The sequence below is a fragment of the Elgaria multicarinata genome, chromosome 7, assembly GCF_023053635.1.
Source record: "Elgaria multicarinata webbii isolate HBS135686 ecotype San Diego chromosome 7, rElgMul1.1.pri, whole genome shotgun sequence".
Lineage (NCBI taxonomy): Eukaryota > Metazoa > Chordata > Lepidosauria > Squamata > Anguidae > Elgaria > Elgaria multicarinata.
The window spans coordinates 78727890-78799978 of record NC_086177.1 but is presented as its reverse complement, the minus strand read 5'-3'; the positions used below and the strand labels follow the sequence as shown (position 1 = coordinate 78799978).

Below are 72089 nucleotides of genomic sequence, written 5' to 3'. Positions count from 1 at the left end.
TCGAATGATGCCGTCTTTCACTGATAACCCTTTCATCCTTTCCAACTGCTTCTTACATCTTTTTTTCTTACCTTGAAAATCCATTAAGGAAAAGCAAAGATGGAAGAGCTGCCCAATGGCTTCTGATAGCATTAGGATCTCTCCATCTGGAAGCACCCCAAGAGCTTGTTTCCTAATAGGAACTCTCGTCCCAAACAGGCTTGAACGCAGACAGATTAATTCCTCGTGACTGGTGAAACTCTTTGCCAGGAGAAATCGTATTTCACCCACATCCATATTGGTCAGCACATACCTGGGTTGAAGGAAGCAACCAGGCCGACGCATACAAGGAAATAGTATTATATTCTTAAAGCTGCTGCCTTATGGTTTACTAATCATAAAGTGGATGGGTATGGTTGGATGACAATGGAACACTTCATTAATAACGGATACTGTTAAAATTGCATGGATCGGACCATGGCTGGAGACTGGACAGAAATGATAATTGTTTTGGCCCAAGTGCAACTTGTACTCATGAAGTTAATAGGATTTATATTTGAGTTTGTTGGTTTGAGGCCCAAGATATTAAGCCAGGTAATTATGATTTACTTTTATCTCGCTTCCTCCCATGCACAGCTGATATTCTGAGAAAAACCATTTCTGCTCTACGTAAGAGGCTACAGGAGTGCTCATTAGAGATGGGACGTATGTGTGCTCTTTAGAAAGCTTGTGAAGCATAATGAACTGTGATGCTTTTATGCTTCTGCCTCTGATCTCATTGTTCTTACAAAGAGCAAGCTGTGGAACTAGGGGGCACTCAAAGGTTTAGCACTGGTGTTTACAGTGTAACAAACTGCCCTGCATTAGGCTAATTATCTTTCTCTCTTGCCAAGGGCAGTAGCATGCATGAAAGACGGTTATTCTTCCCATCCCTAGTATCAGCAAGACTCGGTTCCTGTTGTTAGCCTAAGCAGAACATCCTGCTAAGTCTAATTTCAGGGTCTGGGTGCTTCAGATCCCTATGAACCAGGTACAGAAGTTACACTAACCTATAATGGGCCCCAGCGGTCTACACAGTTGCTGGGAGCTAGTGTGTGAATAGTATGGCTTATGCCGACCACATGGTGGGCTTCCTGCTCTTCTTATGGGGTGTCTCCAAGAGCAGGGCCACCCAGAACTTTGTTGGCAATCTGGACAAGGATTCCTTCCAGACCTGTCTTAGCAGAAAGCCATGGCTGCTGAGGGGCAGAAGAGGGGTTCAAGCACATGAATTGAGCAAACACCCACTTCTTCTGTCCATTCTCAAACTGTGGCCTGATCCAGGCAATTTTAACAGTATGGGCACCCTCTTTAACACTGTCTCTAAGGGCTATAAGTGAAGGGGTAAAATTACTAGGCTTGATGCATTTGTACTAGAACCTGATAGCCCACTACCAGTCACTTTGAATTCTAATAGGCACTGTTTTCCAGTACAAATGCCTTCCTTTGCATTTGGTTTGTGTCTGACTTTCATTTATAACTAGCACTTTCCCTGAATCAGCAGACACTTGCATAGGTTTGCATTTCTAGCAGATGAAAGGAAAGGAACCTCTCGTGCAAGGTCCTGCAAAATAAGGAAGCATCAGATGAGGGACAGAAGAAACCAATGCTTCATGATATCCAAAAGCCAGACTCACGATGTCTGGAGTAGATTTAGTCTTTGCTACTGGTTTTATTTTGAATTGTTTTTATTCTTTAGTTTAATTATTGTATTTTATGTTTTTAAAGCATTATAACCACCTAGAAAAGTTTTGTTATTGGATGGATTAAAAGTACAATAAATAAATAAATAAATAAATAAATAAGCAAACAAACAAACTACTACCTTTATACAAATCTATGATGCAGCCACACTTGGGGCTCTATATGTGAGGAAATATGTCCTGCGCTGGCTGTGGATCCACACTACCTTGGTTAGACGGTGCAGGCACAGCTTCACAGCCACCATGGGACTTCCCCATGATGCTGGAGTTTGAAAAAGTCAGGGATTTACACATGACTCTTATGTTCTTAAGAGGGTGGGGTGGGGGGACAGACCACAAACCATGTTTGCCCTTAGCCACAGAGATGAGTGATTTGTTTTGTTCCAAAATGCTGCACCAAAATAAAATGTTGATTTCTCTTTTCCTGCAAATTTTACATTGTAGCCAAGTTCTCAATCACAATCCCAGTAATACAGTGTCTTGAACTGTTTGAAATCACATCTTCCTTAGAACATTATTCCACCTTCTTAGATTTTCCCCAGTCCTGCACCAACCATCTGTTTGGTAGAAATGCAAGAGAATCTGTAGATTAGAGTGAAAGAGGTAACAGTGGAACCTACCTAGGTGCTCTTGGCATTGATAGGAACTGAGGAGACCATTCTTCCAGAGGTTGTTTGACTCCCTCCACACCTGCACTGATTCTATTAATTATCCCCTCCCCCATCTGATCCAATTGCATGTGTAAAAAAACCAACTCTGCACATTGGTTGCAAAGGCACATTTAATGTCATGTGTAGCTCGGCCTAAGTATGTTGTTTGTTGTATTAGTTCACAGTAAAAAAAAACATACAGTTGATAGAGGGAAATTGAAAATGTAGCCAGCATCCTTGTGACATGTTAAAAATAGCTGTTCCCTGTATTACTTTGTAAGGAAAACATCAATTAAGTTGAACAATGTCCCTTGCATCATATTGAAGCCTCACTGTCTGTAGATTCTCTCTTTGAATTTTCTTTGGCCATTATTACATCGACTTTTTAAAGGAAGCTATCAACAACAAGAGGAAATCCCGTACTAGTACTGAATGGTCCTTATTCAAAAGGTACTTCCCTTCTGGTGGGAAGTGTATGTAGTCAGCACAACACTCCATGAAACAGATGAATTACTACTCCAAGGAGATAGCCAGACTTGTATTAAGGAAGGGGGGAGCTGTTATCATGCATGAAAGAATATACACATTTTAGGGTTTCAAGAACAACATAGAAAATAAAAAATATACCATCACAAATTCTCAGCTCTAAAACAATTATTATTATTATTATTATTATTATTTATTTATTTATTTATTTATTTATTTATATAGCACCATCAATGTACATGGTGCTGTACAGAGTAAAATGAACCTAAAACATTAGTTCATATTGACTATGATTAAGACATAAACACATAGGGCAGAATCCAATGAGACACGGCTGCTAATGTAAATTACATTGCGCTAGCATAAACAACCTATAGTGCAATGCCAATAACACTTACTGGCATGATGGGTTTTCTCATCATACCATTGTTGTTGCTCTAGGTTACAATAGTGCAGGTTTAGGAAACATGGTGCCAAAATGCCTACCCCTGCCACTTTTTGTTTTTTAAAAAATAACCCCCACATTTCCTGACTGGCAGGTGGAATTGCTGTGAAATAGGTATCTGTTGGTTCTAAACACTGTAGGTTTAGTGTGTTGGGGCTTATGTCCTACCACTGCCTTGAACTCAGTCTTTTGGGCAGGTTAGGTGTCCTTTGTTATTCTTCCCATGGGAGCCATTTTGTGGTGCACAGGAAACTTTCTCAAATTTCCCAATGTGCCCACAACCCAAAAGGGTTGCCTACCCCACGACTTGTGCAACATAATTTTTGTTAGTGTTAGCATTGCATTGGATACTGCCCACATTACCTAACACTGAAGTGAGAAAAAGTAGCAGGTCAATGCTAATATGAGATAACACAGAGCAGAATGCAGGCTCATTGTCTACATAGCAATTGGATAATGTTGGCATGGATCATTCTGACACTATATGGTTCCGAGAACACAGTGCCAGCTCCAAGTTTTTGAAGGGCCTTTGAAAAGACTTCCCTCAGTGAGTCTAACTTCCCACCACCATTATCTTCCTCATGACTGCTATCACTTGCTTGCTTGCCAGGCAGAGAGTGAGTAAGCAAGTAGGCTATGTAGGCAAGTAGGCTTCTCTCCACTACCATTGTCTGAGCTAGAACAAGAGGAGGGTGAACAAGGAGATTGCAATGGTGAAGAGGAGGAGCAAGTCCAAAGGGCTCCTGGCCTTGGTAGTAGACCTTTAGTAGGATGTGGGCCATGGACAGGTGCCCCACTAGGCTTACCCTTGATGCTGGTTCTGCAAGAACATAAGAAGAGCTGTACTAGATCAGAGCAAATGTCTGTCTAGTCCAGATTCCAGAGGCTGGTGAGTCCTGGGGTCTGTCTGTTTCTCTCCCTTTATTTTCTTTATTTTTTCTTTATTACATTCTTATAATACCCAATAGCTGAAGCTCTCTGGGCGGTTCACAAAAATTAAAATCACGAAGTATAGCATAAAAACAGTATAACACAAACTCTTGCCCTTCTATTCCCTAACTCTGCTTAAGCCTAGATTGCATACTCATTTATTTATTTTTATTTATTTATTTAAAACATTTATATCCCACCCTATAGCATTATTTACAATATTTATATACCACTCCCCATTGAAAATTTCAGAACGGTGTTCAAGATAAAATAAAATAAAAACAGAATAAAACACTTTAAAATAGATTTTTTCACTCATCTCTGGCTCTTCCAAATAACTGTTTGCAGATATGACCCTACATGTCTCTTGACAGGTTGACACAAGTGGCTCCTCTGAATGAATGCCTTTCAACTTGCTGGCTCTTGTGGTCCTTTGCATGGGGACCACAGGCAAATATGAATGGGGCCCATTCTTCAAGGAACCAGGTGAACCACTTTTTGCCATACATGAAGTCCCACGCATTAAGCTGACGTACGCCAAATCAGATTATTGGCCTAATTAGCCTACTATGACTTGTTTTGATGGCCAGCAGTTCTCCAAGGATCCATAGCCTTGTTACCTGATATCCTTTTAACTGGAAATACAAAGACATTCTACTTTAGCCTTCACCAACTTGGACTCTTCCAGATGTGTTGGACTACAAGTTCCAGTTTTCTTTTTGTAGTGCAGTCCAGGTAATAACTTGGACCTGCTGCCAATGTGCATTCAATGAAAGTGAGAAGGAAGTACAATGCCGTTATGCTGTTTGTGATGTGCGTCAGCAGTGGTTCAATGTCACTGCTCGGCTAACATACTGAAAATAGTGCTGTGCCAAAAGATTGTCCTATTTTCCCCCAGACCATTCTCATTCAATTTGATAGAAAAGAAATTGTTTTTGGAAATTCAGAAAAACTCTCATGGGTGGGTTTCAGGGTTCTTGACTTTACTTTACTTATGAGTTGGCCGAGGAACGTGCATGAATCCTGTCTTTCATTGTACAGTCCTATCCCTGGTAGCTTATATCCTCCTGAGCTTCCCACACTTCAATTATAGTCTACGGGAAGAAATCATGAGGTAATTCCTCCCACAGAGCTTTTTAAGACCAGGAAGCACAGTCAGCCTGGGAGGCTGATAAGATAAAACACATACACAGCACACTTGGCCACCTCTCAGTAATTCGTTATGCTCAAAAACATGATGAAAATGCATTCAAAGTAAGTTATAAAATGATCTAAGAATGAGGCAGAAAGTATGGGGGAAGAAAACTTTCAGGGAACTGGAGGACAGGTTTGGCACATGACCAGCCCCACCTCTTCCCTGGCCTGGAGTTAGATTTTACACAGCTGCATTGTGGAGGATGCAAAATTGAGGCTAGGTTTCTAATACAGTTGATGCTGTTGCCACTTGCAATGGCAGCCTAAACCCCCCCCCCCCAAAAAAACCCTTTAGAAGAAAAGAAAGAAGCTGTGCGCTGCAACCCCTGCTGCCAATGGTGAGGCCTTCCTGTGAGAAACTGCTTGAAAATTTCTCCTCCCCCTTGAAAAAAAATGGTGAAACCGTCTTCCCAGTTTCTCTGCTCACAGTTAGGGTGGAGAATTGTGCACAGCTCTCACTCAAAACAATACTTGTTTCTCCAAATACCCAGCTTGTAACTCAGTCCAGGTATACCGTAGTATTACTGGCAACTGCTTTCTAGTGAACGTGATCTAGTTGGGGCTGAATTGCAAAGTAGTGAGGCAATCGCACCATCACTTCATTTCCTGTTGATCTTAACTCAGTATGTGCTGTAGCCCATGTGGAAATGGATTCATGGAAAACCCAGGATCACTTATGGAGAATGTTATGGTCATTTCCAACAATTAAATAAATTAACTGACAGTTTTTAAAAACCATAGCCCAATTTGAGAAAAGAAATGGTTATGAAATCTAGATTTGTGCAGTTCAAGTTTCCTCCATCACTCCATTTCCACCCCTCCACCAGCCCCACAAAAGAACCCTTAAGTGATTCTCCTTGTTTTGTAAAGTGGATTCTTCACCCCAGAAATGAAACTAAATCTTTGAATTCAATTTCGCAATAGGGATTGGCTTCTCTACAGTTTCTTGTGTGTGACTTAAACAGGTTTTAGCAGTAAGCGATGTGTCAGTTTAAGAAGTATTTTATGCTTTAATGATGTCTGAACAGTTAAAATGAAGTGTTACCTTGTTATTTATGTTACTTTATTCCCTTGTGCTTTCCCAAGAGGCCTCTCTGTTTCTGTGCCGAAGTGGGCCTACCTAAATTCCTAGGCATTGACTGACTTTATAATAGAGAAGGCTAAATACGAACATAGGGTAAAGGATGCATATTTTGGACTCCACCTGCCTTTTCTTTTCTTCCATGCTCGACTCTAGTGGTCATTAAGACCCTCTTGTCCCAGAAGGGTCTCCAAATACAGGAAACCTCTTTCTGAAAGGTCGATTGCTTGCAACTGTTCAAGTGCATGTAAACAAATACTGTTTTACTGCCTCTAAATAGGTCATGGGGCTTCACTAGTATCACAAACAGTAGCTTTGTACAATGGCTAATCCTTAGTGGTACAATGGGTCCATTGGTTGTGCCAGATTGAAGTTGTGTTCTCAGGGTCAGTCCTAGGATAAATAGGGCTCTGGGTAAGGAATGTCATTTGTGCCCCCACCCCCTCAGGCCGCATAGTCAGTTTTGCAAGACCACCCACGGGATTTATGTGGCCTGAAGTAGGTGTGATGTCCGCCATTGTTTGCTTCTTGATTGCTCTGCTACTGTGCTACAGTTTGCATAAGCCAAAGTTCAAAAAGCTACGTTCTGAGCAGTGGTAGTCTGTACAACACAGCAGAACTATCATGGGTTTTACTTATACTTTTTTTGTTTTGTAGTATTTCCTATCTTTTGGCCAGCATTAGAATAGCCATTATTTTTTCTTAAAAATAATAACAAAGTTATGGGGAAAAATGATATCTAGCTGACCTCTTACAGCTCACGGCTTTATTTCATTATTATTATTATTATTATTATTATTATTATTATTATTATTATTATTATTTATACAGTACTTATAATGTTTACAGTATTTGAAGTTCTAAGTGCTGTGTTCCACTGATTTTTATCTAGCGCAAATGACGTCAAAGTGGAAATTGAAAAAGAAATATATTTTCAAGCTAATTGGAGGAAGATAGATTTTGTAGTTCGTACCCAAACAACCTTGAAAAAAAGTTAAAGAGACTTGCTTTTTGTCAACCTAACTCACTGCAGACAGTACATTAAGAAAACACAGCCGCTAAGCTCAGCGTAGCATCCCCCCTCAGCTCATTTTGGTGCCCCCCTCAGCTTGTCACCCAAAGCAACCCCCCAGCTCACCCACCCCTAAGGTCAGCCCTGTGTGCCAGACTATTTTTTGCCCTAGGCAAGGCGAGCTACTTGCACCCCCCAAAATTGCGCGGAAGACCGAACGTGTGCGCTGAGTGGAGAGCTGGGACTGGCTCACTTCAATTTGGGAATGAGCCGTCCGGAATTCACCTGGACTTACTTCCATGCGAACGCAACCCGCTATGCATCCTGGCGTCCTGATCCCCTCCGCACGTTTACTTGGGGGAATGAGGCTTCTGAGTAAGGAGGCATAGGTGGATCGGGCCACACTGGTGCATCCCGAGGGGACAGGAGCAGGCAGAAGTAACATCGGGGCCTGCTCCTGCTGGACTCTTCCCCCCCCCACAGGGCAAACTGCCATCTTGGCCCTGTGGGGAAGAAGAAGGACTGAGGGGACAGGAGCAGGCAGAAGTAACATCGGGGCCTGCTCCTGCTGGACTCTTCCCCCCCCCACAGGGCAAACTGCCATCTTGGCCCTGTGGGGAAGAAGAAGGACCGAGGGGACAGGAGCAGGCAGAAGTAACATCGGGGCCTGCTCCTGCTGGACTCCCCCCCCCCACGGGGCAAACTGCCATCTTGGCCCTGTGGGGAAGAAGAAGGACCGAGGGGAAAGGAGCAGGCAGAAGTAACATCGGGGCCTGCTCCTGCTGGACTCTTCCCCCCCCCCCCACAGGGCAAACTGCCATCTTGGCCCTGTGGGGAAGAAGAAGGACCGAGGGGACAGGAGCAGGCAGAAGTAACATCGGGGCCTGCTCCTGCTGGACTCTTCCCCCCCCATAGGGCAAACTGCCATCTTGGCCCTGTGGGGAAGAAGAAGGACCGAAGGGACAGGAGCAGGCAGAAGTAACATCGGGGCCTGCTCCTGCTGGACTCTTCCCCCCCCAGGGCAAACTGCCATCTTGGCCCTGTGGGGAAGAAGAAGGACCGAGGGGACAGGAGCAGGCAGAAGTAACATCAGGGCCTGCTCCTGCTGGACTCTTCCCCCCCCCCCCACAGGGCAAACTGCCATCTTGGCCCTGTGGGGAAGAAGAAGGACTGAGGGGACAGGAGCAGGCAGAAGTAACATCGGGGCCTGCTCCTGCTGGACTCTTCCCCCCCCGCGGGGCGGGCTGCCGTCTTGGCCCTGTGGGGAAGAGGAAGGACCGAGGGGACAGGAGCAGGCAGAGGTGACATCGGGGCCTGCTCCTGCTGGACTCTCTCTCTCTCTCTCTCTCTCTCTCTCTCTCTCTCTCTCTCTCTTTCTTTCTCTCTCCTCCCTCCCTCCCTCCTTGACTCCTTTTCCTTGTGTGTCATGTCTTTATTAGATTGTAAGCCTGAGAGCAGGGACTGTCTTTTTTGCTAAGTGTAAGCCGCTCTGAGAGCCTTTTTTGGCTGAGGAGCGGGGTATAAGTATGATAAATAAAAAATAAATAAATAAAAAATCCCGGTGCATCGCTTTCTCAGATGCAAGTCCCGTTGATCTACACGCGCAGGATTGGGAAGCAGGAGAGTTTGCCTTGCAAAGAGTCCACAAGTCCCTAGCTTTCCTGGGGGAAGAAAGAGGGAGGCCCGCTTGCCAGCCTGCCTGGACATCCCGGCCTGTTTGAGGAGAGAGGCGAGGCGACCTGGTGCCCTTTCCTCAGGAATAAGGCAGAGGCTGGCTTGAGCCAGGGTCGAGCTCGCCGCGTGCTTTTTCTTCTTCTTCTGGCGGCAGCCTCCTGGCTCTGGGAGGGCGGCTTCTGGGTGGAAGTCTGAACATGGAGCCGCCCACCCCACCCCAGCGTCCCTGGCTTCGCTTTGTCTGGGCGGGCGCAGGGTGCCATCTTGCCCGCCCAGGCCCAGCTGAATCCTCAGGCTGGGCTGGTCCGGCTCACAGCCAACAATGTGCGTGAGTGCTGTGCTGCTCGGTGCCCCTCTTAGCTTGGCGCTCTAGGCGGCCGCCTGAGTGGCCTCTATGGTATCACCGGCCCTCCCTGTGTGTTCGCTGGGCTGCAGGTCTTTGCAGCAATGCGAATTCTGAAGTTGTTGCATTTTTACAGCACACTGGATGATGCATAAGTACCCTACGTCCACCACTCGAGGCACTGTTTCTGATGTCATCTAAGCAGTTTTTTTTTTTTTATTATTATTATTATTATTATTATTATTATTATTTTATTTATTTATTTATTTATTTATTTATTTATATAGCACCATCAGTGTACATGGTGCTGTACAGAGTAAAGCAGTAAATAGCTAGAATCGTACTGACAACATATGGCGAAATGGCTGGGGTTGGGGCAGGGCAGAAGCATTGCCAGAGCAGCTGTCCAGAACAGATGTCTCCTCCTTCCAGTGGATGGGCCCAGCCCATGTATGAGATCTAACTCATCTTGACAACAAATCTAAACAGGGAAGCAGGTCTTGCAAACAGTAGTCTGGTTGACTTTGTTGAAATGATTTGTGTTGGACATATATGTGAGTTGATCTGTCACTCGGTTTCTAGAAACTCCTCCTATTTCAACTCTTGGTTCTCTTGATATTGTCTCAAACTGCATTACCTGAGGAAGAGATTTTTGCAGACTGGTGTGTGATAGGAACATGTACAGCCACAGCATGTTGCCCTTTGGTAGATTGGCAAGCATGTGCCAAACACAACATGGCAAACGAAGTTAAATGAGCTGGACTGCTGTGTCTCATTGTCATCTGGGGGGGGGGGGCTATCTTCACAGCACTGAGTTGGCACCGCACTCCCCTGACTCTGCGCTTTCCCTCCTGTGGGATTGTGCCAGATAGTCCCCATGCCAAGGAGCAAATGCGGGGTTTACAGCGGTCATCTGCCCCCCCTCTCCCCTCCCTCCCTGAGACAAAAAAAAAAAAAAAAAAAAAGACAAGAAAAGATGTAGGGTGAGGAGGAGGAGGAAGCTGAGGGAAAGAAATAATTTACTTTCCTAAACTCTTATCCCCACGACAAGGCAGCGTGGGGCATTTCGGCAGCCATTCCTGGTTATGTAAGGCTATGGATCATTCATTCACTGGAAATTAGTTGTAGTTGTTTTGTATAAATCTCATTTAACAACACCAGTGGAGGATAGTTCATATTCTTTTCTAAAAGTAGACATTTTTTTTTTTTTTACATTAAACAATTTTACATGAAACATTTCACAAGGGAAATTTCCAGAAAGGCCTGTAGGATTCCTGTGAAATCGACATTTATTCACATATATTTTGGGCCTGTAAATCCTATCACCAGCAGCACTTAGGTCATGTTCGGTGAATAATACTAGGGTGGGAAAGGCTGGTCTAAGGCCTTTCAAATAACTACACGACTGATCCATGATTTTAACCCAGATATCACATATAGATTCTGGTCTAACAACATCTTAAAAGGCCTTTTAGCAACAAATGCTAGTATTACATAGAATGGTCTGAGTTTCAGACTGTTCCCATAGGTAATGGCTATGTACTGTGCTTGTAGTATATTGATAGTACTATTGTTTTAAGGACACAAAGGCATTTTAGTAAAAAGAGGCTCATTCATGTAAAAGCTCAGGTCTGGGCAGGTCTGGCCCTACTATTAGGCAGAGTGAGGCAGCTGTCTCAGGAAGTAGATTTTGAGTGCCATGAAAGGGCAGAAAATGTTAATTATTTAAATTGTTGTTATTGTATTTTCACTGCCAGGGATAGGGAGAGGTGCTTGAGGGAGTTTTGGTCTCATGTGCCAAAATAATTGAGCTGCCTTTGGGTACAACTCACTTTGACAACATATCTGGCTTTGTCTCAATCAGCCAAGTAAGGGGGACGAGGGTTGTAAATTTACAGCAAAATCCTGGCTGCCCTGTGGGCTGTGCGGTAACAGACAACAAGAACCCCCCTCCTTTGCACATATGCCAGGGAGGCAGGCGGTCCCTCGATTCAGCTCTGACTGCTGTTTAAAGGATCCCTGGGAAACAGCAGCAGGACCTACCCTCGCCCTTCTCCTCCTGTGTAATCCAATTCATATCAATTCGTATCAATCCCGCCAAAGAAACAGGAAACACAACAGTGCTGGATAAACAATGGGATTTCCCTTCATATAGAGACATTCTTACTTACTGGCAATAAGACCTTTAAGCTACAATATACTGGCCATTTTGCCCCACCCCTTTAAACTTCAGCTCCTCCCACCATGGGAATGCAGCCCCCACCCCCATGCCGCTCCAAAATATATATGGGAACTGGGAAGCTGCTCAGGGGAACCTGAACCTGGTTAAGGGCTGCGATGATGCTGCACTTTCTGTTTTCAAAAAGGTAGGAAGTTGCAGGGCAGAAATACAGGGTTTAAAAGAACCCTGGAGACTTACGATTTATAATCTTTGCTTTACTTAAAAATACACAAACTGCGAATAATGGAGGCAAATATATTCCTACAAGCAGAGAGCTAAGCCTGCATCTCATCTCCCCAAAAGGAGAACTGCATCCCATGTATGATTCAGCTTCAGTCAAATCACTGCTCTGGCTGCCTCCGGATTCTCATTCCCTGTATTTAATGATCCTATGTTGCCCTCTGGTGATGGGCCAGCATTTTGCAGATTTTATTTATTTATTTAATTCCAGTGTAGAATCAGATTAGGCACATTGAAAGTGGCGTGTGCGTTTTTAATGACTAATAATACAAGTAACACTCTGATACTGTCCTCATTTTTACTGGCGACATTTGGATGTTTGAATTGCCTTTTACAGTTTTTCTGGAAGACACTGCTGCTCATTAATTGGTGAGTGTGTAAAACAAAAGAACCACAGTTGTGGGTTAGCTGCTGAGAATGCTGAATTATATGTGTGCCTGATGTTTTGACTTGGCACAGGTTGCACTGTTAAGGCGGTTCTCAACCATCCACAGCTGATATGATGAGACACCGGAGAGGAAGAAAGTTGAAGCCATTGCAAATACTGCATCTCTGTCTTTCTGCCTGAATTAGGAACATTTTTGGTGGTATTTGCTTCCAGTTTCCCTCCTTGTCTCATGTGTAGTGTGTGTTTGAGAGAGAGAAAGAGAGAAAGAGAGAGAGAGAGAGTGAGGACGTATGTCACCTTGCATACATATTGACCTGAATTGTGGAGAAGTCACATTTTAGCACGTCTTAATCTTTGTGCACATGCTTTTTAGGTGATGAATTACAGCTTCCGCACTGCTGTGCTTCTATTGCATACACTAGGGGCATGTCTACACCTCCTGGTGTTCTGGGAGGGAGGGGGGAGAATCTCGCAATATGCTGATCGCGAAATCCTCCTCCTGCATTCACACGCGGTGTGCAACGTCCAGGAAGGAAGGAGGCTGTCACGCCCCCCCCCATTTTTTTAAAGAAAAGACACGAGGTGGAGCACACCAGCACTCCAGCACAAAAGTAAGCCAAAAAAAGAAGCCCTGACCCTGCTCCCCACCCCACCCCTGATGGCCCTGGACTCTTCCCATCCCAACTCCTTCCCTCTGATGATCCCTGCTACTTGCTGGGAGGAGGGAAGAAGCTGGGATGGGCGGCCACACTACCTGCAGTCCTTGGGATTGTCCCAGGACTGTGGGAAAAGCCGCGAAGAAAGGGTATAGTGATATCCTGGGGAAATGCAGGGATCTTCCCTCCCTGCTCCTGGGATCCCCTCTGCGTCATGTGGGCACACAGGGTCTATCCTGGGATGATCCCTGGGCTATTGCCCAGTGTAGACATGCCCTAGGAAGGAAAAGATGTTTGGAAATACATTTAAAAACTGCTTCTTTCTCACTCTGAGACTTAGCTTTGTTTGATTGAATTCAGAAATTAGAAGTTCTCGCAGGGCAATATTCCACTAGTCAATGTGGAAAGACTGTGGCCTAGTTTTCAGGAAGAGAAGATGAGGTAGTACCCCTCTGGAACACGGGACAGCCTTTCCATTACACCAAAGGCCTCTGTGTACTAGGTAGGATCTTCTGAATTGAGGGTGGGGGGAACGGCAGAGTACTGAGAAGGGGAGGAGAGGGGTCGTAAGAAGGTAAGTTGCCTGTCAAGTTAGCACTCAGACGGTAGACTCAGTGGGCACACAAGTCACCTGGCCACAGTCTTTCCCATTTTATTTCTATTTAAATTATACTCATGGTTTCTACAATTGATTCTACACATACTAATTAGCATATGGAAATTTTATGCAAATAGACACCTCCTCTTTCTCAGTGATGCTTTTCCTCTTTTCTTGTGTAAGTGGCCACCCCAGAAACTTCTGGTTTACCAAAAATCCTTGAGACAACTACAGCAGCTCTTCAAGACAGGGACCGCTGCCATTTGGCATGATCAATGTTTTAACTGTATCAGCTGAGTCAGCACTGGGATTGCCCCAGTGGTAGAAATTCCCATATTACTGACCTGGAATAATATATAGCCCCACCTGTTTAAGTTGTAAATAGAAAGTTGCAGCAACAGCTAGGCCTCCAACCAAAGCTTTATTCAAAACTGAAAGCAAAAGTGCAGCATGAGGCCGGGAGTTGTCCCTTGGCAACAGATTCCTCCAAGGAGTCTCTTCTCCTTAACTTCAGTTCCCTTGATCATGTTACACCACCAAGAGAGGGTGAAGAGACAGAAAGAGCCTAGAAATTCTGGGTTGCTTCTCTGCAAGGCAAATGGAGGCAGGGCCTTTTCAGTAGGGCTGTGTGTCACTTCGGGCTCAAACCCCAAATCCGAACAGATTCGGCCTGCTTCGGTCTGAATCCGGATCAGGATTGGATTGGGTCGAGGTGGTCCAAAGCGCTTTAGGCTGCCTAGGGGTGATGGTAAGCCACTATCTCTGCCTGCCAGCGGGACTTACCCTACCTGTCCGGCAGCCGGCTATCCTTAATGAAACCCACCATTTTAAATGAAGATAGGGGTTCTGTCGTTTCATAGATCTAAGGTCACAAACTACAGCCATTTCTATAAATTCTGGGTTTCTTCATTGCTAGGCAGTAGAGGCAGGGCCTTTTCACAGTCATATAAGTGAGGAGATAGTAGTAATTGTGGGAAGAGAAGGAGTATGTTCTGGAAACCAGAGCCCTTAAAATTGGATCTAAGTGACAGGGTTAGTGCTGGCTCGGGGTTTGTGAGGGCTCTTGGGCAAGATACTCTCAATGAGTCCCCTCCCTTAGTGAATCTATGTTCTCACCACTGTTGTCACCAACTGTTATTGCTCCTCACCCTCTTTCTCATTATTGCTACCACTTGTTTGCTCAGAGAGGCAATGAGCCAGTAGGCAACGGCATCTCCTGCTCCTCCTTCTCACCATCACCGTTGCTGCTTGGGCCAGACTGAACAAGCACACTGCAAAGGTGAGGAAGCTGGGAGGATGGGGGATCTTGTCAGTGGATCTGCTAGATTGTGGGCCCTTGATGCCAGCCCTGGACAGGGTGAAATAGCCTCTGATCCCTTACCTAGGCCTTATTTTATCTCTCCACATCCCAGGTACCCTTCCCATATGATAGTACAGGTTGGGCAGACCTCAAACACTTTGGGGAGGGAGTTTGGCAGCAGGGGAGGCTGGGGGCTCCAATTTTGGTAGGGCAGAAATTCCATTCTGGGTTTTAGTTCCAGCCACCCAGTTGTCTAAGTGGCAAAGTGCTAAACCCTATCCCCAAAATGGATCAAGCACCTTGGATAGCTCTTTTAGCCTTCTTGCTGGTTGTAACTAAATCCCAGAATGGAATCTCCATCCCACTGAAAGTGGAGCCACCATTCTCCCCTGGTTGACGATTACTTCACTTTGTTCTAGCAAGATTGATCTATCTGTGTTTATTGCCAATACAGATGTGCATCTGGGTGCTTATTCTCCTCCATGATCGGGATGCTTATCCAAGCCCTATTGACCCAGGTGGATAAAACTTTTGACACCAATAGGAATGTGCTTCCACGTTCAGGGCCCCCAATGGTGGCTTCACTGTTTGCTCCCAAATGCAAGTAGTTCGGGATTGCAGAGGTTAACGCCCTCTCTCCTCTTTGGTGTGGAAGCTGTACGTTGGTTATGATCTGAGAAAGCTATAAACAACAGACTGGTTGAAAAGATAGAAAAGGATAAACTGGAGCATGGAGAATCTTTCTTGTGCCAGCATGGGAATGAGCCAGTTCAGCAGTGTGGCACCTCATCCAACAACTTCCATTTATTTATTTATTTATTTATTTATTTATTACATTTTTATACCGCCCAATAGCTGAAGCTCTCTGGGCGGTTCACAAAAATCAAAACCATCATAAAACAACCAACAAGTTAAAAACACAAATACAAAATACAATATAAAAAGCACAACCAGGATAAAACCACGCAGCAAAATTGATATAAGGTTAAAATACAGAGTTAAAACAGTATAATTTAAATTTAAGTTAAAATTAAATGTTAAAATACTGAGTGAATAAAAAGGTCTTCAGCTGGCGACGAAAGGAGTACAGTGTAGGCGCCAGGTGGACCTCTCTGGGGAGCTCATTCCACAACCGGGGTGCCACAGCGGAGAAAGCCCTCCTCCTAGTAGCCACCTGCCTCACTTCCTTTGGCAGGGGCTCACGGAGAAGGGCCCCTGTAGATGATCTTAAGGTCCGGGTAGGTACATATGGGAGGAGGCGTTCCTTCAAATAACCTGGCCCCAAACCGTTTAGGGCTTTAAATGTCAATACCAGCACTTTGAATCGGGCCCGGACCTGGACTGGCAGCCAATGAAGGTGTAAAAGGACTGGTGTAATGTGATCTCGCCAGCCAGTCCCTGTTAGTAAACGGGCTGCTCTGTTTTGTACCAGCTGAAGCTTCCGGACCGTTTTCAAAGGCAGCCCCACGTATAACGCATTGCAGTAATCCAAACGAGAGGTTATCAGAGCATGGATAACTGTAGCTAGGCTATTCTATTATTATGAACCTCTTAGTTTTGACTAGGGCTCTGTGGAGGGGAAGAGAAGGAGGCTGGGCATAGTTTGTATCCCTGCTTCCCCAGTCCCCTCCCAGAATCTCCCCCTTTCCATCCTCTTTGAGGTCGCTTTTGCAATCTTGGAGAGGCCTAAGAACATAAAAAGAACCATGTTGGATCTGACCAAGGCTCCATCTAGTCCAGCACTCTGTTCACACAGTGACCAAGCAGTTGTTGACCAGGAGACCACAAGCAGGACATGCTGCAACAGCACCCTCCCACCCATGTTCCCCAGCACCTGGTGCACACAGGCTTACTGCCTCGGATACTGGAGGTAGCACATAGCTATCAGAACTAGTAGCCACTGATCATTTTCTCCTCCAGGAGTTTATCCAACCCCCTTTTAACGCCACCCAAACTGGTGGCCATCATGACATCGTGTGGTAGTGAATTCCATAATTTAATTATGTGCTGTGTGAAGAAGTACTTCTTTTACTTGTCTTGAATCTCCCACCAATCCGCTTCATGGGATGACCCCGGGTCCTAGTATTTTGAGAGAGGGAGGAAAATGTCTCCCTCTCCACCTTCTCCACAACATGCATTGTTCTCTCTACAAGGCTGTGTGTGTGTGTCTGTGTGCAGCAGGAAGCTCAGATTCCTCGGATCCAGGAATTCAAACTATTTTATGGTCCTGTACTAGGGGCCGTAGTATTGCTCTCTTAATTATTTAATGAATGCAATTCAAATGGAAATGAAAGCAAACTTTAAAAACAAATGGAGAAAAGAAGCAACCGCCCTGGTTTCACACCCCTAGTTTATACACCCCTCCCGTTGGGACAATGCAGAGAGCGAGACAAGAGACTAGTCATTTTTCCAGTTCACAGAACCCCAATTCTTTATTAATCACAGCTTGCTCACAATGACATACAGGAAAAATAGCACTAATGAAGAGTAGAATATGCAGGCAGCAATTTCCAGGAAGGTTCGGGGACAACTTCAGACCGGCAGCTTTTGGGAAAAGAGGATGTGTGTCGGTTTGGTGATACTTTCCTTGGTACAAGCACCCTGGCTAGTCACTCTTACTGCTTCAGCCCTTTGACATTTTAGGAATCAATTTAAAACTAGACAGGACAGACTAACACTGGAGTGAAGAAGTCAGCAGGACTAAAACCAGCTCATTGATTCTGGATGGAAAAATGCCACAAAGAGCATCTTGTACTGGAGTGGAACAGAAGTGCTTAAGGCTGGAATCTGGCCCACAGAGACGCCCCAGGAATTTTCAGTAACTGTTGGCAGGATTGCAAACTCTTAAGATAATGGTCACAACATACCTAAAGGCTCCTTGATTCCAATTAATGAATTTGTTCAGCAGTGAATTTTACATTGGCAAATGACAGTCATTTTGGAATCCAGCCTTTCAAAACAACATTGTTTGAGGCCAGATATGACTGTTCTTTCTCAGCTGCATGAAACATCTGTTTGTTTTTTAAAAAAGAAGATTCAAAATTGCTTCCACTTGCCTCCTCGTCAATGATATTTTTCTTTGATGAAAATAGAAGCATTTTTTCTTCTTCTGAACACAGAAAAATATGATGACCATGGATATCAATTTACAGCGCAATACTACACATGTTTACTCAGAAAGTAAGTCCACTGTATTCAATAAGGCTTTCTTCCTTGTAAGTATGCTTAGGAGTGCAGCCTTTAGATGCTCACCTGGGATTAAGTCTCACTGAACTCAGTGGGGTTTACTTCTGTGTAGACACATAACAGATTTAGAATGCAGTCTTCTTTTTTAATACATAGTAGAGCAGGGGTGAACAGAAGGTAGATCTCCAGATGCTGTGGACTTCAACTTCCTAAACACTGGCCATAGTGGCAGGGATACCTGGGAATTAAAGTCCAAAACATCTGTAGATCTACCTTCTGCCCAACCTTGTAGTAGAGCACCAAGGTTGTCAATCAATTTTGATTGCTTAATGTTCTAAGGGGATATTGTCAGAACTGCTCTGTCAAGTCACAATGCCCATAATTTTCTTATTGTCTTAGGGAAGTGTATTGATTGCAAACCTTTCTAGGTAATCAGGCCATGACTGGACTCTAGCACCATAGACGTTCTACTGACTTGCTTGTTCAGTTGGAATGAGTATAGCTCGGCATGGATTTTGCTGCAGGGAACTTCATAGTAAAGTCCTAACAAAGTCAAACTGAATGGAAGTAGACAACATCAAAAGCCTGTTACAGGACATGTAAAGATTATGAAATAACTTGCATAATGCAATACTTGTATTTTTTAACAAAAATGTAAGTATTTACAAAATAAGATCCAAGTTTTATTTTTTAAACATCAAGCAAATCATTCTGCAAAGACTGCATTGTTTTATCTTTTGTTTGTTTTGTTTTTTTGTTTTGTTTTTATTGAGTTCTTGTTTCTTTTCTTTTGATTTAAACCATGTCATACATTTCCCATACTAATATCTCATGATCTGTAATAATATCGGCAGGGGAGTTGGATGGGGAGTTATTTCACCCTCTCCACTGTTGGGCTCAGCCAGACAGTTCCACCTGGAGCTCCTTGTTTCTGCGGACCTCTGCAGCATGCCTCTCCTGGGAGGGGGAAATTAAAAAGGGTGATATTTCATTCTCATTCATTCATAACATCTGTACACTGCTGATAGCCAGAGTTCCCTGGGTTGTTCACAACATGATAAAACATAATGGAAAACCTTTAGGGAGCAATCCTATTGCTCTCTAAAGTGGCTGGAGGGGCATCCCTGCCCCCTCCCCCTCCCCCTCCCCCTCATAGCTGGCATGGTTCTTTCCCCTCCACCTTCCGTCCCCATCCCTGAAGCCTCTGCTAGATGGGCAAAATTGCCCATCTGGCTTAAATGCAGAGCAGCAGGCGCACTGTGCCTGCTGCTCTGCATAGGATGCTTGTAAGACTGATTTTGGTGGCTCACAAGAACCCAGGGCAGATTATATAGGATTGCACCCTTAATGTACACAAGTGGTAAAACAGTTTGAAACAGCTAAAACAACAATAAAACTCCCAGGACCCAATAAAAAACTAACATTTGAAAAGCCCCACCATATGCCATCAAGTGCCTGGGAGTTGACATGCCCAGGCTAGAGGATTCCTCCCCTGGGGTGGACCCAGATGCCTCAGTGACTGGCGCTGCCCAGTATCTGCTCATGCCTGCAGTTCAGGAGGAGCCTGGTCCCTTCGGAGATGACATAAGGGAAAAAAACTCCCTTGGATAGTTTGGACCAGGCTTGAAGAGTTAAAAGCTGACATTTTCTAGGGAGCGGGACCCTGTGTGCTGTTGTCCGTCTCCCAGTTTCATTAGACTTTCACATGGCCTACACATGCAAACCGTTCCCTGCTTTTATGTAGATGCATGACTCAGGGTTGGCCCTACCATGAGGCAGAGTGAGTCACTCACCATAGGCATCAGATTTTGGATGTCACGGAAGGGCAGCAAATTGTTAGTTATTGACTTTGTTTTTGTTGTATTTCTACTGCCCGGGATGGGAGAGGTGCTTAGGGCATTTTCTGCCTCATGTACCAAAATAACATGGCTAGCTTTGGATACTATGCAACTTGACTTGTGTATGTGGGTGAGATGCCATTTGTTGCATTGCCTCAGGCAGCAAAATGTCTTGGGCAACCCTGGAATGACTGTGTTGTTTGGACCCAAGCAAGCAGGACTTAATGTTTTCATCTGAGCCCTGTTCAGGCACCTGACTGAATGTGCGAGGGCTAAAAGTGGGGATGGGGTGTGGGAGTGCACTTCCACCTGAAACACTTCCACCTGAATGCACATAGAATTTACACCGACCTTTATGCCAATTGCACAGAGTTTGGGGTGGTGGTGGAGCAGACAGGGCCAGTGTGCACAGGGATGTACTAGTATGTGTGCTCCCATGCCTCTTAGCTCACACGTTCAGGCAAATACCTGAACAGGGCTAGTGTCTATGCTCATAATGTCCAACTTGAGGACATTCAGTGGGGCCAGAGGCAAGGCAGACACAGCTGGGGGTGAGGTGAGCAGGCATGATCCTGTTCCCATTCTGCACAACATCTTCACATGCTCTTCATTTCCCTCTGTTCATGTAAAAGAAGGTTATGACATGTCTGGGTTGGTTACCTTCTCCTGAAGGCGTTCAACAAGAGCAGCTAGGTTAGCTTCACGGTTTTCTTTGATCTGTTCCATTTTCAGTATCAGTTTTTCCTCTGCCATTTTGCTGAAGTTGTTGTTCTCCTCCATAGCCTTCAGAAGGACTTCTCGTTCATGTTCTCTCTTTTCTGCCAGTTGCTTCAGCACCTGGGCCTCCTGGGACTGTGGAAGAAGGGAATTAAAGAGATCCAGTAGTGCGGTGGTCAGTTTCAAAAGCAGTCAGGGAAGTTTGAATGAATGATCTCAAATGACCAGAGATACTGGAGGTCTGGGATCCAGTACCTTAGGTTTTAATAGCTGGGTAGAAAAGGCAATTTCCCCCACCACTACTTGATGAGCTGTAGCCATTAAGATTCTCTGTTGAACACAGCTATTGAAGCAGCCTTTTCCAACCTGCAAATGTGTTGGATTACAGCCCCAGCCAAGAAGGTCATGGGCCATGCTAGCTGGGGATGATGGGAATTGTAGTCACACACATCTAGAGAGCACCAGAGGAGGGGGGAAGGTTGTATTAAAGACACAGAAGCTCTGATCTCCTTTGCGTCTGGTCAAGCTAGCAATGCCCTCCACTTCCTTGCAAAACTGGACTATTGTTTGACATAAATTAAAATAATGTGATCTGAACTATTTGGGGTCATAACCGCAATATTCATTTTATCAATCTAAATTGGGATTGTTAAGAATGAATGTAGACCACATCTATGTCAAAATAAAAACCAGATGAAAGGCCAGCAAATGTCGTGTTGTCAGAGGTACAAAACCAGTAAAGGAGGTTTTTTATGTAACTTGCATGTGATGCATGAAAGGCTAAAAAGCAGTACTTCAGATTTTTTAGAGAATATTGGAGAAATATGGATCCCTGAATAATATTGTTTCCAATGAAATCTCTCCCATATATTCTGCCATTATATTTTCTTTAAATTTTATATGGAATTGTAGGGACGTTTTCTGAGTGTTTTTTTTTTTAACTGTATCTTGGTAAGAAGCTGTGCATTTATATTTAGCACAAGTTATTTTAATAGCATGTTTGTTTACATGATTACAAATGGTCTTGAAAGTTTACATTCCTTTAAAACGGCCTCAGGAAGTTAAGACTTTAGTATGTCTCAATGTGTTGGATGGCCGGAGATGGGAGTTCGTTTGGTTTGGTTGTTTTTTTTAAAGGAATGTATGTGGATTTTATTGCACTTGCGCCAAAGCGAATTAGCATTAATGCACGCTACCACTAATGAGCATTAGTGAAAGTGTGAATTTACCTCCCACCCCCAAGTAAAAAACAAGTCCACATGACTGCAGAACCTGTGCATCTTGGAAAAAGATGGTCCGCTGTGGAAAAAGCTGGTCTACAGGATGGATTCATTGAAATTGGACTCATTTGAATTTGTGGCAGATTTCTCTGACATCCCTAGTTCAGATTGAGAGGGGACAAATTCTAGTTTGGAAGAGCGCAAAATGGTCAGGACATGTATTATACACAACTGTACACAAGAATGAGCTAACACAAGCACTGTTGGCTGAATGTACTATTGGTGGCTTGGGCCAGGAATATCAACTGAAGAGTAGGGAGCAAGGTTATGCAAGGGCCCCAAGGAGTACTTTCATGCAGCAGAAGCCTTAAGGGGACCAATGGGTCTTCCAAAACTAAATCATAGAATCATAACGTGGTAGAGTTGGAAGGGGCCTATAAGGCCATCGAGTCCAACCCCCTGCTCAATGCAGGAATTTACCTTAAAGCCTACCTGACAAATGGCTGTCCATCTGCCTCTTGAATGCCTGTAATGGAAATCTACTATCCGGCTTAAGAGTAAGGATGGTGGATCATCACCCTACTCATCACCACCACCACCTGGCACCATCAGTTTAAACAAATCAGGGCATAGTTATCACTGTTATGGAATAATCACTGTGAAAAGGTGGGACAACTTCATATTCTGTATCTGAGCCCAGAAAATTCAAGATTAAACACAAAATCTGAGGAGAAAGGCCCTTGGGGAAGACCTCACAGTTCCATCTCTGTGGGGATGCTTGTCTCTGAACCCAGAACCTACAGGAGAAGGAGATCAGCATTGAACATAGAATCATAGAATAGCAGAGTTGGAAGGGGCCTACAAGACCGAGTCCAACCCCCTGCTCAATGCAGGAATCCACCCTAAAGCATCCCTGACAGTTGGTTGTCCAGCTGCCTCTTGAAGGCCTCTAGTGTGGGAGAGCCCACAACCTCACCAGGCAACTGATTCCATTGTCGCACTGCTCTAACAGTCAGGAAGTTTTTCCTGATGTCCAGCTGGAATCTGGCTTCCTTTAACTTGAGCCCGTTATTCAAGTTAAAGGAAGCCAGATAAGAACATAAGAAGTGCCATGCTGGATCAGATCGAGAGTCCATCTAGTCCAGCACTCTGTTCCCACAGTGGCCAACCAGTTGTTGACCAGGGACCAACAAAGCAAGATATGGTGCAACAGCACCCTCCCACCCATGTTCCCCAGCAACTGGTGAACACAGGCTTACTGCCTCAGATACTGGAGGTAGCAAATAACCATCTGGGCTAGTAGCTGCTGATAGCCTTCTCCTTCAAGAGAAGGTGTCTTTGAATATTTGAAGCAGGGGTGTTGAACCTCAGCCCTGTGGGCCAGATCAAGCCTGCCTGGCATCCCAAACTGATCCCCTGGGTTTCCCCAGATGGTCACGCCCCTTCCCTGGCCTGAACCCCTTCCCTGACTCCTGACTGATTGATGGTTTCCCAGCTTTTGCATGCTTCCCATTCTAAAAGTTGAAATGCTTCTCCTATGGCTGAGTTATTGGCAGTGGCCCTGTTCAGAAGACACCTTAAGCCACGGCTTTAACTATGGTGAATAAGGCAAAAAAAATTGCATATAGCAACTGGGGATGGCAGCAGCAGGGAGTCCTGCCACCACTGACCACTGCTGCCACCATGTGCAAACCCGCCACACTCTCCTTGCTGATCTCAGCATTGGCAAGCAGAACATGAGGGGGTTGTGCATGGTGGTGCCTGCAATGGAAATCCATGAACTGGCCTGACTTGACCTGTGTGGACAAGCAAGTGGGAGTCCAGGGGACCAAGCCACCAAGGGCTTGGTGGACTTCACCCCCTGGATGAATTCCTCCACCATCCCTAGTTTTAAAGCTTGGTGCTTAGGAGGGGCAGAGCACCCCCCCCTCCCCCATCCCGCACTGTCTTGTTCTAAGATCTGGCTTGCTTAGCTTCAGCATTCACAGATTTGAAAAAGGAAATCAACTTGGCGAGTTCCTGTATCAGAGTAGACTTTGGCCATAACTGTGTGGGAGCCTCTTTTGCACATAATCATTATGGTAAATGACATTAACCGGTAAAAGGCACTTGGCTTTCAGTGAATAGATGACAGCATGAATGTTTAAAAGAGTGATCATTATCCTCCATTCTATGGGATGTTGAACAGCAGGGACTTGCCCAATTACATTTCACACAAATGCAAAGCCATTAATAGGATCACATCTAATTTCTGCACCATAATCTTAAAAAACAACAAAAACTGCTAGGAATATGTATCCCTTTGGAATATAATTTTCATATTAATGTTCTGATTATGGAAGATCCTACTGTGCAACACAATTTTGCCTTTTAAACCCTTGGAAGCTGGTGTGGTAGCTAGGTATTTTGAGCTCAGTGATTAGGAAATTATCATCCCATTAATTCTGCTTTCCATTGACATTAATCCATGGGCCAGTTTCTGTATGTTTTGATTCGGAGAAGTCATTCTTTTGTCATTCTAATACTTGAAAAGTGAGTGGAGTCGCAAAATGCCAGACCATTACCCAGCATTTGTATACGTGCAACACCTGGTGAAATTCCCTCTTCATCACAACAGTTAAAGTTGCAGAAGCTCTGCCCTCTTTTGCATCTGGTCAAGAGGGCAGGGGTCCTGCAGCTTTAACTGTTGTGATGAAGAGGGGATTTCACCAGGTGCTGCATGCATAAATGACATCTGCTGAAATTCCTTTTTCTATGCAACTGTTAAATTTACAGCAGCCCTGTCCTCCTTTCCATATGGTCATCCTAACCAACCCTACAAAGTAGCATGAATGTACAGTAGTGTTGACTACCATGGTGATTTCTTAACTGAAATATTTCCAACAGAAAATAATGAAAACATTTAGGAAGGACAGGAGGGGGAGAATGAAACTAAAGTATAATGACTAAAACCTTTTAAAAATGATAAATCCCTCAAGAACTATGAGCAAAAAAGGATTTTGATTTGTATGATTTAGCATAGAGGATTCTGTAGGAATGACAGTTGTGCAGTAAACTGGCAACTAATTAATAAACACTTATTTAATTAATAGAGAAGGATTTATTTAATTCAAGTATAGTGTGAAATCATATTAACATGTTTAAAGCAATTTTCTTCAGTAAGCTGTGCCTGCTTTAATTATTGTTTTCCCCTTGAAGAGACAGGCTCATCGCATTATATATGAATGTAGGACGGTTGTTTGTATTTGCAGTAAACAGACCCCACTGTGGAGATCTTTATGCACAACTGAAGATCTTCACTACCAAAGTTGGCTGAAGCTGTGCACTTTGATAATACTGATCACCAACAGCAGGGTTGGGGCATTTTCAGCCCTTTAGATGTTTTGGGATAGCAACTCCCATAATCTCTGGCCACTGGCCGTGATGACTGGGGATGATGGGAGTTACAGCATAACATCTGGATGGGACTGGGGTACCTGGAAGAAGATCACCCAGAGAGTTCATAGCTGAGCTGAGATAGGAACTGGGTGCCTTCAGGAACTTGCTCTTTAACCACAATTTGGTTTGAAGGATTATTTCCTATTCCGATCTTCTTGAAAGAACAGGAGCTGGGAGGAAGAAAGGCAATAGGGTACTGCAGGAGGACAGTAGGCCCTATTGTCCCATATCTTTAACAGTTGCATAGGAAAGAGAATTTCAGCAAGTGTCACTTGTATATATTTGTATATATGCAGCACCTAGTGACATTCCCTCTTCATCACAACAGTGCAGGAGCCCTGCCCCTTTTATATCTATAGGGCAGGGTTCCTGCAGCTTTAGCTGTTGTGATGAAGAGGGAATTTCACCAGGTGCTGCATGCATACTAATGACACCTGCTGAAATTCCTTTTTCTGTGCAACTGTTAAAGATACAGGAGCCCTGTCCTCGTTTTCATATAGTCACTCTAGGGTAGGAGTCCCCAATCTTTTGGAATCTATGTGCACATTTTGAATTTTGAGGAAGTGCCATGGGCACAACCGTAAAATGGCTGCCATGGGGTAGGGGCAGTCACAGAATATAGTGCAAACTATGTGTAGATTGGACTTTCTGCCCCACCTATATATAAGGATAATAATGCTGGCCAACTCTGCAGGGCTGTTATAAGGATTACTAAGATACTGAGTGTACATGAAGCACTCTAAACACTTGAGATGTGCCATAAATATAAATGCTAAGACAAAGTATTATTGTGTATGTTATAGTATGTACACCCATCTCTGTAAGAATATGTTAGTGTAACACTTATTACTAGAGATCTACAAGACTGATTTTGCTCATTTTTTAAAACTGAAGCTTGAGCAGGGTAAACATGCAGAAAATTTTGAAACTTTCAAAAAGTTCAAAGCTCAAGTTTTAATAGCAAAAATAGTATGTTTATTTGTTCCGTGCCAAACAGTCTCCTATTGCTCTATGATTCAGTACTGGTTTATTTGCTCTGTGCTAAATAGCACCTGATCTGACATCACATGTTTTCAATCTGAAACTTAAAGAAATGTAGAGGGAGTAATCCTGTGTCCCCTAGACGGTGCCCAGGGGGACATAGGATTATTCAGTTTCCTGGCCCTGAGCTCATAGACAGGACTCTGAGCTGGGAGCATCGCAGCTACGAGGTGGAATCAAAAAAGCTAGATAGCAGGAGGAAGCACAAGCTATCTGGCCAGGAAAAACCTCAGTGCTGGCGGCCGTTTGTCTTGCCATGCTCACCCCCTGCCCTGTGTTCCTTACTGGGATCTGCCCCTAAGAACACCCCTGAACCAAAGCCACCACAGACAGATGAAAGAAACAACATGGTGGCATTGGAGTAATTGGAAAAGTTGCGGTAAAATGACACTATGAAAAGGCACAGTTTGAGGGGTAAAAGGCCTGATGTGGGTGTGAGTTGGTGGCTGCATTATATAAACAATGCAGTGCCACTGTGCAGCCATTATGGGGTTAATAGAATGTATAGATCCCCCTAGTCCAACAGTCCAAATGTTGGTACAATTTGTGTATCTGATGACGCCAGATCTTGTTTACAGAAATCTTGTGCAACAATAAATGTGTTAGGCTTTAAGCTGCCACGGGAAGAATAGGGAATAGAAACCAAATGCACAGTTACAAGATGGGGGACACTTGGCTCAGCAATACTACAAACGAGAAGGATCTTGGAATTGTTGTAGATCACAAGCTGAATATGAGCCAACAGTGCGATATGGCTGCAAGAAAGGCAAATGCTATTTTGGGCTGCATTAATAGAAGTATAGCTTCCAAATCACGTGAGGTACTGGTTCCTCTCTATTCGGCCCTGGTTAGGCCTCATCTAGAGAATTGCATCCAGTTCTGGGCTCCACAATTCAAGAAGGATGCAGACAAGCTGGAGCGTGTTCAGAAGAGGGCAACCAGGATGATCAGGGGTCTGGAAACAAAGCCCTATGAAGAGAGACTGAAAGAACTGGGCATGTTTAGCCTGGAGAAGAGAAGATTGAGAGGAGACATGATAGCACTCTTCAAATACTTAAAAGGTTGTCACACAGAGGAGGGCCAGGATCTCTTCCCGATCCTCCCAGAGTGCAGGACACGGAATAACGGGCTCAAGTTAAAGGAAGCCAGATTCCAGCTGGACAGCAGGAAAAACTTCCTGACTGTTAGAGCAGTGCGACGGTGGAATCAGCTACCTAGGGGGGTTGTGGGCTCTCCCACACTAGAGGCATTCAAGAGGCAGCTGGACAACCATCTGTCAGGCATGCTTTAGGGTGGATTCCTGCATTGAGCAGGGGGTTGGACTCGATGGCCTTGTAGGCCCCTTCCAGCTCTGCTATTCTATGATTCTATGATTAATTTGAGTGGATTCCTCCTCAACACCCACACACCCTCACCCTCTTCTTATTTTTGCACCTAAAATAAGTAGTTAAATACCTTTCTCCTTTCCTCTGCAGCTTCCAGCTTTTTCTGGATCTCCTCAAGGGACAGATCTTTCTTCTTTGGAGAGGCTAAAGTTCGTGGAGCTTCTGAGACTGGAGAAGGTGGCTTTAAGATCAGTTCGAAAGCTTGGCCAGAGGCACGTTTGTTGATCTGTTTAACTTCCATATCTGTGAAGGTAATGTTAAAATATCTAATATGAGAAGATAAAACACTGAAAAGTTGGTATAAAAATGTATTTTGCCAGCTGTTATCACCCACAAAATTTGTATCATGTATATAAATCTGGAAATAATGAGTATAGTGGAGTTTTTGCAATGAATTCAAATATTTTAAAAGCTGGCCTGTACAACCTGAGACCTGCCAAGCTAAATGGGACCCATCTTGCATAACTACATATATTAAAAAAATTAATATATTTCAGTTTAAATTTGTGATGAACTAGCTTATGTCAGCGTAGCAATAAGATCAAACATTCCTTGTGATCAACTGTAGGGCAGATCGTTCTCAGAGGTAGGAATAAGTGTTAAATCATCACATCACTGACGAAACAACAATTAGAATGTACCAGAGCAAAATTTATCATTTTCTAAGGCCAAACAAAGCTCTGCTTAGCAAAACATTAACCACCGAAAGTTACTTACCATCATATGTGTATATATTGATGTTGCGAGGTTCCGGGTAGAAACAGGAACAGATCAAAGACAGCATGGACAGCTCCTTCATCTTTTCCTTGTAGGCTAAAATGAAAAAGACTATATTAGTATCTTTTACCTTTCTAGTTTCCTGTCTTACAGAACATTTAATTGAGGCAGCAATTAGTGTTCCTGGAAGATCTGTAAAATTAATTGCTTGACTAAAACTTGGCAAAAATATCTAACAAGGTGAAAAGTTCTCCCTAAATTGTTGCTTTTTACTAGGGATGTGCTCCGCTTCTAATTGGACTGGCGAATTAGAAGCGGAGTGGGGTGCTTCGCCTCCCCTTAAGGCGGAGGCGAAGAGGATTGGGGGGCCGGCGGAGCGTGGCGAAGAGGATCGAGGTGAAGGTGGATCCTTCGCCTCGATCTGGAGCTCCGCCAGAAAGGTAAGTGGGGTTTACCGGGCCCTGCCGCTGTCGCTGTCGCAAAGGCAGCAGGGCCCGGTAACCCCCCCGCGCTCCTCTCCCTTACCTGCCTCCGTCCGCGGTCCGTCGGCTTCTTCAATTGATTTTCGGATCGGCCCGTGGGGCGGAGCAGGGGGTCCGTGCACACCCCTACTTTTTACCATATATCTAAGTATCTTAGATGTCTCTCCCCAGGCTTACACAAACACACCACTAGGAGTAAAAGTGAATAAGCCCATGGTTTCTATTTTTCTTTCTTATACCCAGCCACTGGGATCCTCTTTTATTTATGAAAAGTTAAGTTAGATCACTAGTGTTTCCCATGTAATGAGGAGGGAGAGAAAGTGGGAAGCTGCAGTCTTCTCGACCAAGGCATTTGGGGACCTCAGCCCCTGGAGCTCTAGAGGAATGAAGTCTTATTTCAGCCTCACCCTGCAAACTCTCTGGAAGCAGTCTTTTGGTTAAGTCTTTCTGACAGCCATCATTGCCCTGTTCTCTGCTCAGATGGGAAGAAATCTGGAAAGAACAACGCATGCTCAACTGCATTTATGCAGCTGAGAGCCAGCTCTCTTTGTTTGAGCAATACTTTCATTTCCTGCAGGAAGACTTCTTTTTCCTAATAGCTTCCTTGACAGTGCTCATTAACCAGGATGGTGACTTCTTGGACTTGTGGTGTCTAGCTGAACTTATATTATTGTAATTTTGAGTAATTCCAAACATTCTGGAGAGATCTGACCCGCTTTACTTTCCCTTTCAACTTATTAACAGTGATTGTTGGGTGATAATTGTGTTATCACCCAACTATTTAAAAACCGTTGTTGCATGATAACACAGGCATCCTTGCATTGCTGAGCTGATTAACACATTTAGTATGATAAAATAACAATCACCCTTTCTGCTCATCAGTGCAAGGATGTCTGTGTTATTATGCAAATGTTCTGTGAATGGACACCATTAATAAGGTAATTATCACTGTCTGTATTTCTACATTTAATTTCCCTCTGACCTCACAATTTACAACCTCCCCACTCCAAAAACCCGCTCATATGTGTATCTTACGAAGTATTCAGATACTTCATAAATCTCATGAGGTGGTAAGGAGTCCATGAAAGATTATGAAAGATTATGCTGTAATAAATGTGTTAGTTTTTAAGGTACCACAAGGCTCGTAGGGCTTCTCCTCATTTAGCAAAAATCCCACAGCCTTACCAAGGTTTTGTCTTCTGGAGTCTTGCAGAGTGTAACGATCAGCACAACACACATCCTCCCCACCTTGTTTTGGCTGGTTCCTTCCCATATGTTTCATTTATACTGCCAGCAGATGGCCCTGCTTTGTCACACAGTTTCAATTTATTATAGCATTTTCAGGGTTTTATAAAATGGCGGATTCTCGCTGGAAAACATTGGGAGAGGAATTGGAAAAGGACCAGCAAACTTCTGTGAGTGACCAATCACGAGTGTACAAAAAATTGCTTGTGTAGAGAAGCTCTTTATTGTTTTTCCTGTAGCAGATTGGTATGATTAACCTTCTGGGAATTGTTACAAGGGGCTTTCATGTGACTTCTCTCCATTAGCAATGCATGGTACAAGACAGATACACTTTCTTTTCTTTTTTTTCTTTTGCAGTGCTTTTAACAACCTGCCCATGTCAAATATTCTGGATCTAAGTAAGCCTCCCCCCCATTATGGAGACTGCAAGAATTAGGATAATTCATCTGACAGGTCTTTTTTTCACTATGATTGGCAGAGCAATCCAATAGATGATGTCAGAGTGCTCTAAGCTTTAAGCCATTTCTGCACAAATATTGCAAAAGATTCTTGCTAACTATGCTTTTATTATACGGTCACAGACCCAATGCACTTTTCTTCTTATGTATGGTAATATCTCTCACAATTTATCAGTATTTTGAAGCCCTGAACTGAAATTGATCAGCCACTTCTTACATTACATTTTTCTATAGATGTAGAGGTGCACACAAGTCCACCATTATGGGAGAAAACCTCACCTGTGATTATTTCATTATGTTACAAACATGTACTATATGGTGTGTACATTTTTCTCCTACACTCCTCTGTATAGGGAAAACGTAATTTGTGACCTTCATACTAAACCTATTCATCCCCTTTAAAGGCACTACATTATAGTCAGTTTCTGTTTTCATCTTTATTTTGGTACCAATTACTGGGATTTAGGCAAAGAGATACATATTTCTTTTTGACAAACAACTAAAAAGATTTCAATTCTGTCTTATAAGCTGAACAAATGGCTACTTTGTGTAAAATGAAAGGCAAACAGCCCCAAACTGAATGACTATCAAAACTTTAGATCTCCTTGGGAATTAATCTATTTTCCCATCTTTTGTGAAGTTACTATGGGAGTCATATGTTTGGGTATCAGGTTGTCCTCTAAAGAGAAGTCTTCCAGAGGGTGTGCGACACCTCCCAGCTCTCAACCTCTCCCTCAATTGGGTCATAAATTTAGGCTAGCCTTGGACCTGGTCTAAATTCATTCTCTCCCAATGAGAGGGTGTTCGTTTTTTGAAAGAGGAAAAAACCAGGAAAAAGAACAATGTTTGTTGTACAAGGAATTTACTGTACGCACACTCTTTGTTTTAAAGAATGGCATGAGCTGGCAATTGCATAAAAAATTATCTGGATACCCTTTATAAATACAAGCACAGAAGTCTGCATCAACATCCTGAAGCATAACCTACAATTTAGCCATCATGCTTTCCTTATGCTAATGTGCTTGTAGTCCAGGCTGCTCCCTGATCCCTGTAAAGCATAGGTGTAGAGCCTTAGCCCCCAGGTCCAAATCTGGCCCCACTTGGGTCCCAATCTGGCCCTCCAGTGTTCCCCACATTGTCAAATGCCTTTCACCTAGCAAGACCCCATTCTAAAAGGTTATAGTGCTCCTCCTAAGGCTTAGTGACTGGCAATAAGAGCTTTAAGCTTAAACATGCTGATGTTTTTGGTATTTTGGCTTCACCCCATTTGCTTCCAGCCCTGAGAGCTTCTCCAAAATGGCAATAGCTGTGCTGGCAGGCTGACCCCCCAGTTTGCATCAACCACAACGCAGCGTGAGCAGGGGCAGCATTGGCCACCGGAATTAAAGTGTTTTGCCAGAGGTTGTTCTGTCTTCCTTGTTTTAAAAATTTATCTTGCCCAGCAATAAAATTCCCAGGGTGGCTTGTAAAATTTAAAACAAAAACAACCTACAATAACATATAAATATAAGTTAAAGATTTAATTTAACAAAATATACTAAAAAAGTGTGTTGTATCCAATATTAAGGGAGCATTCCTATGTCTGCTAGACAGCACCTGCGGTGTGTGTGTGTGTAAAAGATATTTCAGTTTCCTGGCTCCGAGGTCAGAGACAGGGCTTTGATCTTGTACCCAGGAAACCATGCTCTCTACCCCCTCCCCCTCATAGCTGGTGTGGAGAGAATCAAACCAGCTGCCTCACTGTGCTCAGAAATGGAGCATGGAGATGCGGGGAAAGGAGGCATTCCCAGAAGCGTGAAGGGGAGAAGACTAGAGTGGCAGCCATACAATGAAACATGGCTACTCCAACCTCCTTTCCTCCCATTGTCTCCTGCTTTGAATTGGATACTCTGTGTTCGAAGGCTTATGAGTACCCAAGGCAGATCCCATTGGTTTGCATCCTAATCTAATTTAAATTCCCTTCATCTCAGTGAGTCTAGTCTGAGTACATTGGATACAATCCAGGAATATCACTGGGAGAAGCATAAAAACAACAAAGTCAATTTAGGTCAAAGAAAGAAAGAAAGAAAGAAAGAAAGAAAGAAAGAAAGAAAGAAAGAACAGCCAGGGTGCAAAAACAAACAAACAAACAACTCCCCCTTCCCCAAATTATTCACCTGGTGCCACAATGACATTAGTGTAGGTTTTTAATGATGATGATGGTGATTAAATTAAATTATATCAATTCTTAAACAATCACCCATTGTTATGCCTTCAAATTATTAGGCTATTGGGCGGTATAAAAATGCAATAAATAAATAAATAAATAAATAAATAAATAAATAAATACGCTTACCTGGGAGTAAGACTCATTGAATTCAGTGGGACTTATTTCTGAGTAGACATGCATAGGGTTGCATTATTAGGCTGCAATCCCATACACCAGCCTTGCCCAACTTGGTGTCCTCCAGATGTTTTGGACTACATCTCCCATCATTCCTGACATTTGGAGGGCACTAGCCTGGGGAAGGCTGCTATACACACTTGCATGGGAGAAAGTACCATTGAACTCAATTGGACTGACTTTTGAGTAGATGTGCATGAAATTGCAACTGTACATCAATATTTTCTCTAGCTTCGCCCTTACTCACTACACATGTACAGGCATATACAGTGGAGGTTGGTGAGTCTGATTTCGATGGGGTTGTGAACCCATTCTGCATTTCAGCCAGAACCAGCCAGAACTCTAAAGGGGCTATCCAAGGTTCTGAACCTATTGGGGAGGGGGTTTCAGCACCTTGGATAGTTCCTTTAGCGTTTTAGCTGGTTCTGAATGAAATCCATTCCGGCTCCACAGAAATTGGAGCCACCATCTTCCAGTGGACTTATATGATTCCTTTGTGGGGAGTGGGCACAGAGAGCACAGCATAATCTGACCCTCTCACTCATCTGTTGTATTGCATATTTTTTTGTTGCTTAGACAAGCTTTCAAGTATGTATTTGAATTCCTGACCCAGAATCCAATTGAATTTTATGCTTTGGGAGAGATGCCACAAGAACTAAAGGTAGGAGATTCAAATAGATGGAGCATGAAATGCAGGCCACACAAAGGTCATATTTCCTTTAGTGTACCATAACTGCATTTACATTAATCTCTCAGTGATTTCATTGGCAAAAGCAGTCTCTTGAATTTTGAAGGTTAAGTGGTTCGGATATGGTGGGTGCTTTCAGGCTTGTATTAAAGATATTGCCAGCCTGAAGCCTGTGTTTTTCTTTCAGTGTCAAACTGTGGGTCAAAATACATGTTATGTTAATTATATAGTGTGCAACTGCCCCTCTTAGTTTTCTTTTTAAATTGAAACTATTGTCCAGGACCCTGATCTGGATTAGGACTACCATATACAGGGAGGGATTTTCCTAAAATCCCCCCCTTGTGCAAGGCTTATTATTGGTATATTGTTTTAGCTTCCATTGGCACCAATAAAGCCTTTTATTTCTTTGTTCACCCCTTTCACATTGCGGTTGGAACAAATCAGCTGGATGCGGAAGTTTAAAACCCTCCTCCCTGAACGTGGTGGTCCCAATCCAGACTGGAGTCCTGTGGATTTTTAAGTAAAAACAAGAAGGCCAGTTACATACTACATAATTAAGGTAACATGTTGTTTGACCATGACACCCATTTACTTGATGGGTATGTGTTCCAGGGTCACCCCATGAAGGGTGATTCAGGACAGATAAAAAAGTACTTCTTCACATAGTGCATAGTCAAGCTATGGCATTCACTACCACAAGATGTAGTGATGGGCACCAATTTGGATGGCTTTAAAAGGGGGTTGGATACTTCCTGGAGGAGATGGTCATCAATGGCTATTAGTTGTGATGGCTATGTGCTACCTCCAGTATCAGAGGCAGTAAGCCTGTATACACTAGTTGCTGGGGAACATGGGTGGGGTGCTGCTGCTGTTGTAGTGTGTCCTTCTTTATGGGTCCCAGGTCAACAGCTGGTTGGCCACCACGTGAACAGAGTATGGACTAGATGGAGCCTTGGTCTGATCCAGCATGGCTCTTCTTATGCTGTTTTGTAATTTACAATAGGTATTTTCATACTTCTGATCAATGAAATGGAGAAAGTATTATGAAAGCAATTACATTCAAATGCTAGAGGGTGCTAGAAATACTTCAGCTAGGTAGTACATTAGTCTTACTTTTCTTTTCTTTCAGATTTTTTTTTAAAATGCCAAACCCAGTATTTTGTTCAGATTGTTTAAATTGAACATTGAAATATAACTACTATTAAAAATAGTAATAAGCAGTTGTCACAAAGGGACCTGATATTTATTTATTTATTTATTTAGAGTATTTTTATCCCGCACCTCAGCCAAAAGGCTCTCGGAGCGGCTTACAATGTCTCAATAAAGAAGACAGTCCCTACCCTCAGGCTTACATTCTAAAAAAAGACATGACACACAAGGAAAAGTGGATGGGGAGGGAAGAGGGAGAAAATAAAAAGAAATTAAGGAGACTGTTTAGGCTGGTGGGAAGGCCCTGCTCTGTCCTCTCATCTCCCAATGGATATTAATAATCAATATTTAGTATTGATCTAATTAGCAATGTGTGTTCCTTAGATCTGCACTGAAAAATAGGCTACAATTAATTTTAAAATTCTAGTGGAAAACGGTGACTTTTAGCCACAATTTGCCCAAGGCTGCAGAATGAGTCAACAGTAGAAGTAAGATTTGAACCTTGGACCCACTATTCCAAGGCCAAGTCACTAGCCCCTGGATCACACATCATCTCCAAGACATCACCCTCAAAACATACATGATATATTGGATGAATGGAACTATTTCATGCAGTAGACAGTAAAGTAGATGGCTGCACTGAATAACTTGACAGCCATCCTTCTCAAAGTTGATTTTCTGCCATACATAAAAAAATTATAAGAATTAAATTTGGGTGCAGGAAACTTGTGCAAGTTATCATTTTATAGTGTGTGTATGTACCTTAGTAATGTATTCCATCTGCCATGGGGAATTTTCATTTCCCATTCAATATTGTTCTTTGACATAGTTCAAATAAAAACAAATTGTGGCAATAGAAGGCAGATGTGAAGAAAATACAAAAAAAGTGCTGAAAGTCAGCTGAGATTTGTACTATTCTAGGTGAGCATTCTTCAGCAGGCTCCATGTAGATTCCTTAACATGTAGGGCCACAATACATATTATAGAGCTTTTCTCCCAAGGCATTTATAGTGTGCTTGTAATTCCCCACTCATGGATGTTTATGGCTTCTTTAGACAATGTTGTCTAATAGTAATGTCTAATAGTAAACTAAAGCTTAACCCGGAGAAGACTGAGCTGATGGTGATTGGCACAGGTCACCTGGTTGCAGTCTTCCACTGTATGGTGAGATGTACTATATTGCTACTTAAATAATAATAATAATAATAATAATAATAATAATAATAATAATAATAATAATATCTAAATTTGCATCTATACATATAAGTCAGCATATGCAAATATTATGCAAATCAATGTCCTCTCTGGTGATGCATTTCCTCTTTTTTGGCAATTCATAAGTGGTCAACCTTTCCGTACACTTGTCCCTGCCACTGGATGCTGGTTCTTTTGCAGAGTTTAGGTTTGAACAAAAGAATGTTGGGGCTTTTAGATTGGTTCAACACAGAGCTGCCAAGTACATTTAAATAATAATAATAATAATAATGTGTCAGCTGAAGAAACAATAACCAAAGGAAGCCAATACAGGTTGGTGGGGGCTTAGCAATGAAGTGTTAAGAGACTAGATTTATGATGCACAGAAGCCCGCAAGACGGAAACAAGTATATGTGCATTCATATTTTTTTGTATATGTAAATGAACACTACATCGAGATCTGTCCAATGTATTAATGAACCATCCTTTCCATGGGATCCTTGGCAAGCTGTTATATGTGTCATGTTTTCACAATTCTTAAGGTACAAATAAAGGTACAAATCATATTGGTTGTTCTGACGGTTTTCTGATGCCAAAAGGGTAATAGCCTGAAATTGCCATTTTGCAGTATTTTCATTCCTACGATTCTGTTTAAACAAACTACAGAAAATCCATTTATAGACTCATAATTGTTATGGTCACTTCTGACATGAGTTAATGGGTCAATTTTGCTGAGCTAATGCAAACACTTCGTTAAAATGAATTTTTATAGTGTATTTTATTCTTCACCAGAGGAAAGCAAATCCTCTCGTACTGCCTTCGATGTGCCTAAGAACAAGAGGTGTATAGGCTGTCAGTAATTTGTATCCAGATAGAAATTTCTTTTAAAAATTAAGTATGTTATGTATTTATATTACAACCAACCACCACACAGAGAACACCAGGAAAGAAGCTAAAATTACTTTGTTTCTGGGATTTCTTCTTCTCTGGAATGTCATTGCCAGCAAGGCTTGTAGGCTATTTCCTTAAAGCTGTAATCAATTTCCTCAACCTGGTGCCCTATGAATGTATTGGACAACAATGCCTAGCATCCCCAGTCAACCTGGGACCAAACCTTTGTTTTGAACATTTGAGTGGGTGGAGTGAAAATGTGCTTAAAGGTTATTTTGGTCATCAAGTGGTGGAGGTGAGACCTAGAAATTCGTGAGAACTTTCATTTCATTTCTTATATATTTTACTACCCCCCCCCATAGCTGAAGCTCTCTGTGCAATTCACAAAAATTGAAAACCATTAAAATACACTATAGTAAGCATAAAACATTCACATAAGGACATAAAACAATTTTAAAACAATCAGCCATAGACAATCCAGGACCTGATCAAAAACACTTGTTATATGCCTGAGAAAAGAGGGCAGTTTTAACCTGGAGAAGAAAAGATGATGCTCAAGGCTCTTGTCTCCCATTTAATTTGTGTGTGTGTGTGTGTGTGCGTGTGTGTGTGTGAGAGAGAGAGAGAGAGAGAGAGAGAGAGAGAGAGAGAGAGAGAGAGTGAGAGAGAGAGCACAATTACGTTTCTTTTAATGATTTTCTATTTGCAATGTATACAAGCTGTTTCGGTATATACCATAGATAAAGATCTCTCTTCAGTCCCAAGTTTCATGTTTCCTTCTGCTGAGGAACATCCCCCACCCATGTGAAGTGTATAAATGTGGCTAATACATGGGTGTCCAATCTGCAGCATGAGTGCTATACATAGCACAGACACCTGGACACCTACCTACAGTATCAGAGACAGTAAGCCTTACTGTTCTCCGTAAGTTGCTGGAGAACATACGTGGGAGGGTGCTGTTGCACCTGTGTCCTGCTTGTAGGTCCTTGGTTGACAGCTGGTTGACCACACTGTGAACAGAATGCTGGATTAGATGGACCCTTGGTCTGATCCAGCATGGCTCTTCTTATGTTCTTATACCAGATACAGGAAGGTGTTGTCAGGCCTGCAATTTTGCCTGTTTCTCTAGTGCTCTGTTGGTGTCTGTTTTTTTGGCTCATGAGACTAGAGAAAATATTGCACTTCATCTATGGGGTTGGGGATGGTGCACAGAAGTAGCACATCCTAGAATGGTAGCATCTAATGTTTTGGATTTGACTTGTGGACATTCGGCAAAAAACAAATGCATACTAGGAAGCGTTGGGCACCATATTTTAAGATGATAGTGGATTGAAAGCACAATCAACCTTTGCAGGTGTGCACAGCATAAAGAAAGAGGAGCCGGCCACCACTAGGAGCAGAAGAGAGAAGAACAGGCAACAGCAATGGGAGGTAAAAGGGAGCACAAAAGACTGTGGGTTGTATCCAATATCATGCTAGTGGTAAAAGTACAAGACATGGAATAGTTCCACTAGAGTTTCAGCATTAGGTAGCAACACAGGTAGCACAAGATCTAGCCTCATGAAGGCTAGTGCAAGACCTTGTGCAACAGCTTATGAAATAATGGCCTGTGAAACAGCTTGAGCAACAGTGTGTGGAGTGGCTCATACAATGACTTGTGCAGCAAATAGTGGAATGTCTTCTACAACAGCTTGTGAAAGTAATTTGTGAAACAGCTTGCACAAACAGAAACAAAGTACTGGATCTGACACTTGCACAAAGGTGAAAGTAGGGTTTCTTCAAGTCGAAGATTTGTGCTAGTGGAAAGGCAGCGTTTGGATATAGCCCAATGGCCTAGTGGTCTTCATGTGGACTACAAGTGCTTAACTAGTGCCTTGAATCAGACTCATCCACTGAATATGTAGTAGCAATGACAAAATATTTATCTGCATCTAGACCAATAAAAAGAAATAAAAAGCAGCTCACAAGTGCGATCAGGGAAAGAGAAATTGGTCATTATAATATGCACTATTACTGAAACCTAAGTATAGCAAGTACAGCTTTCTCATTTTTATCTCTAAGTTGCACTTCCTTAGCAATTTTATGGAGCCCACCTATGATGTTTGCTCTTCCCGTTATAATTACATCAAATGTCAATTTTTAGTGGTGTTTGACTGGAATGAAACTCATAAAAGCCATCTTTGCAGACTAACCTAGATTATACTAAAATTGCATATTTTACAGTGCCATTTAAAGCACAAATTACTCTGAAAGAACTAGTTATTTTAACAAAATAAGCCACATAATATGATATAATCCCTGTCATTTTCAGTGTCTTGCATGAAAATATTAATCCCAAACTCAAAGCATTCATTACCAATGCCTCTTTTCTGCCCCACAAATTCTGTTACATTTTGACATGACGGCACAATAAATATGAAGTATAGAAGAGGGCACAGGATGAGATTAAAAGAAATCCTGGTTTTGTTTTGGGATTGCCCTAGGAGAACCTAACAAAAAATGTCTTATCAGCTTTGAAAATGACTCGGTTAGAAAGTGTGCAGATGCTTCTGGCTTTCATATGTGAACAGGATATAAAAGCTTATTATAATTCTACAGCCTAGCAAAATATGGTTCCTCAAACAGGTTTCTAGTTCAGCCTGAGGCTGTGATGCACAAACCATGCAAATGGGTGTATTAGGCCTTGCTTTTACAGTGCATTAAATGAATGTATTTAAATTTAAGCTAATGTCAATAGAGAATTGTGACAGATTTAAAGCTGTGTAGAGAGGGCACTGGCTGGAGAGATGTTTTTTTTTTAAGAGTTGAAATTGGCATGGTAAGTCCTGTTGTCCATTGTGTACAGACTCCTACTGCTGTCATCTGTGTTCACAAGTTTTGCACATTTACAGATACCTGAAGGAGGTATGATACAGGTAGTGTTGCCCAGTGGTTCATATCGCTGCATTCAGACAACACGATAGTCTATGGTGGGGTAATAATCAACTCGACAGTTGTTTATCTAGGGGGTATTCCCTACACAACATGATCATAATCTACCATGGGGTTGATTAGGATCAGTGCTGAGTTGACTATTAGTCCATGCGGAGTTGACTCACTCATCCCCTGCCCTCTCCCCCCGCCCCCACAGCCCTCCTGCAAGTATCCCGTCAGCCATTGCTGCCAAAAAACTATCCTGCTGGCTGGGCAGCAGCCACCACTTTGACTGCTCTTGCCTTGTGACTTTGTGGCTGAGAAAATAACCAATGGTGGCTGAGAAAATAACCAATGGTACCCTTCATACAACATGATAACCAATGGTGGTTCAAATAGCCAACTCTGCACAGTGCTGGTTATTTGCATTGGTTATTTCGGCCAAATAACCAACAGTTGGCTAAAAAACTCCCTCCACACAGCATGATAACCCATGGTGGGTTAAATAACCAACCATTGGGTATTTAAACTACCATTGGTTATTGCACTGTCTGAACCCAGTCATGTTCATATTTTATGTTTCACCATCTATGGTACAATCAAGTAATTCTTGCAGCTTTTTAAAGTGCCCCAAAATATCCTGGAATAAGGAAATAAGTCAGTATGTGGGCACAAAAGGGTAGTCTTTGGTCAGACAGATTTTTCAGATTGTTTTAGCAGTAAAAGAACAACGTAACATGTTCGACTATAACATCATGGTGAGATAGAAATCTTGTGCTTCCAACTCTTCTTTGGGTCTTTCTGGATGCTTTTTAGTTTTATAAATGTGAAGAACTCATTTGATGACATACAACATTGGGGCATGAAAATGAACATGTAGCTGTAGCATATCTTCTGAACCACTCCATAAAACCATAAATCCAGCTGAAATTAAGCAAATTATCCTGAAGTGAAGGGTCGTAGCTCAGTGGAAGTGTAAACGGCTCACATGTGAAAGGTCCAGTTAGAGCTGGCAACTCCTGTCTGAAATCCTGGGGAACTGTTGATGGTCAGGGTAGACCAGGAATGGGAACATGAGGTTCTCCAGACATTGTTGGACTACAACTCCAATCATTCCTCCCCACTGGCTATGCTGGTTAGGCTTGATGGGACTTGGAGTCCAACAACATCTAGAAAGCCACACATTCCCCACTCATGGTGTAGACAACATTGATGTAGATAGTATAAGATAGATTCCTACGAGTATAAGAAGATTAATATCCCACTCCTAAATGCTTTCATTTAGAATCAAGTTTTATTGATTTAAATGGACCTTGCTTCCAAATGTTCTTAGTCTCAATGATTTTTCCAGAATAGAAGATAATGTGATCTAGTTCCCAATCATGTCTTTACTATAAGCCAAGATTTCCCCCTATAATGATTCAGTAACAATTTACTGCTCATAGTCTTCACGAATTATTAATAGACTGCAATAATGCATTGCTTTTCTTCATAACGAAAATCATTCTAAAAGGAATGATTTTCAATGAAACAAAATATGAATGCCAAGAAAATTACATCTCGTCCTTGGTTTGCTAATTTAAACATTATTACTATACTGTAGTTTAAGAATTATAAGTGGGGTGCTACCAGACAAGTTTTTATTTTGCAATAGTCCTGCCCCATTCATGGAATTTTACAGGGAATTCAGACATCATTGCCTTCTACTTGTAACCCTCCAGTGTTTTCCCAATGATTCTACTGTCTTTTCTCTTATTAGAAAAAATCCATTAAGGAGAAAAATGAAATATTTGTACAATGCCTGTTGACTGGTAATTCTAGGAGCTGTCTGTCTGGAATCACCCATAGTTTAAAGCAGGACATGAAAGCAGCAAGCAGGAAGTAAAAGATAAGGAGCTTGATATTTTGTAGTACATTTTCTTTTCCCCTTTTTAAAAAATAAGTTCAATGTTAGTTCCCCCCCGCCCCACACAGCTTTTTAGCAAAGGTACTTCAAATTGGTTTTATGATTGGCAAATCACTCTTGAAATGCGTATGTTAAGTTTGGTTGCTATAGATTCTTCAGAATGGTAATCTCAAAAAAACTGGGGCCAATTTGGATATAGTTACAAATATGGAACAACAAGGCATAAAACTTAGTTTTACTCTTTCTTCCTTGTGATCTTGAACAGGGTGTTGAACATGAAACTGGAAATCTGATTTTAAATCCCACCTAAGCCAGTGGTAAATCACACTTGCTTAACTCACTCTACTGTAATTGGTTGTATCAAAGATTGTTGTTGTGGTGATGTGGCCATATTTATTATATGTCCTACACTAATGCACTGCCCAGTACCCACACTTAAAGTGCTTTAGCCATCATTCCTTCTTCCCATGGAACCGTATGAATTGTAGTTCAGAAATACGGGTGGGGCTATGGATCTTTTAACCTATTGGAGGGGGAGCCTGCTGAGGACAACATTCCAGCAGTGGGAAGAGTGCACACAATCAGTGAGTGGAGCCAAAAGTGGGCAGCACCATCACTTGTTTCTCTGCCCCCCTCTCTCTTTCTCCCTCCCTCACACCCTTCTCTCTCTCTTTATGCTACACCCTTCTCTCTGAGCTTCTCTACATGAATCATCTATTACATGTTCATGATTGGCCACTCACAGAAGTTTGCAGGAACATTACATGACATCGTCAACTTCCAGGATGTGTCTTCCCCTGGAAATCTTGCAACCCCCCCCCCCCCCCGGCAAGCTAATCCAGTATATAATAATTGCAGAATTAATTCCTCCACTAGATGGTGCTGTTTCATTGAGCTTTATGCAGAGAATTGCTGAGAGGGGAAGTTTTCAATTACAAATCATGTGGTCGCATCTGAAGGAGCTCATAGTGAATGTGGAAAGGCTCAAGAAAATAAATCCTGGTAAGAGGGTGTTTCCCCCATTTCATATAGAAACTCTCCCCCCCCACACACTCCCCACCCCTTGCCAGAGATCTAAACTAATCACTCACAGAGAGCTTTTTAAATTAAGCTGAGTGGTACATGTGGTCCTTGGGGCACAGGTTGCCCAATCCTGTTTTAACTCAGCTGTCAGCATCTCATCAAACTAGAATTCCTATTATTTGTGGGAAGCCATGACAATTAAAATGGTATAAAGAAGATATTTTGTATTATAGGTATGGCCTGAGAGAAAGGATTATAACACTTTGCACATTTAAAATAAAAACTAATTATGAAGTGGAGTGTACCTATTGGATTTATATATGGTCTAGTCTAGTGAGAATATATATATACAATAACAGAAAAAGTGGGGAGATCCTTCCAGATATTTTGCCACTGAAAGCTTTGTTTCATTATCTGTTTTGATTTGAGAGCGTAGTTGTGGGCTTTTCTCTTTAAACTACATTGTTGGTTTATTGGGACTATTATTATAACTGAACATTATATTCCTTGAATATATAAACTTCTCCATGAAGTATTTCCAAAGAGCACAGATAGCATGTTGCGATAGGTCAACAACAAAAAAGTTCTAATCAGGCTCTTCCAAAATTTCCATCTGGGTCTTTGCAATATCCTCATAGATTTGCTGCCAGTCTGTTTATGTTTAGTTTGGTGTCATTCCTGTGCAACATATTGATAAGGCGTGGGCCCAAACTACATATAATGGTCATGGATCTGCTGCATATGAACTGTGGGGGTCTGATTTAAAATGAAGAAGTGGAAGGGCTGTAGCTCAGTGGTAGAGCATTTGCTTTGCATGCAGAGGATCCCAAGTCCAATCCCTGGCATCTCCAGTTAGGGCAGGAAATACACCTGACTGAAACCATGGGGAGCCACTGCCAGTCAGTGTCAACAATACTGACCAAGGGTCTGACTCGGTATGAGACAGCTTCTTATTTTCCTAAGAATGTGAGAGTAAGGAATGCTGAACTCTCCCCATCTGCTTTTTAGCTGCTGGTAACCTATCTCCCCCAAGCATATTTCTCCCAGCTATGCTCACTTGTAGTATGGTGAATGACATCTAGGGACAGACTGGCCCCATTCAGAAGACACCTTAAACCACTGCTTTAACCATGGTGGTTAAGCCAGAAAGCTGGGCCATGTTCAGAAGACACCTTCAACCATGGCTTTAACCACAGTGAATAAAGCTTTTTTCCTTAGTCACTGTGGTTAAAGCTGTGGTTTCAGGTGTCTTCTGAACACAGCCCAGCTTTCTGGCTTAACCACCATGGTTAAAGCCATGGTTTAAGGTGTCTTCTGAACAGGGCCACTGTGGTGACTGAGAGTTAAGTCATGGATCTATGCAGGAGAGTTCAGTACTCTTCACCCACCCACATCTTTTAATTATTAAATTGGAGCTGTATGGCCAGCTTTATTGGGAGTTCAGGCCCAATTGGGGAAAGACTTTGGTTAATGACAGGTCTTCAAACTGCCACCATCATGCATAGTTCATGTTTACAAGACTTGAACAAGACCCAGTTCAAGAGTATTTGCTGTGGAAGGGGGGCATATAGTTAAAGGAGACGAATTATAGGGGTATTTCAAAACATTATTTATTATTTATTTATTTTGAATATTTATATACCGCTCCCCATTGAAAAAATTCAGAGCAGTGTACAAGATAAAATAAAATAAAAACAGAATAAAACAGTTAAAACAAATTTTAAAAGAAGCAAATACGGAGATTCAAGGCTGCATATTAAGGAAAGGCTTCCTGGAATAAAGATGTTTTTAGGAGGCGCCGAAAGGAGTACAAGGTTGGCGCCTGCCTGACCTCCAGAGGCAGGGAATTCCATAGGAGGGGATCCATCACGCTGAAGGCTCTTCCCCCGGTAGACTCCAATCGGAAGATGGGTCTATGTGGAACCACTAGGAGCATGCCCTCGGATGACCTCAGTGACCGGGCAGGTTGGTAAGGGAGAAGGCGCTCTCTCAGGTATCCTGGTCCCAAGTTGCTTAGGGCTTTGCACAGAAGTACAAGAACCTTAAACCTGGCCCGGTAGCGAATAGGCAGCCAGTGCAGTTTCCTCAGCAGAGGAGTTACATGCTGGAAAGGGGCAGCTCCAGACAACAGGTGACCTGCAGTATTCTGCACTAGCTCCAGTTTCTGGAGCAGCTTCAAGGGCAGCCCCACATAGAGCGCGTTGCAGTAATCCAATCTTGAGGTTACCAATGCCTGTACCACTGTGGCCAAGCTATCCCTGTCCAGGAGAGGCCGTAGTTGGCGAACCAACCGAAGATGGTAAAAGGCAGTCTGAGCCGTGGCATCTACTTGAGCCTCCAATGACAGAAATGGGTCTAAGAGTACCCCCAAACTATGAACCTGTTCTTTCAGAGGCAGTGCAACCCCATCCAGAACAGGCAATGAGCCTGTCTCCCAGACTCGGCAACCACTCACCCACAGGGCTTCCGTCTTGCCAGGATTCAGTCTCAGTTTATTGGCCCTCATCCAGCCCATTACTGAATCTAGGCACTGGTCCAGGACCTGCACAGCCTCACCTGATTCAGTTGTCACAGGGAGATAGAGCTGCGTGTCATCAGCGTATTGATGGCATTTACCAGCCAGGCCTTGTTGTTACAATGGATTATGGATGGTGTTTAAAAGCAACTAAAGTCTTCTTGGATGATGATTAGGGTCTTTTAAAATTAGTTGGTAGATACTTGTTAAATATTAGAGGGAGGAGGAGGAGGAAGAGGAAGAGGAAGAAGAAGAAAATATTTATTCCTAACCTTGATGGGTAATTGCTTTGATTTTATATGGAAATAGACTGCTGTTGTTACATTTAGCAGTACTGATAAATTATTTTAGGACTAAAATCGTTGAACAGATAGAGAACTGGCATAATAGACAGAACAAAGGACTTATACCTGCTTTGTCTTGGAATTCCTGCTTTGCCAAGAAATGCATTAGGTAACCTTGGGCATTTCACTATGCCTCAATGGAGATGTGATGGCAGCAGACCCATGTCCTAGTTGCACAGAAAGATAATATGGCTGGGTGTGTCTGATTTCATAAGCAAAATGAGTTCATGGGTAAGGAATGCAGAACCCTCCCCCTGCCTGCCACCTTCTTCCTGCAATCCCTCTCCCCATGTATTTTCTCCCAGCCATGATCACTTCTTGTATCTCTGCTCAGCTGATGAAAAAAGACTGGAGAAACAGAATGTGTAATGTTACGGCAGAGGGGAAGAAGCTTTAGCACCCCCTGAAGATACTTCTTTTGCTGCCTGGACTCTTCACTTTTTCTGTGATTGGAGCAGAGTTAGGTTTAAACACATATTAGGGTGTTCCAGTCGTGTCTAATTTGGCCTTATCTCTCAGCCTAACCTACCACACAGTGGGGATAACTTGGAGCACTTTGGAGAAAGGACAGCATGGAAATATAATAAATAAATATTATATCGATCATAGGGAAACAGTAAAGCACATCTTAAAGCACATTTGTAAATTGCATTATTTAGATGGAAACATATTTCAAATTTTAGGGATCACATCTGTATAAAGTTGGGGAAAAATAGAACATCTAGAAAGCAGCCCCAGTTCTTTGGGAAGCCTGGCCAGTAGGCACCTGAGACTTCTCTAGCCCTGCCATATGACATAAGTGTTGGACTCCAGAGATCAGAACACGCCAGTGGAGAGATCATGCCAATACATTTAATTTGTAATCCTCAACGTTCCATGTATTTTAAAAATTACATAGACAATTATTTTCAGAAATGTTTACTGAGTTTGGATTATTATTTACAGAGGCCTATTTCAAGATAGTAGGTTCCAATAAATTGGGCAGCAGGGGGGCATTGATCTTTTCTGAAAATAGAGATACCAATGTCTAAAATTTAAGTGAAACTATGTAAGCATGAATACCAAAGACTAAAAACCAATGAACCCCCTGTGTGGGATTGGGGTGGGAATGCTTTGGATCCATTCAGGTCAAACCCTGCCTCCTTTTCTATGCAAATACACATTCATTACAACTATCACCACATTTCTGAACATTTGCTATTATTTAGGGGGAAAGTTATATAAAGCTGAAATATTGAGAACATGGTTTGAGGGTTATGGCCTAAAATGTTTTTCCACATTAAGCCTAATAATTTCATAACCTGTCGTGGCATGGTCTAAGACAGGGTGGGAAACCCGAAGGCCGCATTCCATCGGGGATAAACTGTTGCAGGCTGCAGGGCAGCAGTAGGTGGGGAATAAGTCATTGGTGGGAGGTGCCATAACCAAAAGAGGGTTGAGCCATCCCTTTCCTCTGCCTCTTTCCCTCTCCACCTGTCTTCCTGTCCTGCAGCCTGCTCATCACTCTTGCCAGACATCTGAACTGATCACTTCCAGAGGGCTTTTGAAATTAGGCCAAGGGCCACAGGCTGCCAATCTCTAGTCTGAGCACTTTTGCAAGGGGATTAGCTCAGTGGTAGAGCATCTGCTTTGTATGTGGAAGGTCCCAGGTTCAATCCCTGGCATCTCCAGGTAGGTCTAGAAAAGAACCCTGCATGGGACCCTGGAGAGCTGCCTGCCAGTCCATTTCAACAATCCTGGGCTAGATGAATCAAGGGTCTGACAATATAAGGCAGATTCCTATTATTATTATTTTGGGTGAGGGGGACCATGTCTCAGTGATAGAACACCAGCCTTGCCTGTAGAACATCCCAGGTTCAATCCCTGGTGTTTCTAAGCAGGATTGGAAATATTCCAGCCTGGAAACCCGGAGTGCCATTTGTAGTTAGTGTTGACAATCATGGGCTAGAGGGATGGATTAACAGTCTGGTTCAATATAAGGCAGATTCCTATGTTCCACTTAAGCATTTGATTAACTAAAGGCGCAATCCTATGCACGCTTAGACAGAAAAATGTATCGTTGGAAAGCACTGAACATGCTCCAACCAGAGTTAAGATCCTTTAAATCCCATTGATTCCAGTTTAGTTAAGCATGTGCTTAAATTGTTGTCATTGAAATCACTGGGACTTAAATAGAGCTTAACTTTGGCTGGATCATGCTCATTGTGTATTATAGATGTATTTGGAACAAAAGCTATGACAGTTTGGAAGGAAATAACATGATCATGCAACTGATATGAAGTTCGGTTTTGATATATCTAGAAAAAAGCATCACATATGACCAAATAAATCAGGAAAACTTTATTAGACTAACAGAACATCCCTACAGATATTTATCAAATAGGCAATATTCCTAGAAAGCCATGATTTATTTGCCTATTTTGAATAATGTTGCCTTTTTCATTAAACTAGATGAGCTTCCCACACTCAAAACAATATACCCCGAAAGATTAAAAAAATACATATCATAATTTAATAAAGCAAGTTCTGATTCATTCTGCTTTTTTTTGTAGGTTGGCTTAGCTTCTCCCAGGATAAACAATGGTGAGTTTTTCTGAGAGAGGAATCCTACACAAGAGGGCCAATACTCCAAAGTCCTAGCTCTTGCTAATGTTATTTGAATAAAGGTTTTGAAATGGGTGCAATTCTATTTACTTGCACTTAGTTATCAGTAAACTACTCTGTGCCAAATGCAACTTATTTGCAAGTAATTGATGGCTAATGGAACCTTCATGTTCAGAGATGGTGTAACTCTGAGTAACAACAGATGCTGGGACAAAGAATGAAGAATGGGTAGAGGTAGCCAGAAGGTACATATCCAGATGTTTTAGACTTCAACTCCCAGAAGCCTTGCCAACATGGCCCATGGCTGAAAATGCTTAGAGTAAAAAGCACTTGGAAGTCTACTTTTTGCTCACCCCTCTGTTGGAAACAAAATACTAGGCTAGATGGACCTTGGTCTCAGTACCTGCAGCCCACCCTAATTCTACTTGGATTAGGGACAGGGCTTCCAGGTTAGAGCATATTATTTCCAGGCATGTTAGTGCCCTAGGCACATCTATCTTTGGATATTAGTTGTCAGAGGGGAGCTCTTTGTTGAGCTGCAAGGACCAGAATTCACACAATTCCCATGGAGCTGACCTAACTTTCAGAACCATCCATGGTAGATAGTTGGTCTACATAATTAAATAAAAGCATAAACCTATTGTAAAATCAGTGTCTGGTTCTTCATCAGTTCATTAGTCACTTTTCCTCTTAAGTACGTTTCCTATAGCACAATTATTTATTTTTTAAAATAAAAATACTTGACAGCTCTCCAGTGTAATGAAAACCAAGTCCTTCATGCCACAGTGAGACATATCTGTGTTTTCTTTGAAACACCAACTCTGACTGCTTTCAGTAGGACAATGACTAGCAGAATTTTGCAACCAAGAGGGTTGCCGCCAGCCTCCCCCCCCGCATACAGCCCCCCCGTCCTTTTAAGAGCTACGTTGCATTTTACATTCAACAGACAGATCTTTTCCCATCATTGTCTTTTTCCAGTGGGGAAGCACAGAGTCCTAATGAACTGAAGTGCCCACCATACCCAGTGGATTGGGGAAGTCAAGAAAGTGGTTGGACTGTGTTGTTATGTTACCCAAAAAGTAATTCCCAATTTAGATGAGTAAGAAATGGAGAATTATTTACAAAGCAAGTCTCCCCCCGCCCCTGCTTGGGACATGACATCCTTATATATAAGAAAAGAAAGACATAATTGTTTATATTGTGATCCGATTAATTATTTGGGGGAGATTTAAGGATAAGCAGTTGTATTGATGTATGCTAGCAAATAATGGGCCTCAGGAAGGAAAGGCTGAATAATTGGGTAACCGGGTCTATTAATCAGCAGGACTCTGGGTGCATGTAATGATGACCGACACCACCTCAACAGCATTAGGCTTGTGTGCTGCTCCTTCATCAACGGCTGAAGAGCCTTTTCCAGCCATGCCGATGGAATTCTGAACAGGGGCCTTCTGCAGCGATCAGTCTCTGACAGACGACAAATGATCAATACTGATTACCTGATTGCTGCAATGGGGAGGGGAAGGGAAGGGAAAGGGGTGAACCCAGCACTGCAGGGCTGGCCAGACTCTTCCGGTGTCTGGCTGTATTTGCATAAACAGCTGTCCCCTTCCCTTCCCTTGGGAGTAACAAAGCGCCCTCTGCCACCAGCTTGGAATGGCTTCCTGCCCTGTGGAGCATTTCTAAGCCGAAAAGAAAGCAGCATTTAATGGAAGGCAGTCAGCGGGCATCCATATTCATGTGGGCAAGAGCACAACAAATGAACAAGGGTGCCCAGCAGGGCGATTGCCAGCATGGATGACGAGGCTTTTGTTTCCAGGATGGGGAGAGCCGGGGGATACGACCCCCCCCCAATTGACGGTACTAGTTGCCTGTATGTCCGTTTAATAGGTTGATGTTTTTGAACCATTGCCTCTTCCCGTTTTGAGATGCTGATTTTCTTTTTGCAAAAGGAAGAAAAAGGAATTTATTTAAAAATAATAATAATAATAATAATCCGGCCAAGGTATCTGATGTTGGTAGCCAATCCATTTGTCTTCCACACTTCCTGGTACCCACCGCACCCTTCACTGCAATATCAGTTTTCTCCACCAGAAAGCAGTTTTAATGCAGACTCAGAAGGGGTGGGGGGGAAGTCAGAGAGCGAGAGAGAGCGATGGGTGTGAAAAGATGAGCAAAAGAGAGTTGATTCCAGTCATTGCACGCTTGTAAATGATGCCCAAATAGGAGATTTTACTGACTAGCAAACCGTCTCCCTTGCTTTCCCTCCCAAAGGCATCTGCGCCCGCCCCGACTGCAGCCCTGCTGACTCCTGGAGCGCACTTGAGAGCACCGCAACGCTCTTCCTCCATGCGGAGGGAGGGCGGGCAGGCAGGCGGGAGGCAGCGCGCAGTCCCGGGGTGTGGCTGGGGTTTGTGGGATCTGCATGGGGAGGGGGAGGCTCTCGTCTCTCTCCAGCGAGACAAAATAAAAACAAAGTCTCCGGAGGCGTTACAGCCGTCGGAGGGAACGGGTGGGGCACTTATTAGGCTGTGCGTGTGAAGAGACGGAGGAAAAGATCGAGAATCCAGTGACCTACTTTTTAGCACAATCGGGGCTGCACGTTTGATCAGTTGATAAAAGAGCCAGGGGGACGGGGAGGGAGCTGAAGAAAGAGACCTTTTTTTTAAAAAAAGAGAGAAAATGGTGATGATTACAATATAGTAATGGTTTGGGAAAAGGGGATATTTTCTTTGATGTCTTCCAATCCCTTGGTGTTTCTTCCTCGCTAGCTGAGGTGGGGGGTGATGTGGGGTGAGTGAAGGGCGGGGGGTTCCTAGTGCGCTTGTGAGGCGGTGGCGGCGGCGGCGGCGATATGGTGGGGTCGGTCTGCATTGTGCTGGGCTGCTGGAGGCGTCGTCGTCGAGCTCTCTGCAGGTGCGCTTTCGCCGGGAACGCCCGGCGCCCTGGCTGAATGGCCAGGCTGACACAAAGAAAGCGGTGGCGAGCGCAGTCCTAAATCCCCACCCCACCCCACCCCTGCTCCAGAAGGGAAAAGAAAACCCTCCATCTTTCACACAAAGAAACTCTAAGGCAGCGCAGCCGAATTCCGACCCCCCGCCCTCTCCGCGCTCCTTTTGCAATAATGATTGTAAGATGTAAGGTTTGGCTCCAGCTAATTCACGTGCTGGCTAGTCCAAGAAGACTGGTCAGTGTTCCTCCCCACGCCCCACGCCCCACGCATCCTCCCTGGTCCCCGATGCATTGAATTAAACTCGCGTCCCTTCGGCGAAATGATTGCAAAACACCCAGCCATCAGCAGAATCTGATTTGGGGGCTGAAAACAATTATGCACCAAACATAGAATAACTACTTCTTTTCTCTCTCTCATTCCTTGCCACACGTTATCCTCCGACTGTCACAGAAGCAGTTGGGACTTGGAGCCCTGCCTTTACCTGAGCCACGAAATCGGAACACTGTCTCGACTAGATGGCTAGGATTGATTAAACCGGATTACATGGGAAGTCCTCCGGCTGACCTGATTTTGTAGGTCGGGCTGTAAAATCAACGGAGTGAAAAAAATATCTTTTAAAGTTAATAAAAACATCTCCCTTCAAGCTATGGCTTAAAACAATATCATCATCATCATCATCATCATCATCACCATCTCACAACAGCAATAATAATAATAACAGCAGCAGCAATGTGTTTCCTTTTTAAAAGACCAATGCAGAACCAAGGACAGCAGAAGAGTTATAGAAAGAGTAGCTGTTATGCAGGAAGAAGGCAAGAAGTCAGGGCATATCTCTTACCCATTGCAGTTTTAGCCATCGTGGGTGTAGAGATGCTCAGAGGTTGTGAAGGCAAAGAGGTCCAGCTACAGCAGTGGAGAGGCAGAGAGGGAGAGAGAGAAGACTAAGGCACTGAGTCAGCAGAGTGGGGCTGTGCAAAAGAAGGAGCAAGAGGCAGGAGCCCATGAATAATTATCACTCCTCAACCCAAGCAGATTGGCTCGAGAGGTCCCCTGACATGACTCCTGCAGAGCTAGAATCTCCGGGCATTAAATATTGATCTGCCAATGGTGCTGGAGTACAAAGTGCCAGAATGCAGTTTGAAATGGAAATCGCCTCTTGAATGCTGTCTTCCCCCCTTTACTTTCGTTTTGGTAGTACATTCCATGTCAGATGCTTAATGTCTTACATGAAAAGCCTATTGGTCTTGAAATCTCTGGCTGTTGCTACCTGTAAAACATGCATGCATGCATTTTAACATATTTTATGGTACTAATAGGACGAGATATGTGTGTGTGTGTGTGTGTGTGTGTGTGTGTATTCAACATTTTCTTAACATCCCTTCACATTACTGCTGATTTTGCATTCATGCGCTCAGATTATATATTTGGACTGCAGTCCTGTGAATGCTTACCTATGATTAAGGCCTTTTGACAATGCACAGGATTGCTCTATTTGTGTATTAATACAGTGGTTGGCTGCTCTTTTGTGTCTTGTCTTGCCTTTCTCAAAGTCTTCTAGGTATGATGTATGTCATAAAAATGGCAGGTGGACGAACAATGTGAGAAGCAGCTTCAAAAGTATGTGAAAATCTCTGAGCCTCTTTCAAAATAAAAATGGAAATGTGGAAGTTTGACATCCATATTCCTCAATAAGAGAAAAAGATAATACAGAGAAAGATATGAACAATCCCAGCAAGGTTGATGTAAAGTTTATTTCACCTATGCATGTGTTTGAAGCTTATAAACCAAGAGGGAAATTCTTTCGTGAAGCCTTTTGTTTAAAGTGGTAACAATGGAAGAGAACACTTAACTGTGATGTACAACTGGTGGGAAAAAATAGCATGATCTTAAATTAACACATTCCCTATTACATTAGTGTAGAGAACTATTAGCTGGGAGGAGCATGTAGAAACTATCATGACGAAGAAGAAGAAGAAGAAGAAGAAGAAGAAGAAGAAGAAGGAGGAGGAGGAGGAGGAGGAGGAGGAGGAGGAGGAGGAGAATTATCTATGCTTCACTGCCTTCCAGTAATTTAGTACTATCACAAAATAAAGGATAATTGCTGAGCTTTAGCTTTCAAACTTAGCTCACCTATTCTGCATGAGAAAATGGTAGTGTCAGGTACAGGGGACTAGCAAATGTAATATAAACAGTTGAGAAGTTGTATCATATGAGTTCATCCCTTTTTGCTGATAAATTCCTGTTGACAATTCTCATGAAACACACTTCATTGGAAACCCCTTCACATGCAAACTCCAAGAAAAACAATGTTTTTCACTATAATTCAAGGTTGGGAGTTTATTTATATCCATATAATAATAATAATAATAATAATAATAATAATAATAATAATAATAATAATGTCTGTCTTCTATAACAATATGCTATACAGTTGTATTTTAAATATCACACATAATTAATTGCAAATTGGAACAAAATGAAATATTAGCACATAAAATGTCTCTATACACCTTTATAATCACAGGTGCAGGCCAAAGTGCAATGATATGCCAGTAACATACGGCCTGTAAACTAATCATGAAGGGGTTAAGAGTCACCTATAGTTAAAAGTAACCCAGTAAATATTTAGTTAAACCTTTCATTAGATTAGATTTTTCTCCATGAACTAGGTAATTATTTTAATATGATTTTTAGAAATAAATTGGATTAATCCAAGGTCTCTCTCTCTCTCTACCACACATATATCTCCCATGAATCATCGGATTTAATTTCTACTACCATGTTCTGCTGTATCTTTGGTACAACCAATGAAGGCTGGTGGCTCCGATTTCAGTGGGGCTGTGACTCTGGGTTTCAGTCAGAACCAGTCAGAACTTTAAAGGAGCTATCCAAGGCCCTGAACCCATTTTGGGGATTGGGTTAGTTGTCTTTCATGGATTTGGGGATAGAGCCATTGTTACCCCAGTACATAGATCAGGAGTTCTTGACAGGCTGATAAATTTCTCCTTGGAGAACACCATAAACTACAGCCAAGACTGCATGATCCAGCTTTTATTACTACACATAGGCTTGTAGTAGATGCTGTTTGAATGGGAGAATGTTGAGAGGTGCTTAGATCTGTAAGGCCTAGTCATACAGGGTGCTTTCATGCCTTTAAGGAGGAAATGTAGAAATCATGAATTCAGTGGCTGCCCATTATCATTGCAGCACTGAGATGGGGAGCCACACCTTCCAACCCCTGTTTGTGCTGGGAGTTGGCAGCTCTGGATGTTTGTGCCTGTGTCTGTCTGTCTGTCTGTCTGTCTGTCTCTCTCTCTCTCTGTATGTGTGTGAGGAGACAGGCTTTTGGTGATTAATCCAGTTACAACTGACAGATGTGTCTGGTTGGAAACTTCCCAGTTCCCTCTGAGCTGGGAAGTGGAGGGAGGAAGGTCTCCTATTTAGTTCCAAACATTGAGGCAGGAAGTGGGGTTGGATTGTTGAGATTATACTAAGGTATTTTTTTAAATATACACAAAGGTATGAGGAATACAGCCTTGGACCTTGATGCGGGAATCTAGGTTAAAATCCTCACTAAAATTGTTATAATTCTTATATATACAACTTCAAGTTCATTGGATCCAGAATGAGAAGATAATATACTGCTGAGCTGGAGAAATCAGGCAGCTGATTTTTTTTTCTAGATTGGAGAGAAGGGCTTTGGTGCACTGAAAGTTTCTGGAGATAGACAGAAGTGATGCTTCACTTGGAATGAGACTCTGGCCATTTCTACATGGAGTATTTATTATGACTGATCACTCACAGAAGTTTGCGGATCCAAAACCCAACATCGTCATGTGCCAGGGCATCTCCCACTCTTTACAAACTTTATCACAGTTTCCCTCCTCCTGCCATAAATCTATGGTGTACTGACGAAATGCTTGTTTATTGCAAGTACAGCACTATCTAGTGATATTATGATAAACATACAGAAAAGAGGGTAAAGGGAGGAAAATCACATGGAAAGGAAAATCACATGTGAACCGCCCAGAGAGCTTCGGCTATTGGGCGGTATAAAAATGTAATAAATAAATAAATAAATAAATAAATAAATAAATAAATAAAGGAGCCAATCTAATACCACAAGGCATCAGGAAGCAGAAGCCCCAGTAAAGTTGCGGGATCTTAGCCTGGGCCAAATCTACACCTTGTGTCACATCATTACAATCCCATCATGGTAACGCCATATCCCTCTTGCACATTTATATGTCATAGGACTCATGATGGCATTTGTTGCAGTAATTTGGATACTGTAGAATAAAAAGCAGGAAATAATATTATGAAGTGGTATGTGGAATGTGCCCAACAGTTATTGGTGCACTTTGATACCACTATAATACCACTAGTGTAGTTCTAGCCTATGTATAGAAATGCTCTCTGTTTGCATTACTGGTGAAATGAAAGAAGGCTGGTGAGTCTGAAGATGGAAGAAGAGGGAGACGGATGTAGCAAAACCCTAAACACTATGAACTATCTTTGGATACTAATAAAATCCTGCTTCTCTGAGCTTCTTCTCAAATTTAGGATAAGAAACAGAAACCAACTCGCAATTGGATGCAGAACAAAAGAGTCATAGTTCTTGGTTTATGACTACACTACATGTGATCTCTGTCAGGACTTGGATGCTCAGCAAGCCAGATCATTGGAGCTGTCCTTGGTGCTGAAATGGCCTGCAGTTTTCCAAACTGTTACAGTGTAGACTGAGTCACTTAGCTGAATTATTCCAGTCATAGTAAAGCTTCCCTCACCACAGCAATGACTGAAATTGGGAAGAAATTGATGAATCACAGTTCACCTTAGGGTAAAATGTGTGCATATGTCGCTTCCTTTCATTGTTTGCCATACTCTCCAAAATAAGAAATTACTAGTTCCTCTTGGTAACCTTCAAACTTTCACGGTATGTCTGAAGGACACCTAGACCCCCACCCTTCAATCCCTCTGGCTATAGAGCATGAAGTATGGATATGTTTCCCAAACTGTTAGAGCAGGGATCGGTAAGTTCGGAGGGCCCAGGGGCCATTTCACCCATGGCTCACAGTCCTGCTGCTGCTACCAGTGCCCCATGGAATTTTGCAAGGTGGCAGTGGCAAATTTTTGTGTTAGTTTGCCACTGAATTTCATGGAAAGCCACTACAGAGTGGTAATTAGGTCAAATGTAAGGTTGAGAACATAGTGATAAATGGATTTATACTTTTTGGCTGCTGCCACTAATTTTGGCAGCAGCATGGTGGCAGGGGTAGTACTGGGTGGTAACAAGACTGTGGGATAAGTGTTGCCCACCCCTGCCTTAGAGTCACACTTCCATCCTTAGCAGCATCAAGTCTCCCAGCCCTAGGTCCCTCCTTCCCAGTGACTCAAAGGGAGTCCTGGCTCAAAAGGTGGCCTTAAAGCCAATGGAGTGGGAAACAGACAGAGATGAACCATGCTACACGACCCCCCAAGACAGTTCCCTCTGCGAGCTCCAGTGTAATGGGTGGGAGCAGCACTCTGGATGGCCATTGATTATTATGGGAGAACTTACTGTTGGATTTTGTCCCTTGACAATCTCTGTCTGTCTGTCTGTCTGTCTGTCCGTCCGTCTGTCTGTATTTCTCCCTGTGTGTGTTTGTCTGTGCATCTTTGTATGGTGGGGGGAGGGGGTGCCATTTTGGTGTTTTTTTTTTTGAGAAAGACACCAAAACATCTTGGACAGCTTTGCTGATACTGTGGAATCTGGATGGTGCTTTTCTCTCTTGGTAAATCCTTCCCCATTTTATTTGTGTATTTAAGGCATTTCTTAGCCACTTGTCAAGGCTACAGCCTTTCCAAGGCTACTTGCAATATAAAACATACAATTCTATATCAATATAACAAATTCATAACATCATAAATGGATACTGTTGTTTTTATACTGTTTATGTTTTTGATGGTTTTAAATTTTGTATACCTTTTAATGTTCACTGTTTTTAACTTTTGCAAACCACCCAGAGAGTTTTGGCTATGAGGCGGTATATAAATGTAATAAATCAAATCAAATCATAAATTAATTTTTAACAAATGTAAGACTAAACTAGTAACAAAAGCAGAATTTATAAAAAAAACCTTTCAATTAAAAGCCAAAGAAAACAAATATGTTTTTTTAAAAATGGCGTTAAAAAGAATCAGAGATGGAGCCAGCTGTATATCTCTTGGCAGAGAGTTCTGCAGGCCAGGGACCACCACTGAGAAGGCCACAATCACGTCTGTTCAGTAACTTGTGTTTGAAATGTACAGAACAGCAGAAATTTCTGTTATAGGCATAAGAAATCTCTGTTTGCATTTTTGCTTGCCTCATTCACACTTGCTTTCCTCTTTCCTCTTATCCCTACTGTCCTGATGAACCTAGCTCACACTGAATGATCCTTAGATCAGCTTGCAAGTCAGTGATTATTTCTGTTGAAGAAATCTAACTGCTCTGTATCCATAGCTTTTTAAGGAGAAAGAGGAATGCAAACAGTAGGGTTCTGAAAGATTTGGACCAGTGCTTTTTAAAAACTTGTTCATAAATTATCTAGATCAGTAAAGTAGTCGTTGCTAACATAAAATTATTTTGGGTGGTTAAAACATATGTGTTGATGGGGACTGAGCTGGCGGTGACTGACCAAGAAAGGGATCTTGGGGTTGTGGTGGCCCGCTTGATGAAATGTTCACCCGCAATGCAACTTCTGTGAAAAAGACAAATCCAATGTTGTGGATTATTAGGAAAGAAAACAAAAATAAAACTGCTAATATCATAATGCCTTTGTACAAATCTACAGTGTGATACGTGGACTACTTTGTATACTGTTCATGGTCACCACACCTCAAAAAAAGATACTGTAGAGCTGGAGAAGGTACAGAAAAGGGCAATCAAATGATCAAGGGGCTGGAGGTCAGATTACAATGTCTGGGACTTTTTAGTTTAGAAAAAAAATGTGAGGAAGGTCAGTCATCCAATGAAGTGGAATGGTAGGAGATTAAGGACAGATAAAAAGCACATAGTTAAACTTTTGAGTTCTCTGCCTCAAGAAGTTATGATGGCCACTAACTTTGACAGCTTGAAAGGGGAGAGGTAGACAAATTCATGGAGGGTAAGGCTATCAGTGGCTTAGGTATTACCTCTAATATTGGAAGCAGTGTGTCTCTCAATAACAGTTGCTGGGGAACATGACTGGGAGGGTGCATTTGTGCTAATATCTTGCTTGTGGCATATCCATAGGCAACTGGTTGGCCATTGTGAGAACAGCAAGCTGGACTTGGTTTGATCCAGCATTGGCTCTTCCTATGTTCTTATCAATAACAGGAAACAGCTACTCAAATTGAGAAATGAGTAGATGCTGCTGGAAACATGCATTAGGAGTTATTTTTGACAAGTCTTGGCAATTATACTACTGTCCTCCTCTCTATCATCAAGTGATTCATATCTTCCCCGTTTCAGTGCATGCCTTGTAGATCATCTCCCCAACTGATCACACTGCCAATAACTGCCCCAGTCAAGGAGTTGGTGGTCTTGGAATCCAAAAGGACCTCAGACTCCAGGACTCTCAGTGAGAGAGTCCATAGCCTCTCTCACATATCTCCATAGCCTCTGTGTCCTCCATTTTCAGGCAAGAGGTTGGTGCATACCTACAGGCAGTCCTGTCTATTGTCAAGCTCCCTCTGGTGGACTTGTCTTCAGAAGATGACCAGGGTTATGGTCCTAACCTGGACATTACAGAGAAGCTGCCTGTGCCAATGAATCTTAGGGTAGACCAGGGGGATCCTGAACCCTCAGGGGAGATGGCCATCAAACCTTCTGTTCAAGTCATATCTAGACTCACTTAGACTTGGAGGCAGATGCCAAATGGCCACCTAGCCCCAGGGAGTGCAGGTGCCTGAAGGCTCAAGTGGCTCTTAGCTACAGGAGTGTCTGGCTCAGGGATAAGGACTCCTCATATGTAGAGGTATATTTGTGAGCAGGGCTCTACTCATGAGTAGACTGTTCCTCAGGTGACTCTGATGGCCTGCAGCAGTGCTCTGAAGCATTAAGATCCTTCAGTTCTAGGCATATAGAGTTGAGTCAATGTCTGGGCACTAGCGCCCAGGTACCTGCCTTGCTTTCTTTGGCTTTCCCTGTGTTTGGACTGCCCCTGATCTTGCCTTTGGAATTGGCCCTAGTGAAATCTTTTGAGCTCTGTCTCAGTGCTGCCATAAGCAAGGCACATAGTGCTTCTTCCTTTATGTTACCCTTCCCAGCTGATAGCCTTCTGGGCATTGGGGCACAAGCTACCTTGTTAACTCTGCTAGAAGCATCCCTGCCCTTTAACATTCACTGGCAGGATTAGACCAAGAACCCATCTAGCCTTGCATTCTGTCTCTAATAATGGCCAGCCATGTGAAGTTCTCAGGATTGGCATGCCCTGCTTGTCGCAGGAATCTAGGAGAATTACACTGCTTCTAATCATAGGAGCTCCATTTTGGTTTGACTTTGCTTGACCTATGAATTTGCTCATCTTTATTTTTTTACCCACCTATCTATACTAGTGGCCATCACCATGTCTTGGAGTAATGAATTCTGTAAGTTAATTATGCAACGTGCAAAGAAGTACTTCCTTTTGTCTGTCTTGAAACTACCCCCAACTGTCTTCATTATAAGGATGGAATAGGGGTATGCAAACCAGAGCATTATACGAACATTAGTATCTTCAGATCCTAATACCATACCATAAGAATGCCTGACAGCCCAGAGACAGCTTCTTTGTTCTCTGGGATGTCTCTGGGAGGAGTAGAAAGGGCAATTTGAGCCAAAAGGGGGAAGGGTTTCTCTCATTGTGGCTTGCTGCACAGATTGTGAATTTCCATATTTGAAAAGAAAATGTGGCTGAATAACAGGGCCACCTTATTAACTTGTCAGGCACATAAAAAGCTTCCTGCCCCCAGAGAAAAGAGGGAGGAGGTTGTCTGAGTGCCGTAGAGATTTCCATCACCAAAAGCTGGGCTCAAGAAATTACATGACAATCAATGTCACGTCAAACCCTTGGCATACCAGTTATTTATGGGGAGAAGTTTCCAGGTCGCCTATGGAGCACTTAGGGTTGTATGGTATTTATAGTCAGTTCACATGATTGTAAAAGAGAGAGAGAGAGAGAGAGAGAGAGAGAGAGAGAGAGAGAGAGAGAGAAGGGTTTGTGTGAACTTCAGAATTTGATATTAAAATAATTTTATTCCTGCTGATTACTCTCTTCAGACATTTCCAGAGGTGAGGGGCTATATGAATGTTTGGTTGAATTGAAGTACATGTATGTACTGTATGTCCCTGAATTTTGTGTACACTGTCATTTTACTGAAGGATATCTTCCAATACATTACAAATTTCTGTTCCTGAATGATGGAATAAAATGTAATGGCTCTTAGACCACCAAATGCTTAGTCAATACACTGAATATGACAAGTGCTGATACGTTTTGCATACTGAATTTTGCTGCTGGAGAAATTAGAGAGCTATGAAATCTCTTGCAGATGTAAAAATTTCAGAATCCTGGATCCTTCTATTATTCTAGAAATTACAAAATTGATATATCGAGAATATTAGTCTCAGTTATGCGGTCAGTTCGGGTGATCAGAAGATTCTAATCAGGTTTAGGTCTGCTTGTCAAAACCTTGGGGTACAGGGTTCAAAACCTGTAGTTTTGCTGGGCATCCAGTTGGCTATTGCTGTACAGGCTGCACCCTTGTTATTCTTATTTATAAAAGGTTTGAGTTTCATTTTTACATTAAAATTACTCAATGTGATGTAAAAACAACAATAAAAGCAATATAAAAACCATTGTAAAGGCTGCAGTGTATATTGCTCTGGAAAATCTTTTCAGGCTACACTAAGAGTATGTTTGAAAAGTACGAATGAATAGAAAAAATATTGTTATAATTATTGGTCACAACACAGCACAATACTCATTTCAGGTATCACGTGTCTTCATTGAGTACATCAAATATCTGCAGACCATGTGAGCTGGGACTTCCACATCCATCCAAAAGAATGAAAGGGGAGTCCAGTGTGCATTTTCTATATCCAGTTTCATGGGTGGATGAAGAATATTCAGAAAAAAGTTTTTTTTTACATTTCTCAGGGATGCTACTACAAACTTGCCAAGAATATGTGGGGAAATGCCATCCAGACACATCCCTACAGCATTGTTACAACTCTCCATCACTGTTATACTTCATTGTTGTAGCTGATTCTGATGGTCATTTTCAAATAAGTCAAGGGATAATTTGTGAACCGCCCAGAGAGCTTCGGCTATTGGGCGGTATAAAAATGTAATAAATAAATAAATAAATACATAAATAATTTTATGTATGTATTTATTTATTGCATTTGTATACCGCCCCATAGCCAAAGCTCTCTGGGTGGTTCACATAACAATTAGGTATATGTTTACCATTCCTATAAATATGCTGTTTCTTTTACATTGACATTTTTATTATAAAAGTTTCGCACCCCACAGAGCTGTCTTTTGTATGCTAGGAAGGAGAATTGAAAGCCCTTTCAATTTCAGTAGACTTGAAGCAGTTGAGCATCAATTCTGCTTTAAGAACCCCCATTGTGTCAAAGTACCTATCTTAAAGTCTGTTTCCCCCCCACCATTTGAACTATTGAGGACACCCTTGAATACATTATTCTGTAGGCTCTGCACGGTCCCCACAATTAACCTCAGAGGCTATTTCGGAGCCCCCAAAACAGCCCTGATTCGGGGGTTGCCCGCCTTACCTCAGTGCTGAAGCTGAGGTGAGATCCACCACCACCCCGAGGCAACTCAGCCTTGCAAGTCCCTGGGTACTGGGTGCGTAGCCAGCATCCAGGAAAGCCGGTAGCAAGGCTGAACATGAGTCCATTGGACTCACCTCCCTCTCCCCACTCTCCCTACTCACCTGCCACCATCGCTGCCCGCCGCATCACCACCAACATTGCTGCTTTATCGCTCCTGCCGCCATTGCCGCTGCCGCATCGCCTGCCATGACCAAGAAATGTGGCGCTCCTGAGAACCAGGCCATGATTTCAAGATATCGCATGGACTCTGTATAGTACCTCTATGGTCACCATAGTTTGTGGTACTAAACAGCATCATGGAGCAGCCTTCATGGATGGAAAAGCCTAGTTAGCCCATGGACATCAGGTTCCTTACCCCTTCCCTCAAATCTATTAGTGGCAGAGAAGTGTGGCTGCTCTCCATTGAAAAATATAAAATAAAAACGCTAGCAGGTATTTGATGCAGTCTCTAGCATTAATCAGATCACATGGATTCAGTAGGCTTCTTGGAATGCATCTCTCTCTCTCTCTCTCTCTCTCTCTCTCTCTCTCTCTCTCTCTCTCTCTCTCTCTCTCTGAATGTATTGCTTAATGTCCTGCCTGATGGAGGGTTTTTATGAATTCAAAAGCTTGCTAACTTATTTGTGACATGGTAGTTTATCTTAATATGGGTACTAAGCTGCTGTGTTACTTTTGGATTTTTTTTCATGCAAAACAGGCCTGAAAGGAACCATGCAGGAGAAACTCTGTGAATAGAAAAGTTCAGGAATGGCTTCTGCAGATACTGCACAGGCACATTTTAAAAACATTTGAGGACTAGAAGCACGATTCTTTTCTTTTTTAAAAATGAAACCTGAAATTATCAACCACTTTAAATTCTCAAGAAAAAAATGGCTTTAATAAATCCATTCCAATATTCTTCTTTACAACCTTGTGTGGAAAAAATAATGCAGAAGAATTAAACTAAATCAGAACCTAATTAGTTACCAACATTGCACTGTGCAGCACATAGTTTTCCTCTATTGCCTCTCTAGGCTTTTGAAGGCTTAAATTTGAATGTAATAATAATGGCTAGGAGGAATGAAACTGCTGCTGTAAATCATAAGAAAAGAGACTCTTATTAAACTCTAAAAGTTGAAAAAAGTCTGCAAGCAGTTATTAATATGAACTAGTTCAAAAACAAAACAAAACGCCACTCCCAATTAAAACAGTAAGTCACTGCTGCTAAAAATTAAAAATAACCCCTGTCCAACATCAGAGTTTATATGGTGCAAAAACAATTATATTACAGTCATGTTAAGAATCTCGTTTCAGGTTGAAAATAAAGAATGTCAAAAAGCTGTCTTGTTTAATTATTTACTCCCTTACATTCAATTATTGCGGTGACAGAAGATAGAACTCCCTGCAACTTGTTAGCGGAACATTCTTGGGTAAAGATAGATGTGCCATCTAATTTCTCCTTCACTGATATTCTTGGGTTGTTAGGCTTCCTGGCTTGTGCTTGGAGACCAGTGGTGTAGTAGAGGAGAATACACAGGGGAGTGTAGCTCTGGGAATTCCCCCGCCCCAGGGCAGGAGTAGGGGATGTCCTCTGCCCTAATGCTAGAGTAATTGCTCTGGCAAATTAAGGGGTGATCATGAGGCTTTCATGTTTTCCTGTTACTTCTGGAAATGTAAGAATGAGGAAAACGATTAAGCTCTTCCTTTTCTTTGATGGAGTACCAACTTCATGCTAATAGTTTAAAACCAAAGTGGGCTTAAGGCTATGGAGGCTGCTGATTCCATTCTGGATTTTAGTCAGCACCAGCCAGAGCTCTAAAGGAACTATTCAAGGTGATGAACTGATTTGGGGAGATAGGCTCAGCAAAAGTGGCCAGCTCCTTTAAAGACCTGGCTGCTTCTGGCTAAAACCCAGAATGGAATCACAGCCCCACTGAAATTGGATCCACCAGCCTTCACTGGCTTAAGGTAGTTCGGGCTGAAGGTAGATGGGTGATTTTCAGTAGACTGACAAGGGTCTCCTATTCCATGTTGATTAACAATAACATCTTTTAGGTCTGAATTAGAATCCCTGATCTGAAACTCAGATCTAGATTTGTATCTGTGTATTTACATACATAAGTTAAAAGAATACAATATATAACACAGATTTTTAAAAGAGCAGGTTTCAAAAGAAAACCATCAACAGACAAAACAGCACAATAGTGAGCAGCTAAAGATTAAATGCTTTGATCTAATTACAAGTTCCTAGATTTGAGCCATCAGATTATCAATGAAAGCCAAATCTTGTAAGACAGCTTAATCACCTTATTAATATCTCCAGTCAAAAATGTTATTTTACTATATGGCATTCCTGGGATTTTCATATTAACACTTGATGAGGAACATGCATAATGAGACATAGACATTTATTAAATGTCAAAACCCAAGGTACCACTTAAAACGATAATTGTAAAGTGAAATCAGATTTGAATAATAGACACTTGCAAAATTACTACAATGATAGGATAAACTAGATCTACATTTTAATGATTCTTTTTCTCATCTTGACGTTTACCTGTTAGCCTTATTTTAATATGAACACCTGCGCTATTGGTTGATTTAATGGAAATGAAACACAATGCTGCACATTGATACCTAGGGTAATATCCATCACTTTATGCCATTTCCTCGCATTGGAACTTGCAGCAATAAATTGCAATGCTGAAATTGACTATTGTGGAAACTCAAAATCTGATGAGTTTTGAAAAGTTTGGATTACAACAATGCATAGTACATGTGGTTGCCATTAAAGACTGTTTGACAACTGCAGACACTTCAAAACATACTGACTAGTATCCTGAATGGGATCAGGTGCATGGAACATATCTTACCTGTTTAAAACAACAACAACAACAACAACAACAACAACAACAACAACAACAACAACAACAACAATGGCTTCTAGCCCATTTCTAGCATAATTCAAAGAGTTGGGTTAACTTTTAAATCTCTAAACCTGCCTGGATGTTACAATCTTCATCTGAGACATGAGGACAATGCAGATGACATGACAGCCCATTGTGGGTTAATTTACCCATGAAGGGATATGTGTGTGCCATCCAACATTTTAAATATGCAATTTCTGACTGGTTGCCATGTTGTCTGAACCTGGGCAGCAGGGGTTATTTGAGAGTTAAACAAAAGGGTTATTTGATGAGTAAATGAATCCACAATGGGCTGCCGTTTTGTCTAAACTAGGTCAGTTTCTTCAGTTCCCTTACTGTCAAAGGTGTGCTGGACAGGGTCTTTTCAGTGGTGGTGCCTATCTCTGGAAAACCTGTCCCAGTGATGCTTGCTGGGCATGGCCTTTGACGTTTTACAGACACTAGGTATATTTCAATGACTGGGTTCACACAACTTGCTAACCCACCCAGTGAACTGTGTTGTTGAACTATGGGTTATCATGTTATCTGAATGAAGCACTTTTTCTGCAGAGTTAGTTATCATGTTGTCTAAACACAGTACTTTTTCCACAGGGTGGGTGGTTGTGTTGTCTGAACACAGCACATTTTCTGAAGGGTGTCTTGTTAACCACCCTGAACAACCCAAAACAAGCCATGGATTCGCAACGTGGGTTGTTCAAGAAAAATAAACCACACAGTATGGTTAACAAAACACCCTGTTTTTTGTGAACCGCCCAGAGAGCTTTGGCTATTGGGTGGTATAAAAATGTAATAAATGAAATAAATAAATAAATAAATAAATAAATAAATAAAATGTGCTGTGTTCAGACAACACAATTACTCACAGTGGGTTAGCATATTGTGTGAACCCAGCCAATTTACTCAGCCTTTTAAATCGTCTGTTTTAAGTTTGTCATTTTAGCTTGGTATATTATGCGCTACTCCAACAGCCTTTTGGGGGTAGGTGGGATGTAAATTAATCAAATCAGTAAAGTTTGAAAATGATAAGTTCAAATCCAGTCAAAGGGTTTAAAGTGGCGCATGCTTGTATTCAGTTTGTAAACTGCACAGAGAGCTTCAGCTCTCTGAAATGCAATGAAATAAATAAATAAATAAATAAATAAATATTCTGGCTGCGGAACTCTGGCTTGCCATCACAAAAACTGCCAGAGGTGCTTGCATGTTATGTCAAAAGCAGACAATTGTAGCAAATGCGTATTTGAGGGGAACATGTGTGCCTCAATATTGCTGGATACTGAATTGGCCTGAATATTTTTAAAGCCAAAGGTGGGATCTAAAGAACTCACAGAACTATTTCTGCATGGGTTCATGTTTTGCAAATGGCAGTCTCCTTCTGCTCTGGTCAAGCCATATGGAAAATGTCTTTTGACACTGAGAAGGCTAGCAAAAACAGTTTGTGATACGGCGCAGATCTCTGCTGATCAGACATCAGGGTTGACATCATTTGACAGTTGTCAAGTCCTATTGTTAATCGGTGGAACTTTCGGGCTGCTCTTGTTGCTGCTTTCTTTGCTGTTGCTGCCCATTCATCTTCACCATCTGAGCCCACAGCTAGACCTAAGGTTTATCCTGGGATCATCCAGGGTTCGCCCCTGCCTGAGCACTGGTCCCCCTGTGCGTCACCTAGATGAACAGGTTTGACCCCTGGACGATCCAGGGATAAACCTTAGGTCTAGCTATGGCGCTAGATGAACAGGTTTGACCCCTGGATGATCCAGGGATAAACCTTAGGTCTAGCTATGGCCTATGTGAGCAAGCAGTGAGAGGAGCAAGGAGATGGCACAGTAACCTCTCCACACCATGCCCCCTCTTTCTTGGAGATGGCTTGGATTGGGCCTAGAGGGAAGCTCTAGTCATGTTACATGAGTGAATAAGGTAACCATGGTGAAAGGTGCTGCTTCGGAAGGGATGCTGAACACAGCAACTGAGGGGGTGGGAGCAGTGGCACTACTTTTTAGGAGGGGCTAAACCCACAATCCTTTTCACTATGCTTGCCTGATTCATGTGAGCAATGCATGGCTTGAAATGGAGAGGCCGGAGAGGCAAGCAAATGAGGAGCTGCAATGGTGCTGAAGATGAGGTGGGTCCACTCAGGGAGGAAGTTCACCAAAAGCTTCCCAAACCTAAAACTAGCACTGCTGGTGACCAAAGGAGGGGCAGGGAAGGCAAGAATACCACTTTGCTTTTGGGAACACCTAAAGTAGCTCATTAAATCCTGGCCAGAATGGATTTTACTTTCATTTGCAGCTCTTCTTGCAGTTTTCTGTTAGAGGAGAAGCTACTGTTTTCAAGGCAACATTACTGGAGAAGCAAGTAAGGACTCAAGAAGGGTGAGATCTAAGCCTGGCTTATCCTTATGGTACCTCTAGAACATTTTCTGGTACACAAATGTGCTGTGGGGAGGTACTTTGGGGATACACACATTTTTCCTGCATCACATGCATGCTGAAAGGTTTAATTAACAGAAAGCATTTGCAGACTTTAGGTTGGTGGCAAGATATTTGATTCAGTTTTAAGAGTGCTCACACAAGTCTTTCAGCAAGATGCAAGATGGCTTCTTTCCTGGAGTGCCTGCTCTAAGTTTTGTGTGGGTCCTATGGAACTCAGTCAGAATAAAACTTGCAAAGTTATAACTGAACAAACGTGTATTTAGTAAGAATTAAATTATACAAAACACACAACAATTTCTCAGTACAAATAAATGCAACAATTAGTCCCTCTGAATCCAATAAAAAATACAGAATTTTTGCTTGCAACTTTGCAGTAGGCCTGTCCCAAAGTGTCTTTGGTGTCACAAGATGTTGGATGCTCTGGGAGACCTTTCTATAGTTTCCTTAACTTTAGTCCACAGGACAATCCACAGTTTGTAGCTTATACATTGCAATCCAGGGTATTGGCCCTGCAATAATAATATAATGGTGAAATATTGAAGATACAAAACTGATTCCCCATCCCCTTGCAATTCTGCTGTACACAAATATCAGTTCAGTTTACCCTGTACAAGGTGATAAGAACCCATAATCATAAATCTTGACAGGATCTTTATAATGGTTTATAACTATTTTGACAACTCTTTGGGCCCAGGACACATTCCATATGCAGTTTTCAAAGTGTTGTATCCTGCTTGGTGTAGATCTGGCTCATTTCTCTAGCATTCAGCTTCCCAGCAGAACAAACTGATTCTTTTTGTTGTTTCTTCTCTCAGGCCTCCCTTGGAAAGAAGACTCCACCCAAAGGACTAAAGGGGTTACACCTTCTCTAGGTTTTGTAGGCCATTGGAAAGATGTCCCCATCCCTGACTGGACTTAGCACCTTGCCATTGTCACCATTGCCCATTTGCCAAACGCTCTTGCTCCTTCTCTTTCCTATTATCCCTCCTCACACATTTGGAGAAAGCAGGTGAAGAGGGAGAAACAACAAGGAGAATAGTAGGGGAAAGCCCCTTGTGGGTTGGCAATGTTCCCAGCCTGCTCCCTGAGACGTTCTTGTCCCCTTTCTCAAGTGCTGCTTCTAGGTTCTGACTGAGCTGCTCAATTTAGTTTCTTTAATCATGATATAACCCCCCCCCCAGCAGTGTGGTGTAGTGGCTAAGGTGTTGGACAGGGTGTCAGGAGATCCAGGTTCTAGTCCCCATGTGGCCATAGAAACCCACTGGGTGACTTTGGGCCAGTCACAGAGTCTCAGCCCAACTTACCTCACAGGATAACATGGAGGGGAGGAGGGTTATATACGCCACCTTGGGTTCCTTGGAGGAAAAAAGGCAGGATATAAATGTAACAAACAAACAAACAAACAGTGTGTGAGGCAGGAAAATGAGGGCTAAGCATTAGATTCCATTCCAGCATCCCTTTCCTTGTTTCCCTGCCTGATAGATGACCAAAGCTGAGTGAAGCCGTGGGCTTCAGGCTCTTGCTGCTCCTGTACATCTTTAGATCAGGGCCATTAAGAGGCAGTAAGTCACATTTTCTTTGAAATAGTATGACTGACCTGCTTTGTAACAGTGATGTCAGGATTAGGTCATAGGCACACATATTTAATCATATTCATAATTTACATAGCACATTTCAAGTATTCGAAGCACTTTGCATATATTATCTCTGTATACTGATATTATTATATTACCCCCAGCTGAAGCTGTGGAAACAGCATCTAGCCTGAGGCCCTTTAGCACATTTGTGGCTGAAGTGAGATGGAATCAGTAATTTCCAGGCTCATATCCTTTCAGTCACTTACATTATTTTGCAGTTGAAAACTAAGCATTTTATTTGTTAGATTTGTATTCCGCTTTTTAAGTTGAGTCACCAAACTGGCTCACAAAACATTTGTTAATATTTTTTTAAAAAAATTCTTTATGTTTTAGTAATTAAAATTATTACTGGCCAGGTAGCCTACTTTACAGAGGACAGTCCCCTGTTTGAAGGTGTCCTCTATTTGATGGGCTCCACTGTCCAAGTCTGTTTTAAAGTCACAGAACGATAAAGAGGGAGAGCAGGAGGGGCCTTGAAGCTTCCTGTTAACAGTTAGCACCTGGACTGCGACTGAGCGGATACACAGGTCATCTCTTCAGTCATACATATGTTTGACCGGAAATGCCCCCCAGTTTCACCAATGGTGAAACTGAGGGGCAGGCAGGGGCAAAATGTAAGTGAATGGCAAGGCCTTACAACCAGGGCCAGCCCTAGGCAGATGCCTCAGGTGAACCTGGGGGACATGGAGTAGCAGCAAGGTGTTGGAGCACAGAACTGTATGTGTACCACAAAGTCTGCCCAGTGCTTTGCCCTACAGGGTACTCTGCTGCTTTCAGGTGGAGTAGAGGCAGCCAGCATTGGAGTAAGATTCTGTTGTCTACAGTTTGAAAAAAGGCCATGGAATATAGTATAGAAAGATAGTATGAAGAATACTGTTGCAAAGCATCATTGGTCTAAAAAGATGGTGGGGATTGAGATCACCAGAGATATCGAAAAGGTTTGAAACTGAGCCTGGAAAGACGGACCCTGAACTTCCCACCACTCAGGGAAATTCAATAACGTAACTGGAAACAACCTCATTTCTAGGTGTCATTGATAATTTCATGTGAAATGCTCCAGTGAATAATACAAAAAGTAGCATTAAGTAAAGGAGCAGTTGATAATATTATTCCTACCATGCTGACCTGGTATGGAATATTAACTGAAGGAGAGAGATGATGACTGTTAGTTTTACATTATTATATAAAAAAGATTTAGAAACCAAATTACATTATAGCACTAGCACTCCTCTCCTCGTCTTGGAACTGAATTTAGCTGTGAGTAATCTCATTACAGATAATCCATCTTTACAGGCATCCTCTTTGCAGGATAATCTTGTCTGCCTTTCTCTGTGATCCATTAACTAACTGGATTCATTTCCTAAATACCTCTGCTGTCTATTCTGTTTTAAGATTACTTTCCCTGGCACTTCTGGACAGACAAGAGTCTTGGGTTAGACACAAGAAGTCTGGAAAAGGAGGAGCTGTGACCACAGCATTAGCTGGTAGGTGTTTGGGATTCTGAGGGCCTTAACTCCTGCAGAGGTCTGAGTCATCTTGGTGTGGTTCAGCTTGGGATGTAGGAGAAATCAGCGGTGGAGTCAAATAAGTTCAGATTTCTATGTATCCAGCCTGTGGATTCTGCAGCAGACCATCTTTTTCAGAGTCACATGGATTCCGTAGACTTGTAGATCATTATTTTATGGGGAGGGGTGATTTGTGCAAATGCACATTTGAAAACAGCTAAGAAATTCTCATACCTGCTTAAAAAAAGACTAATTCAGTCAATGAGCAGATGGTGGAATAAAGACGCCTGACACTCTGTGACACATAGATGGAATGAATTTAACAAAATCCGTCCATCCCTAGTTTCACCCTTGGTAGGGTTACTGTGTGTCCTCAGCTACACGTCTATAATTGTACATGTACTGATAATATTTACCTCCCTGCCATGAAAAGCATCACCTGCTGATTTTGGCATATCGGACCTCTGTTAAAGCTCAGGAGCAAGTCAGGCCATTTTTTTCCTAGCTAATGGACAACTTTAAAGGCCAGCTATGAATTTATGACTGAAAATGAGGTTTAAACCAAGGACCTCCATGCTGTAGTATTAGCATAAATACTTTACACATTTCAAAGACTACCCTGAAAATGATCATCACTAAATGCCATTTGGGTTTATATCATTTGTCATTCTGTAAGGAGATCCACAGAATCGTAGGCAGGCATAAGTCCCATGGCTTTCTGAAGCACTGCCAAGAGTGTCCTACTGAAGTTTCAAGATGCTGCCACCACCAGCACATGGCAGGATCTTCAGAACCTTGGAACTTGCCTACCCTGCTTTTAGCACTACCACTCCCATCTTCCTAGCTGGAGGAGGGTACCTGAAAGGATATCTGACGGATGTGCAATTGAACATCCATACACATGGAAAACATTTATACCAGGGACATGTTAAGTTTTATTGCAGCATCAACATTTCTAAATTCCTTAGTGATCCAATAGACCCACAGCATCTGTGCCATTCTGAAAGGAGTACTCATGCTAAGATTACATGTTCTGAAAATTCTTTTTGTGCATCATGTACATCTCTGTGAGTCAAACAGCTTCTCTTTGCAAAAAGTAGTGCTTTTTCGCCCCCTGGAAATCAGAAAATTCTACACGTCTTTTGGGGGAGGGGCTGTAGTTCAGGAGTAGAGCACATGCCTTGGATGCAGAAGTCCCAGGTTCCATCCCTGACATCTTTATCCTCTTCCACACAAAATATCAGGTAGCAAATCACAGCAAAGATTCCCTGCCTGAGATCTTGAAAGCCACTGCTCTCTAGATAGACAATATTGAGAAAGATGGCCATAGTGTGGGAGACACTATAGGGAGACAGCTTCCTATATCCCAATGCCAAAACGTACTGCATTTCCTTTCTGAATCGGATCTGGCATGGTTGTACCAACCTAATTTCTTTCCTATTAATGTGTTATTAGAAACTGTCTGCCCTCACATACTTTCAGAGAGGCGTCTCAGTTGATGTGATCTTTTGCTCCTCATGTTATATTAGTGTAAAACCCATGT

At 42.5% G+C, this 72089-nt stretch overlaps 1 protein-coding gene and 1 non-coding gene across 2 annotated transcripts; one reads left to right on the top strand and one right to left on the bottom strand.

The window, feature by feature from the left end:
• Nucleotides 1–18427: 18427 nt before the first annotated feature.
• Nucleotides 18428–52324, bottom strand: STMN2 (stathmin 2). Its single transcript, XM_063129874.1, has 5 exons — nucleotides 52065–52324; nucleotides 28482–28577; nucleotides 27835–28007; nucleotides 20624–20815; nucleotides 18428–19082 (listed from the first exon to the last, which is right to left on the bottom strand). Exons 1-5 carry the CDS (start codon nucleotides 52081–52083, stop codon nucleotides 19023–19025), a joined length of 540 nt encoding a protein of 179 aa, XP_062985944.1. The 5' UTR covers nucleotides 52084–52324; the 3' UTR covers nucleotides 18428–19022.
• TRNAT-UGU (transfer RNA threonine (anticodon UGU)) lies at nucleotides 47274–47342 on the top strand. Its single transcript has one exon. It is a non-coding gene; the product is annotated as a tRNA-Thr (tRNA).
• Nucleotides 52325–72089: the final 19765 nt, after the last annotated feature.

Excerpts from the sequence above, each read along its gene's own strand:
- STMN2 (XM_063129874.1), bottom strand. Across the intron at positions 20,816-27,834 it reads CTGCAGAGGAAAGGAGAAAG|TCCCAGGAGGCCCAGGTGCT; the intron begins GTATTTAACTAC and ends CTTCTTCCACAG. Across the intron at positions 19,083-20,623 it reads TTGAACGCCTTCAGGAGAAG|GAGAGGCATGCTGCAGAGGT; the intron begins GTAACCAACCCA and ends TCCCCCTCCCAG.